This window comes from Rattus norvegicus, chromosome 4, assembly GCF_021556685.1.
Source record: "Rattus norvegicus strain SHRSP/BbbUtx chromosome 4, alternate assembly SHRSP_T2T, whole genome shotgun sequence".
Classification (NCBI taxonomy): Eukaryota; Metazoa; Chordata; class Mammalia; order Rodentia; family Muridae; genus Rattus; species Rattus norvegicus.
In genome coordinates, this window is record NC_141537.1 from 78,912,548 (window position 1) to 78,984,636 (window position 72,089).

Sequence of the window (72,089 nt, forward strand, 5' to 3'; positions counted from 1 at the left end):
TTGCTAGGCAAAGGTAAATATATTGAGTTGCAAATCCAGCTGGAATTTGATGATCATGCCTTGTCACTATGTCATTTAGCAGTTTTAAATGCTCGGGATAAGGTTGAAGAGTCAGAAAAAAGGTCTAACCCTTCAACTTCAATGCCATTTATTTGTATTTTTTGCTTTGTATTTTTCTCTTGGGAGAGACCAGAATTATACTAAAATTATACAAGACACAAAAGAAGCATTCACTGGGTTTTTTGCCAAGATTAACTTTATAAATAGAATAGTATCAGATTCAGAAGTCAGAAAAATACTGATTTGAATATTAGGCTTTTGAAAATACTAATTCAAAATCCAAAAGGGCAATTAGACTTTTAAAGGCAAGATCAGTATCAATAGAAGAAAGGATTAGAAATATGGCTGATAATGGACCTCACATTTATAATTCTAATCTGGTAAGAAAAGCAATTTCTAAAATTCTTAAGAAAACCAAAATGGCAGATGTTTTAATTGTAGCAAGCAAGGTTATTTGAAAAGGGATCGTAGGCAAGGTGTACCTAGAAACAATGTTTTTTCTAGAAATAATTCAAAAAAGAAGGCCTGAGTCTTCTGGAGTATTCATAAGGTGTGTCAAAGGCTGTCATTGGACTAATGAATACAGATCAGTAAGGGATAAGTGAGGTAACCCTTTGCCATTGGAAAATACCCTAAAGGGCCTCCTGCAGGCCTTCATATCAAATTTGATTCAGTCATTCCCTATCAGCATTGGAGGAACTCACCCACAGAGCAATTAAAAGATTTAATGCCTGTTGTTAGAAAGAACACTGCTCTGGGTATAACTGAGGCCAGACCAGCTTCAGTGGATAAAACATAACATTCAGAAGGGACCAGAAAACAAACATTTTTGCAACCTGCTCTAAATGATTAGAGACCAAAAGGAAAAAATACAAATAAATGGAGTCAAAGTTAAAGAGTTAGACACGGAAGCAGATATAACAATAACGTCACCAAAATCTTGGTGTGCAAATTGGCTTCTCGGGAGGTAAATATTCAGCTTCCAGGGACTGGAACTTTATCTCAGTTTAGACAAAGTGCAGGATAGGTCAAGTGTATAGAGCAGAAGGACAGATAGGAAAATTAAAGCTGTATACAGATAACATTGCCATGAATGTATGGGGATGTCCCTTGTTGCAAAAATGGAAAACACAGATTAACATTCCTCCAATCTCAGAAACAAACTATAAAGTGAAAAATGCTTCTGAGAAAAATATGAAAAGGTATTACCAAGAACAGTCAGACTGTCCAAGTTGTCCATCAGCAGCATGTGACAGGAGGAGGGGTTGGTCTTCCAAAGTGAGCAATCCCCCTACCTTTAAATTTAATTTACCAAAGGCACACTTGCCTTACTGGCATAAAATGAAAAATGAGTTTTCTTAAATCAACTGTCTTAATTCCATGTTAGAGTGTTAGACGGACATAGTTTGCAAGTGGCCCATGCCACCTTGGAATCAGCTTTTGAGTTTTAGTATTTTTGTTTAGTATTTTTAAAACAAGTGAGAGATTTGAAGTGTTTCAAGTAAATTCAACGGGTTACTACAGTTCAAACTTGTTTTCTAAATCTCTAGGAGTTAGAGAGATTTGGAGCTAAGATAAAATATTTGAGCAGGGAGGTGGTAGCTCATGCCTTTAATCCCAGCAGACAAGGGGATCCTAAAAGTTAGTTGGTTAAATTCTACAGTTACGTTGAACAAAGTGGTGGTGGTTCACACTTCTAATTAGAGCACTTGGAAGGCAGAGGCAAGCATATGTGAATTGTAATTATTTAAATGTAAAAGCCTCTTACAAAAGGTAGGCTGAAATTCAAAGTGAACGTCCCTTGTAACCTAAAAATAAATATTTAAGTCTTGAATTTTATATATATAATATATATGAAAAAAGGGGGAAATAGGTATATTTATCCAATAAGATATACTTAGTTTTCAAAAGAATTCTTAAAATTTCAGTTGAAAGATAATACTTTTTCTATTGTCAAAAACCTCTTTGCCCTAGGAAAAAGATAACATGCCAAAAAAGGGAACTCCCCAGAGTTGGAGATTTGTTTTTATCTTTCCAGGAGAATAAAAGCATCCAACTAAGGAATCCAGAGACCACCAGACAAACGAAATATTTGAAAGAAAAAGACAATCATCAAGACAAAACGTCTCAAGAGAAAGAGCAAATTGGCCAAGTGGTACCGCCCACCTCCCTCTTGTCCCTTTTGCCCTCTAAAGACATAAGTGGTAAATGTGGTCCCAATTCAATTCAAAACGAAAGCTGTCTTTGGGCTTGGAGCATAGCCCTCACCTTCTTGAAACTCATGTATGCTTGTTAAAGGAAAATCTAAAATCTCTATCTCCTATCAGCAGAGCCACCTGGTATGGGACGGAGGTTTGTGTCTGTGTGTCTTGGTGGGCATACTCAAGCACTCAGGGGATCACAGTGCATGCCATTGCCAGAGCTACCCAGCTGACTCAGCCTGGAAGCAGCGCTGGCACTGACCAAGTACTGGGAGCTTGGCATGCGTGGCAGAAGTCTAGAAACTGAAACAGCCTCTGGGGTCCTCCATAGTTTTTAAACAGTTCACTCAGAACAGTAGGGTACTGACATTGACACCCCCTCCCTCCTCTGGACTTCTTTCTAGGCTCTACACAGATTTCTTCCTGTTCCATGGGCTGTAGCTTCAGGAGTAGAAGGCTAGTTCCACAGTTATGACCCATGGGCCTACTCTTAAATGGGACTTGTGGGCACATCTGAGTAAGTCCCAAGTCAGAATCCCCTCAAATGGTTGGTACTCAACACTACTCTGCCCGTGTCTCCCTGATAGGGTTTGGTGGCATTATTTATAATAGGCTTCCTACACATAACCCGTTCTGACATGTTCTCAAAAAGGTCACACCTAGGAGCTCCATGGCCTTCTTGTTCAGTTGTAGACACCGTGATCACGTGGCATTTATACAAAGGTCATAACTACATCAGGAGCTGAATCTCTGGCCACAAGGCCTGCCTAACACTTCCTCCTGTTGTTTACAAGGGAACACATATTTGTGTGTGAAAAGTCTAGCCTCAGCTCCTACCTGATAGCTCCAAATCCCCACAAGGACAACTCCCACCACTTTATAAAGTTTCTTGGAGCCTAGGAGAGCTTTGCACCACATGCACCGATGTGATGTTCATGGAACTCATTCCTATTTCACTGCTGTACCCCCAGAAGACCTTTATGATCTGAGCAAAGGAAGACCATGAGATACAGAAGATGGTTCTTCAATATCTGGGGCTTTCTGTTCCCTTTTACGCAGGGGAATTGTCCTGCCTCAATGATGGGCATGCAGAAGGAGGCTGCTTTAGAAAATCTAATAAGTTCACCAATACCCTTGGCTGGTCATTGTTCTGGTATGCAAAGTTTACCCCCGACAGATCTCTCTTTAAACTGTGTGTGTGTGTGTGTGTGTGTGTGTGTGTGTGTGTGTGTGTGTGTGTGTGTGTGTGTGTGTGTTTAATCACTTCAGTGCTGGTTGATCAATGCAAGTCTGGTAACAGTAGAGTTTCCATCAGTAAGGGGGGGAGCAGGTCAGTATATTAGAGCACAGCTGCACCCCAATGCCAGGTAATGGAAAAACCGTATGAGTGGTGAGTCTGTACCACTGGAGGGAAACCCTGCAGGATATATTGAGTGGCAGAAAGTAACAGGCAGCCTGTGCTAACTTTGTGGAAGAATGGGAGGATACTAAAGTTCCCAGTTATAGAAATGAACACTGAAAGGTCTGAGGTGCTCTCAAACAGCTAGGACCGGGAAAACAACTGTTCTCCTTTTAGAAACACAGCCTTAACTCCAGGAATGGAGGTGGGACAAAGGCAGTCAGAAAAGTGTTTGTCACCAGGCATGAAGACCTGAGTTCACATCCCCAACATAGAAAATGGGACATCATGCAACACAACAGCAGCCCAGAATTAGAATTAAAGGACAAAGACAGGCAGATCCCTGACACCTGCTCAACATCTACGTCTTTCAGAATCCATGAATTCCAGGTTAACTGAGAGATCCTGCCTCAAAAACTACTGTGGGGTTGGGGATTTAGCTCAGTGGTAGAGCGCTTGCCTAGCAAGCTCAAGGCCCTGGGTTTGGTCCCCAGCTCCGAAAAAAAAAAAAAAACTACTGTGGGAAAAGACACAATGGCAACCTCTGTTCTCCAGACCATAGACACACAAGAACACATTCACACCACACACACACACACACACACACACACACACACAGCGAGAGAGAGAGAGAGAGAGAGAGAGAGAGAGAGAGAGAGAGAGAGAGAGAGAGAGAGAGGAAAAGAAAGACAGATGATGAAGATGAAGAAAACAGCCCAGAGCTAGGAACTTGCACAAGGTGTACGGAAATGTTCACAGAACCCTCTACAGACTAAAGGACATCACTGGAAGGACAGTGTGTGGCCTTTTAATGAAGTTAGGTCCAGGCCCAAGACTGAGAGTCCCTCTGTGGGCAAGGGTTCTAGGCAACTTTGACCAGAGGAACAGGATATGAAGTTAGTACATAGAGACAAGTGGGCAAGCTGGTCTTTAGGGAAGAATCCAATAGAAAATTCCACCCTGAGTTGTGTTTCCACACTTCTGAGTGGGATATGTGACATAAGGAAACACATTTCCAAACATAAATGTATTGACAATGCACAGGTTCTCTGCCCAGCTCCCCACCATGTCCCTGGGGGAGTGCCTAGGCTTCCCTTTGCTTAATTTCTATTCTACAATTGAATTTTAAAGCCAGGCATGGTGGCATACACCTTTAAACCCAGACCTCAGGAGGCAGAGGCAGGCAGATCTCTGAGTTTGAGGCCAGCCTGGTCTACAGAGCGAGTTCCAGGACAGCCCAAACTACACAGAGAAACCCTGTTTTGAAAAAAACAAACAAGAAAATTAAATTGAAATTCCTCCAAGTCCTCATCCCCATCAGAACTGCTGTTTGTACCTGGGACGCCTGTAACTGGCCCAGTACCAGAAGCTCCTGAGCCTCGCACTGTGCCTCTATCACCAGCATTCTCGGCAAAACATTTCTTTTTTTGTTATTGGATATTTTTACTTATATTTCAAAGGGGATACCCTTTCCCAGTTTCCCATCCATAAACCCCTTATCCCATCCCCTACCCCCTTCTTCTATGAGGGTGTTCCCCCATCCAAGCACCCACCCCTTCCCACCTCCTCACCCTGACGTTCCCCTGCATTGGAGGGGTCCAGACTTGGCAGGACCAAGGGCTTCCCCTTCCATTGGTATCCAACAAGGCCATTCTCTGTTACATATGCAACTGGAGCCATGGGTCAGTCCATGTATACTCTTTGGTTGGCGGTATAGTCCCTGGGAGCTCTGGTTGGCTGGTATTGTTGTTCTTATAGGGTTACAAGCCCCTTCAGCTCCTTCAGTCCTTTCTCTAATTCTCCAATGTGGACCGCATTCTCAGTTCAATGGTTGGCTGTGAGCATTCGCCTCTGCATTTGTCATGCTCTGGCAGAGCCTCTCAGGGGACAGCTATATCAGGTTCCTGTCAGCATGCACTCATGGCATCAGTAATATTGTCTGGGTTTGGTGGCTGTATGTATATGGGCTGGATCCCCAGGTGGGGCTGGCTCTGAATGGCCATTCCTTCAGTCTCTGCTCCAAACATTGTCTCCATATCTCCTCCTATGAATATTTTTGTTCCCCTTTCTAAGAAGGACTGAAGCATCCACACTTTGGTCTTCCTTCTTCTTGAGCTTCATGTAGTCCATGGATTATATCTTGGGTAATCTGAGCTTTTAGGCTAATATCCACTTCTCAGTGAGTGCATACCATGTATATTTTTCTGTGATTGGGTTACCTCACTCAGGATATTTTCTAGTTCCATCCATTTGCCTATGAATTTCATGAAGTCATTGTTTTTAATAGCTGAGTAGTACTCCATTGTGTAGATATACCACATTTTCTGTATCCATTCCTCTGTCGAAGGGCATCTGGGTTCTTTCCAGTTTCTGACTATTATAAATAAGGCTGCTATGAACGTAGTGGAGAATGTGTCCTTGTTAGATTTTGAAGTATCTTTTGGGTATATGCCCAGGAGTGGTATAGCTGGGTCCTCAGGTAGTAAAACATTTCTAATGGGGAGAATCTACGGCAATGAATTACCTATAATAAAAAGGACCTCTCAGAGTCCTTCCACTTCCTCATAGGCCATGAGTTAAGCCTTGACTTCATCAAGGCCTCGTGAGTAAAACTCCTGCTTGAGACCCAGAGCCTTGAGTGGAGAGCAAAGGTCAGATGGGGTCTTCTTACATCAGTGACAGGTGCAAGGCTTTGGGGAGGGATGTTCATCTGGGGCCCAGGATCACCCCAGTCAGGATCTGCAGAAGCAAAGCCTGATAACAGGAACAGCAACACACTCGTGTGCAAAGCCAGTGTGTCCCAGGAACTCTGTATACAGCAGGACCTTGTACCTCACTAGCAGGTACAAGAAAAGACAGGGCAAAAAGGCTTAGGTCTGTCAGTACCACAAGCAACCCTGCCTTTCTAGATGGTAGGAGGGGGCTTCATTTACAATTGTCAGTCATGAATTCCCACCTTGTGAGTGAGCCTTAGATACAACTAGATGGCTGCCCATCACCCCAATATAGGTGTCACTATGCACTATACTGGTTGCCTTTGCCAGACCATTCACTGTTCTCTTGTATGTTTTACAGCTGAGTAGGACCTATTGATTGTTTTTCTTCCTTGGAAGTCTGAATTGTCCTTGTGAAAGTATAAGACCCAGTCCTTAAGTAGGAGGCTTCCAGGTCAGATGCGGCTAAATTCCTTCAAGCCTTTTATCTGAAGGATGTAATGTCTCCAGCTATTGAGTCTTACTGTGCAGTTGTGAGACGCAATCAATGGCAAAGCCAATAGCCTATGCTCCTCTGGGAGTCTCATGGACTTCCCCCTGACCAACAACGCAAAGGGAAGTTTCCCATGCCTGGCCCTGGGCTTGCTGTTGGTCAACAGCTCATTGGGGGGATCAATATCATCTTGGGTGATGGAATTCCATTTAAGTGTGCCTGTGCCTGTTCCTGTGCCTGTGCCTGTGCCTGTGCCTGTGCCTGTGCCTGTGCCTGTGCCTGTGCCTGTGCCTGTGCCTGTGCCTGTGTCTGTGTGTGTCTGTGTCAGTGTCTCTGTGTGTGTCTGTATGTGTGTCTGTGTCAGTGTCTGTGTGTGTGTGTGTCTGTGTCTGTGTGTGTGTCTGTGTCTGTGTCTGTGTCTGTGTCTGTGTCTATGTCTGTGTCAGTGTCTGTGTTGGTGTATGTCTGGGTAGTGTAGTATTTTTACAGTAAGCTTATAAAATGTTTTCCTCATGGCTTTTTCATTATCTCTCCATTCCACAGACCTTACATTCTTGTATCATCCTCCCTTCCTGCACTTTAAACATTTAACCTAAATTTCAGCATGTGACCCTCTAAATGATCATCTGTTGAATCAGAAATGGAATTTTGCTATCACTACAGTCCTCTGGCCCACCAGAGCTCAGGCCATTTTTAGCCCTTGAGGAGCAGGTCTTGGGCTGCTGTGACTCACGCTGCACCCTGCTGAAGAATGTTCCTCAGTGCTTTAAGACCAAAAGGGAGAAACTGTGGGAGATACCTAGATAAGAATGTGTATAAAAGGTTTTCATACCCTGGAGTAATTAGGTGGATGCACACAGGAGCCGGGACAGCACTGTGAACTGTGAGTAAGAATCAGAGCCTCCAGCTCTGGCTTCAGTTGGGTAAGGGAGGAAGCACAGCTGGGGGAAAGACAGGGCTTAGAGACAAGGTGCTCAGGAGTGCTGTCTTGGAGAAATACCTAAGTTCTCTCCTCTCTTCTGCTGAGTTCCAGAGCCATGGGGTTGGCACAAAGGAGCTGGGCACTGGGCTGCACGGCCATCATGTCAGTTCTACAGATGACCATGGCAGGGAACCCCAACTGGATGCTGAACGGCAAGGCCCAGGTGTTGGCAGACCTGAGCGCCCAGGAGATCCAGGCCGTGCACAGCTTCCTGATGAGCAGGTCAGAGCTGGATCTGCAGCCATCAGACACACGGGCTTTAGACAAGAATTCTGTGCTCCTCATTGAGACACTACTGCCCAAGAAGAAGGATGTCCTAGAGTTTCTGAATAAAGAAACCAAAGCTCCTGTGCGGGAAGCCCGTGTCATCGTTTTCTTTAGTGCCCAGGAGCACCCTAATGTCACTGAGTTTGCTGTAGGGCCCCTGCCACAGCCCATCTACATGAGAGAACTTTCCCCTAGGCCTGCGAAACATCGATCCTGGGCATCCAGACCCATGTGCAAAGCAGAGCAAAGCCTTCTCTACCACAAAGTCAAGGAGGCCATCACACCCTTACGGGAGCTTTTCCTTCATACCACCGGCTTCTCATTGGAGGACTGCAATGGCCAGTGTCTGACCTTCACCCATGTGGCCCCCCACAGTGTGGAGTCCAGACATCGGGCCACCTGGTTTCTCTTGCAGCGCATAGTAAAAGAACACCTGCTGCAGCCCACAGGCCTGGAGATCCTTGTGGATCATGGGAGCACAGATGTCCGGGACTGGAGAGTAGTGCAGGTCTGGTATAATGGGAAGCAGTACAACAGCCCAGAGGAACTCGCTCAGAAATATGCAGACGGAGAAGTAGATACCATGGTCCTCAAGGACCTGCTGCCCAAGAACACAGAACTGCCACCAATCTTTAACAAGCCCGGTGGGAAATTCCCAACCCCCCTCAGAAAATCTGGCCCCCACGTGGAACAAGCCAATGGTTCCAGATACAGCCTAGAGGGTAACACTGTGATCTACAAAGACTGGAGTTTCTCCTTCCAGCTTCGACCCTCTTCTGGGCTGCACATATTGAATGTACACTTCAGGAATGAGTATATAGCCTATGAGATCAGTGTGCAGGATGCTGTGGCTGTGCATAGAGAAAAAACACCTGCAGGAGAACTGACCAAGACCATGGACCTAGGCTGGGGCCTGGGCAGTGTGACTCGTGAGTTAGCCCCTGGCATCAACTGTCCAGAGACAGCCACCTTCCTAGACGTCATCCACTACTATGACACTGATGGGCCTGTCCGTTATCCACGAGCCCTCTGCATCTTTGAGATACCCACAGGGATGCCTGTTAGGCCCACCTTTAACCATTTTGCAGGCAAAATCAACTTCTTTTCAGATGTAATGGGACACAAGCTGGTGCTACGGGCAACTTCAGCACTCTACAATTTTGACTACATCTGGGACTTCATCTTCTATTCTTCTGGCATGATCTCAGCCAAGGTGCATGCCACAGGTTACGTTCACACCACCATCTATACCCGTGAAGGACTGGGAGAAACTCACCTGCTGACTCACCAACTTGGCCACAGCCACACCCACCTTGTGCATTACCGTGTCGATCTGGATGTGGCAGGTAGGACTTAAAATCAGACCCTCTGTGTCACTTAGCTGCTTCCCACCATTAGCATTACCTCACCAAGAGAGGGCTGAGACTCCCTGATGTTAATCATAAGTATTCACTGAGTCTCCACCCCCAATCCCAAAGGAAACATTATGCATATCTGAGAAATAGTGGCTGTGAATGGTACCCTAGTGTTACACAGAATTTTAGGTGTGTATCTGCCTTGGGTCTAAATCCAATGGTTACAGAGGGAGAGGAGAAAGAAGTACAGTGGGAGGAGGGAAGAAATGCCACCGTCTAGCCCTTTCAGATCTGTCCATACTGGATATATAATGTCACCACAGAGTAGTATCCTGGCTCTGACATTTGACATCAAAGCCAATAACAGAGCAAGGCCAGCAGGATCAGATGGATATCTGCTGCCCACAAATCTGATTTGTTTTTATGGCTCAGAGTATATTGCTGCAGAAAGGTTCAGGCCTTCAACAACACAGGCATCATCTCTGGGGTTAAAACTACAGCAAGCAGGCTATACCACAGCTCTCTTGAAAAGAGCCTGGGTTACACTGAAACTACCGCAATTACCAGGACTGACCCATGAGCTGTCCTCTAGTTTCTGCGGTTTGGGATTCATTTAGTTCCCCAGCCCACATTGGTGGCTCATCTTCTGCCCCCAGCACTGCTTCTTGCTGGCCACTGGATGTGGCTATGGTCTGTGTTAGAGATCTAGGATGGAGGGAGAAAGCTTCCAATCTAAGCTTAATTCTGAACTTCCTTCTCCCCTCATGGTTTCAGGCATCAACAACAGCTTCCACACACTGCAAACCAGGCAGAAAAACACCACCAACTCCAGCAGCCCAAGACGCCTGGTACAGGACATAATGGAAAAGACACAGTATTCCCAGGAGCGTCAGGCCACCTTCTCCTTTGGACACACCCTGCCTTCATTCCTGCTCTTTAGCAGCCCCAAGAAGGACATCTGGGGATACCGGCGCAGCTACCGCTTAAAGATCTACTCCACATCTGAGCAGAGTCTGACCCCTGAAACCCAAGAGGACTTGGCTTTCAGCTGGGCCCGGTGAGGAGTGCAGGGAGTGTCAGGAGTCAGTGGGAGCTCCTCTCTGCCTGTGACTGTCTCTCTGTGATTCAATTCGTGAGGCTCTTAGTCCGTGTGTGCATCCTCATGCACGTGGGGAGGGAAGGGGTGTGCTCACAGGGCTCTTGGTCCTCAGATGCCTTTGAGCACTCTCGCAAAGTCCCAGGAGGTAACTGTTCATTGTGAGGAAACACCAACTTCCCCATCTGTGGCACTGAGGATGAGAGCCCTAGCTGGATCTCCAGGGCTCAGAACCACCTGGCTTGTTCTCAATCTGTAGGTATTCCCTGGCAGTGAGCAAATACTCGGATTCTGAACGGTACAGCACCAGCATCTACAACCAGAATCACCCCTGGGATCCCCCTGTGGTCTTTGAGGATTTCCTTCAGAACAATGAGAATATTGACGATCAGGTACTAGATTAGTCTCTCCCTTCCCTCCTCTGGTTTTATCACTACCCTTTCACTTGACCTGTCCCTGGTCCTAGGAGTGTGGCTTGCTGGTGGAGGGCAAGTTCAGAGGTCATGAAAGATGAGCCAACCTCCTTTCAACGGGGCTAGGACTCTCTGTGGAAAGTTTGTAGACATGTCTTAAAATGACCCAGACTTTCCAGGGTGTACAATCAGCACCTCCTGTCCACTAAAAACTTTGTCTCTCCCACAGGATTTGGTAGCCTGGGTGACAGTGGGCTTCTCTCATGGGCCCCACTCTGAAGCTGTTCCGTATATGGCCTCATCTAGGAACTTTGTAGGCTTTTTGCTCCTGCCTTTCAACTTCTTCTATATCACTGAAAAAAACCTAAGTACAAGTGCCGCAGACGTGGCAGACACTGGATTCCTGGAGGCAGGCTGTGCCTGATAACCCCTCTATTCAACTTCAGTGGGGCCTACAACCCTGTGTAAAGAGTCCAACCCCAGTTCCTGCTCAACACCCACAAGAACATTTAATAAACATTTAACATTCTTCCCTTCTCTGTTGCTTCTAGAACTGTGGAGGGTGTGGACCACATACTCAGATAAGTGGCCATGGCCTCCATATACAGTTATCTACTGTATGCCAAAAGGACCAGGGTAAAGATTTTCTTTGAGATGGATTTTTCAATATCTGAGTCTTTGCCATACCTCCTACAGCAACTTTATGGGAATTGTCACACCTCAATGCTTGGCATGCAGAAAAGGCTGTTGAGATTACCAACATCTCACCCTTTTGTTGTTTTAGCATCTGAGGTTTTCCCATAAAATTCTTTTATCAACAAATGACAAAACATATCTATGCGCTGATTCACAGTAGAGTCTTCAACAAGTAAAGTCTGGAGACAACAGACTCTGCACCTGTGGGGAAGAACAGTTGCTTGTTCAATCAACTAAGATAGAGCCTGCCCACCCACCCACCATGGTGCCACATAACAGGGACTGTAGGGAACCACCTACAGGATGACTGACAGCCATGTACCCTGTGCTAACTTTTGTGTATGAATAGGAGGAAGCTAAGAATCCTTTATAGGGGGCTGAAGAGATGACTCAGTGGTTAAGAGCACTGACTGCTCTTCCAAAGGCCCTGAGTTCAAATCCCAGAAACCACATGGTGGCTCACAACCATCTGTAATGAGATCTGATGCCCTCTTCAGGTGTGGATAAAGACACCTACAGTGTGCTTATATAAAAATAAATAAACCTTTAAAAAAAAGAATCCTTTATAGGAATTAAAGGTGGATGGTATATAGGTGTCTTCAAAAAGTAGAAGGAGACAAGGAAACAGTTTTCCTGAGTGCATCTATTGGGGACACAGCCGTTAACAACTCCAGATCTGGAGTTAGATTGATAGCTTAGTCCTTGCCATGCAGGCATGAGAAGCTGCAACCAGGTCTCCAACATCCTCATAAGACGGGGGAAGCACAGTGGCCCACATCTTTTTTCCCAGCAATGGAGACAGACAGATCCCTAGGGTTCCCTGACACCCACTCTAGTGGAATCAGTGAGCTCCAGGTTCACTGTCTCGAGAAACAAAGTGGAAAGAACAGACTTTGTTCACCAGGAAAGCATACCCAGAAGCACGGACACATGCACAAGCATATAGAGATACACAAAAGAGAGCAAGGAAGAAGGTGGGTGTGGTGGCACATGCCTTCCATTTCAGCAGAGAATTAAAGGTAGTGTGAGGCCAACCTGGTCTACACAGAAAATCCCAGGCCTCCAGTGCTGCACAGTGAAACCTTGTCTCAAACAGAGAGAGGGAGAGACAGAGGGGAGGAATCGGGGTGTAGGATGAAGATTTTTCCTGAGGTGGGGAAAGGGGGGCATTGTTTAGAGCAGCAAAGACATCGTTTGGAGCTTCCAGAAGAACTGAAGAGGCAGATATGAACTTTTCTAACCTGGATCTGTAGACAGAGGAAAACAAGGGCAAATAGAGAACCCCCAGCACTATGATATCAGTGCTTTGCAGAGACGTTAAGTCAGACAGGTCTCAGAGCCTACACAAAGATGGTCCCCCCTGTTGTGATTAACCAGGACCTCAACGCCACTGGGCCACTTGATCCTAGAGTCTAAAATTGAATGACTATACAAATTTCAAAATGCATCCCCCGACAGGTAATTTGTGTCATTAAAAGGTAGTTCTGTTTACAGTACAGCCTTCTATCCTATCAAGATAGAACCCTTTGTAGCCCTTGGGAATCAAGGATTGGTATCAAGCTGTGCCTCTGGCCAAAGTATGTTCCCTCACTAAGATAACACCAAACAAGGAGGAGAATGGGAGTTTACCTGCATGAGAGATACTCCGATGAAGGAGGAAATAGAAATGTACCCTAGTGCTTGGCCTTGGACAGGGCTGTGGACTGTGAGTGGAAAGCCAGAGACTCCAGCTCAAGGTGCAGCCAGCTTTAGGGGAAGAAGCTGAGATGTGGGAGAATGACTAGGCCTAGGACAAGGCTCTGAGTTACTGGTTTGGAGATGGAAATACCTTTGTCTCCTTTCCTGTATTCCAGAGCCACAGGGTTGACAGGAAGACCCTTGGCATTGGGCTACTTGAGTGCAGCCTTGGTACTACACGTGGCCATGACTGAGTGTCCTAGATGGAGCCTAAATGTCAAACCCCAGGTATCCTGAGACCTGAGCACTGACCAGCAGAGGTTGGGGCAAAGCTCCTTGTGAAACAGGAAGGAGTGGAGCTGCAGTCATCTGAGACAATAACTTCAGGCAAGAACTTCGTGTTCCTCATTAAGATGATAATGCCCAAGAAGCAAGATGAGCTGAAATTTCTCGATAAAAGAAAAACATCTCCTGGGGTGGCTATGTCATGGTCATCGATGCTCAGGAGTGGAGCATGTCATTGTCATCAAGTTTGCTCTGGAATCCTACTGCAGCCCATCTACATTAGAGCATGTTCCCCTGAGCCAGGGGGATAGCTGTGAGTGTTGAGTTGCAGGATCCATTTCCAAAGCAAAATATGACCTCTTCTACAAAACCTAAGAGGGCCAACAAGCCTGATATGTTTTCTTGGTACTGCCAGCTTCTTATTACAAGATGTAGCCAGTGCGTGACAGTCAGCAGTGTGGCCCTCCCATGGTGGGAGGTTCACAAGAGCCATAGCAGGTACATTACTATGTGGAGGGTGTCATTGTGCATCCAACAGGGTGAGAAATCCTAGTGGATCATGGAGCACAGCTGTCCAGAACTAAAGAGTGGAGCTCTCTGGTAAAAGCAGCAAGTTCTACAACAGCCCAGAAGAACTGGCTCAGAGAAACACAGATAGAGAAGTGGGCATGGTGGTCCTCAATGACCACTACCCAAGAACACAGCAGCCTCCAATCTCATTCTCCTAAAAACCTCGTGAGGACTTCATGATGCCCGAAGCATGGTTGATCCCCCAACACAGCACGGCCTTGCTTTTCCTACCACAGCCTAGAGGCCAGCAGTGTGCTCCACAGAGGTTGGAGCTTCTCCTTCCAGCTGAGGCTCTCTTCTGGGCTGCAGATTCTTGACGTGAGCTTTGCATTAATGTACCAGCTACAAGGTCAGTGTACAAGAGGCTGTGGGGGTCTTTATAGAAGACACACACGACTGTGTGCTTTCAGACCCAGTATGTGAACCTGGGTAGTTCACTGTGACTTGCTCCCTGGAACTGACTGAACCACAGCCACATTCCCAGACACTTTTCACTAGACACTGGATTTCTCCATCAGATGGGTTTTCCAATATCTGAGGTTTTCAGCTGTCTTGCGTGCAGGGGAATTGTCCCATCTCAATGATGGACATGCAGAAGGCGGCTGCACTAGAAAATCTAACAAAATCACCAATGCCTTTGGCTGGTCATTGTTCCGGCATGTAAAGTTTACCCTCCACAGATCTCTCTTTAAACATATTGTGTGTGTGTGTGTGTGTGTGTGTGTGTGTGTGCTGAATCACTGTGGTGCTGTCCGTAACAGTAGATTTCCCATCTGTAAGGGGGAGCAGGTCAGTACATTAGAGCACAACTGCACCCCAGTGCCAAGTAATGGAATAACTGTATGAGTGGTGAGTCTGTTCCCTGGAAGGAAACTCTGCAGGATCTCTGTGAGTTCGAGGCCAGGCTGGTCTGCAAAGTGAGTTCCAGGACAGTCAGGGATACACAGAGAAACCCTGCCTTGAAAACAACAAGCCAACAAACAAATGAAGCACAGCCTTCAAGAGCCCCTGGTTGGATATGAACAAAGGTTCAGTCACAGGCATGCGGTCCTGAGTTCAGACCCCCCCACCCAACACTGATAGAACTAGGCATAGTACAGTGTGGGTTGGTAGACAAACAGGCAGATCCACAGAGCTTTTTGACAAGCCAAGTTCAAAGAGTCACAGCTCCAGGTTTGGTGAGAAATCCCAACTCAATAAATACAATGAAGAGAGAATGAGATGGAAGAAAATGAGCAGTGGCTTTCACACAGGATAGCAACAGTCTCTCTCTCTCTCTCTCTCTCTCTCTCTCTCTCTCTCCCTCTCTCTCCCTCTCTCTCCCTCTCTCTCCCTCTCTCTCCCTCTCTCTCTCTTCCTCTCTCTCTTCCTCTTCCTCTTCCTCTCTCTCTTCCTCTCTCCCTCTCTCTCTTCCTCTCTCCCTCTCTCTCCCTCTCTTCCTCTCTCCCTCTCTCTCCCTCTCTCTCTCCCTCTCTCTCTCTCCCTCTCTCTCTCTTCCTCTTCCTCTCTCTCTCTTCCTCTCTCCCTCTCTCTCTCCCTCTCTCTCTCTTCCTCTCTCTCTTCCTCTTCCTCTTCCTCTCTCTCTTCCTCTCTCCCTCTCTCTCTTCCTCTCTCCCTCTCTCTCCCTCTCTTCCTCTCTCCCTCTCTCTCCCTCTCTCTCTCCCTCTCTCTCTCCCTCTCTCTCTCTTCCTCTTCCTCTCTCTCTCTTCCTCTCTCCCTCTCTCTCTTCCTCTTCCTCTCCCCACCTCTCTCTTCCTCTCTTCCTCTCTCTTTCCCTCTCTCCCTCTCTCTCTCTGTTCCTCTCTCTCTCTCTCTCTCTCTCTCTCTCTCACTGTGTCTCTGTGTCTGTCTGCCTGTCACACACACATGCGCTGTCTATGTATCTGTCTTTCTCATACACACAGACTTATACTGTGTCTATCTTCTGTCTCTCTCTCTCTCTCTCTCTCTCTCTCTCTCTCTCATACACACACAAACACAGCTGCACACATACAGCTTTCTTAGGCTCACTGAGGTGGGAAAATTCACCTATAGCCCTCATAAGAGGGACCTGAACACCTTTGACAGTGAAAAACTCATCTAACACAAAAACTCGATATCTCCTTTGACTCCCTTTGCCCTGGAGAGAGAGAGAGAGAGAGAGAGAGAGAGAGAGAGAGAGAGAGAGAGAGAGAGACAGAGACAGAGACAGAGAGAGAGAGAGAGAGAGAGAGAGACACAGAGACAGAGAGACAGAGAGACAGAAAGACAGAGAGAGACAGAGACAGAGAGAGAGACAGAGACAAAACAGACAGACAGACAGACAGGCAGGCAGGCAGGCAGGCAGGCAGGCTGTTGCTACCTGTCTTGGTTAGGTTTCTACAGCTGTTACAAAACCATGACCAAACCAACTTGGGAAGGAAAGGGATTATTTGGCTTAAGCTTCCATATCACAGTTCATCACTAAATGGAGTCAGGACAGGAACTCAAGCAGGGCAGGAACCTGAAGGCAGGAGCTGATACAGGCCATGAGGCAGTGCTCTGATTGGCTTGTTCATCGTGGCATGCTCAATCTACTTTCTTCTAGAACCCAGTATCACAAGCCCAGGGATGGCACTACTCACAGTAGGCTGTGCCCTCCTCCATCAATGACTAATTAAGAAAATGATGCCTTACAGCCCTGCCTACAGACTGATCTTGTGGAGACATTTTCTCAACTGGGTTCCCTCCTCTCAGATGACTCTGGCTTATGTCAAGTTGACATAAAACTAGCCAGCACACACCTCTGATAAGCTGACAGTAGCTTGAGGACTGAAAGCCACCACCTACTTCTCCATTTTTTCCTAGCTTTTGGATCATGTTGTCCATGCTTAGGGACTTGGTGGCACTTACAAGTGGGGATAGTGGCATGACACAGCAGAGCTCACAGATGCATCTAATGGGACACCAAAGAGCCTGGCAGGCAAGGGAGTCAACTCCAGGACACTCTGCAGGGATGGAGAAGGTTCCTCTTTGGGTGGGTTGCAAGGAGAGGACATGTTTCCTATCTGCAAAGGGAAGGTCATTTGCTACCAAGTTCTGCCTTGGATTCTATGTCTCTACTGTCATTTGTCCTTCAGCTACCTCCTCACAGCATCCTGCTGCTCCTAGTATGTCACAGTGTGTCCTGAGTCTCTCTCCTGAACCGCATTCTTTGATTTTAAAGTCACGAAGAACATGAGGCACAAGAAATACATATTGCCCACTGAAGGACTACTGGTGGGCCCCAGGGACAAAATATCAGTCAATGGCCTGGACTGCAGGGAGGGAGGAGCAGGAAGCGTTTGGAGGACTTGGAAACAGGTGGGAACACTCCCTGACACTGCAGTAGCAGGTGCCTGTCACACACACTTGTCATGATCTCCTGGATGGCAGGAGCCCTGGGCTCTGGGTGGTAATGCAGTAACTCTGGGACTCAGTCTTTGTGGCATATGGACTCGTAGACGGGTGCTGGTAGCTGGGGAGATGTAAATCCAGGAAAGGAACGGATACCCCTCAGAACCCATGTGGGAGAAGCCGGTGAGGTAGTACATACTTGTCATTCCAGAGCTAAGAGGCAGAGACAGGCTTATCTGTGGGGCATCCTGACAAGCCCACTGGCCTACTTATCTAGTTCTAAGCCAATAGGAAGACTCCATATTACTTCAAAAAAAAAAAGCTAAAATTCAGGTGTGGTGGTTCGCTCCTGTAATTCCATGACTGGGAGGGAGAGACGGGAAGATTAGAAGTTCAAGGCCATAATCAATCTGATTCCAGCCTGGGTTGAAATTAGAGTCGGTATCAAACAAAAGAAGAGGAGGAGGAAGAGGAATAGAAGGAGAACCAGAAGGGTAGATGGCCCCTGAAGAACGACACACTTAGTTTTCTTCTGAAATCCACACCCACGTGCATAGAAGCAAGGTGCCTTACCAAATACTAACACATGCACAGTGAAGTCCATTTTGCTTATTTAATGGAGGGTTGACTAGGATGTTAATAGCATTTGTTGCTCTTGCAGAGGACCCAGATTTGGTTTCCAGCACATAAACTGAGGCTTACAACTGTCTACAATTCCAGTTTCTGGGTATCAAATGTCCTCTTCAGATTTCCATAACAATCTTCATGCATGTGGTGTGCATACATAAACTCAGGCAGACAAGTGTACTGGTAAAATGATGATACTCTGCTACGCTTGTAGACAGGAGCCTGGCATAACTGTCCTCTGAGAGGCTCCACCCAGCCGCTGACTGAAACAGATGCATATACCCACAGTCAAATACTGGACTGAGCTCAGGGAGTCTTATGGAAGAGTTGGGGAAAGGATTGAGGGCCCCAGAAGAGATAGGATCTCCAAAGAAAGACCAACAGAGTCAACTAGCCTGGACCCTTGGGGGCTCTCAGAGTCAGAACTACCAGCCAAAGAGCATACATGGGCTGGACCTAAGCTCCCTGCACATATGTAGCAGATGTGCAGCTCGGCCTGCATGTGAGTCCCCAACAACTGGAGGGAGTTGTACCTGAAGCTATTGGTTGTCTGTGGATCCAGTTCCCCTAACTGGGCTGCCTTGTCTGGCCTCAGTGGGAAAGAATGTGCCTAGCTAGCCCTGCAGAGACTTGATGAGCCAAGGAGAGGGGATCCCCAGGGGGGCCTCCACCCTCTCAGAGGAAAAGGAGAGGAGAAAGGGGAAAGGATTGTGTGATGGGGACTGGGAGGGGGTAGCAATCAGGATGTGCAGTGAATAAATAAATTGATTAATTAATTAATGGAAAAGAGAAAATTTCAAAATTAAATACTAGGACCAGAGCCGAGCTCGTGTCCTTCTCAGTTTGTACTATATAAAAGGTCCTTGTCTCACCCACTTCTGTCAGACTGGACTTACACCATAATGATTGTGAGCGTCAGGCCTTGCCACCAACTCCAAAAGGCAAGAGTTGTCAACAGAGGGAAGTGTCCATGCTGGGACATTTCCTCAGTCACACAGGCATGAGACTCCATGGGCAGGAGTCCAGGACAGTGGAGAGGACCTTTCAGACCAGCATTGACAGTGATCACCAGGGCCAGCAGACATGGGACAGAAGAGCTGAGGCTCCCAGCAGCCCAGCAGCTCACAGGGGTGGGGCAGGTGCAGGACACATCTTTCACTGCCACAGTGAATCAGGAGATCTCGTCCTCGGCAGACTAAATGCCAATGTGCCGAGGGACAGTGGAAGGGACACGGACAGAGTCAGGTCCAGGACCAAGACAAGAAGTCCCTTGGAAGAGGAAGGTTCTAACAAACTTTGATCAGAGCAACAGGATATGAACTTTGTACAAAGGGCCAAGTGAGAAAAGTTCCTGTACAGCAGAAGCCAACAGAAAAATTCAACCTTTTCTGAGCACACAGTTGTGATTCCCACACTTGTGGGTGGGACATATGACACAAGAATGGGCATGCGAGGTCACATTTTCTCTGCATTTTGATCAGTTGTGGATTTCTGTAACAGTTACCATCTGTTTCAAAAAAAGAGAACTTCTTTGATGAGGGATAAAAGCTACACTTATCCATAGGTGTAAGGGCAAGTATTTAGAATATAGTTAGAAATTGCATGGATTTCAGAAAACGGCAGTAGTGAGTTATCCTCTAGAGTCTACAACCATCAAGCCATGGGGTATGCACCCAATGAATTTCTATTGAGGGGGAGTTAAGTCCAATGTGATACCTATTGGTTACCCTGAGATAAAAATGTCACTATGGCACCATCGAGGATGTCTTGCCAGGCTGGCCACTACTGTGACTCACAGGCTCTTCAACTGGGTAGGACATTAGATGATTCTTCTTCCCTAGCTGCTTGAATTACACCTTCTGACATGGGAGAGCTAGTCCTCAGGGGTGAGACTTCTAGGTCATTCCAGCTCAATTCTTCCAAGTCCTGTGTCCAACGAGTGTATTCATCAGTGGGTTCTCACCTTCATGCTGTAGATGACCACAGGAGAGTGGAAGTCACTACACTGTGCTGGGAGTCTCTTGAACCACCCTGACTAATAACTTGAAGGCTGGCCTCCCATGTTTCTTGGTTTGTTTTCTATCTCCATAACCAAAACAAACTTTGGGAGGTAATGATTTTTTTTCACCTTGCAACTTACAGTTTCTCATGAAGAAAAATCAGGCAGGAACCTGGAGGCAGAAACTGAAACAGAGGCCATGGAGCAATGCTACTTACTGGCTTATTCAGATTGCTTTCTTAGACAGCCAAAGGCCCCTGCCTACAGGCTACACCACCTGTTTGCTGAGCTCTCTGGCATCAACCCTTAATCACGAAAATGCTCCATAGATTTGCCTAGGCAACTTGATGGGAGCATTTTTCTCAATTGAGACTCTTCCTATTTTACTCAAGTTAGAGTTTGGGTCAAGTTGACAAAACAAAACAAAACAGCTACCACTCTGTGCCTGACACCAAAATTTTTGTTCATGACCTTTTAATGAAACAAAATTATCCTGTGTAGCATAGCCACACTTTATATGTATATACTATGTAATATATAGTAAAGAAAATGTAAGTTTTGGTAAGCATATAAAATAATATTTGTATTTTCAAACATACTTATGTCTTCTTCCTCCCTCTGTATCACTATCCCTTCATATATTTCAAACATCAACCTAAATTTCAACATGCATCCCCATACTAGGTAATTTGTTGCATGGGAAAGAGAATTTTGCTCTCACTAAAGCCCTCAACAGAAGCAGTACAAAAGCAGCTTGAAACCCTTGTTGGGCTAGCCTTGGCTATGACTTGTGGTGCCCCGAGCTCATGAATGTTTTGTGACAGTTGGAAAACCAAAAGAGAAAAAGATAATGGGGGTCTAGACAAGATGGAGTATAAGAGGTTTCCAGATGAGAGAGGAAATGGGTAGATGCACACAGGGGCCTGGACAGCACTGTGAACTGTGAGTAAGGATTAGAGCCTCCAGCTCTGGCTTCAGTTGGGTAAGGGAGGAAGCACAGCCAGGGGGAAAGACAGGGCTTACAGACAAGGTACTTGGAGACAGAGATACCTAGTTTCTCTCCTCTGCTCTACTAAGTTCCAGAGCCATGGGGTTGGCACAAAGGAGCTTGGCACTGGGCTGCATAGCCATCATGTCAGTTCTACAGATGACCATGGCAGGGAACCCCAACTGGATGTTGAACGGCAAGGCCCAGGTATTGGCAGACCTGAGCGCCCAGGAGATCCAGGCCGTGCACAGCTTCCTGATGAGCAGGACAGAGCTGGATCTGCAGCCATCAGACACACAGGTTTTAGACAAGATGGCTGGCAGTTCCCATTGGGTCAATGTTCAAGAAGCTATGGCTTTACATAGTGAAGACACACCTGCAGGATAGCTGTGATCCTCATTGAGACGCTGCTGCCCAAGAAGGATGTCCTAGAGTTTCTGGTTAAGGAACAAGATGTGCTGTGTAAGAAGCCCATGTTGTCAGATTCACTGTGCCCAGGTGCACCCTAATGTCATTGAGTTTGCTGGGTGGGAGTATGTATGGGGCTGGGGTGGTTACCAAATCCCATGTACATGAGAGAACTGTCCCCATGCCAGAGAAACAGCAATCCTGGTCAACCAGACCAATGATCAAAGCAGAGCAAAGCCTTCTCTACCACAGAATCAAAGCAGCAACCACACCCTTACAGGAGTTTTTCCTTGACACCACTGACTTCTCATTAGAGGACTGCAATGGCCAGTATCTGACCTTCACCCATACGGCCCCCATAGTCTAGACATCGGGCCACCTGGCTTCTCTTACACTGCATCGTAGAACACCTGCTGCAGCCCACAGGTCTGAAGAACCTTGTGGATCATGGGAGCACAGATGTCCGGGACTGGAGAGTGGAGTAGATCTGGAATAATGGCAAGCTCTAGAACACCCCCGAGGAACTGGCTCAGAAATATGCAAATGGAGAGTGAATATGGCAAACCCACTGTCAGACCCACTGTCCAGGAACGCAGAGAGGCCACGATTCTTTAACCAGCTTAGTGGAGATTGCCTAAGGCACCTTAGCAAGTCTGCCCTCACAGGGAACAAGCCAATGGTCCTTAACACAGTCTAGGAGACAACACTGAAATCCTACAGAGGCTGGCAGTTCCCATCCAGTCAGTGTTCAAGAGGCTATGGCTTTGCATAGTGAAGACACACCCACAGGATAGCTGACCAAGACCACAGACATGGAATGGGGCTTGAGCACTGTTACTCACTGTTACTCTACCATCAACTGTCCAAAGACAGCCTCCTTCCTAGAGTTCATCCACCACTACGACACTGATAAAGTGTTTGTCATCCACGGTCCCTCTTCATCTCTGAGAAGGTCAGAAGTATCTGTTAAGCCCATCCTTAACACCAGCTTTACAGGCAAATTCAACTCATGTAAGGGACTCAGTTGACACATGCTCATACTACTAACAACTTCAGCACTCTACAATTTTGTAGAGAGAATCTCTTATGAGCATCACCTGTCAGTAAAAGGCTTATGGCCAATGAGCTGAGTCAGGAAGTAGAAGGTGGGACATTGAGGGGACAGGGAGATTCTGGGAGAGAATCAAGCTCAGGAGGATTTGCCTAAGGAAGGGAGGCTCATGGGACCTGAGCAAAGACAACCAGCCGCGTGGCTTACATAGAATAGGATACATGGGTTATTGTGAGCCAGTCAGATAACACACAAAGCTTTGGACAAGACTTTTGTAAATCTATTTAAGTATCAGAGTCATTATTCCAGGAGCTTGGGGCCAGGAGGAAAAACATTCGCTTACAGAATTTTCACTGTGTCTGGGACTTTATTTTGTGCACTAGTGGCATGATCAAAACACACACCTCCAGCTAAGTTCACACCACTCCATACACGAGTATATACCACGAGAACCACCCCGGGGATCTCCCTGTGGTCTTCAAGCATTTCCTTCAGGACAATGAGAATATTGAAGATCAGGTACTAGACCAGCCCCTCCCTTCCCTCTTCTGGCCTGTCACTATCCTCTAACTTGACCTGTCCCAGATCCCAGGAGTATGGCTTGTGGGTGGAGGGGGAGTTCAGAGGTCATGAAAGATGAGCCAATCTCTTTTCAATGGGGTTGAGGGTGTCCAGAGAAATTTGTAGACACATATAACAATGTCCCACACATTAGTGTTCTCAGTAGGACCATAGTCAGCACTTCCTTGCCCACCAAAGCTTTTTCTTCCTCCCATGGGATTTGATGACCTAGATGACAGGCTTCTTGCACAAGCTTCCTTCTGAGGCTGTCCCCAACATGGCCTCAACCTAGAAACTCCATAAGCTCCTTGCTTCAGCCTTTCAACTTCTATATCACTCAAAAACACCCAGACGTATCAGGCATATCAGACCTCTCAGACACATAAACACCATAGACATCAGACACTGGATCCTTGAGCAAATGGTCGACCTCATGCCTCCTCCTTTCAACCTCAGTGGGACCTACAAACCTGGGTCCAGCCCCAACCCCATCTAACAGTCACAGAACCATGTTAGGATAGACAGAAAACCATTCAGTTTCCACCATGTGCTCTGCTTTTTAGCACTGTGGAAAGCATGGGCCGCATACTAGGATGAGTGGCTGTGGGGTGAATTCATGTTTTTCTAGTGAACCCTAAAAGATCTCCATGTCCAGGGCAAAGGAGCCAAATGAGGTACTGAATTTTTCACTGTCTGGAGTGCCTGAGTCTCTCTCATAGAGGCTGTGGGTGAATTTTCCCACCTCAGTAATGGTGTGCCTCAGGAACTGTAGTTGTACAACTGCTTGTGCATACGTGTGTGGGGTGTGTGTGTGTGTGTGTGTGTGTGTGTGTGTGTGTGTGTGTGCATGCTACCAGTCCAGCAACATAATGTATAGCTTGACTGAAAGCCACTGCTCTCTTTACCCTGACTTCCTAGCTGACCGATGGTGCTGTGTGAGGAATTTGGTGATTCTTGCTCAGTGGGAGCAAAGGCAGTTGGAGCACAGCTCAGAGGCCCATGAAATAAAACACTTGAGGAGGCTGCAAGAAATCTGGGAGAACAAAGGAACAAAAACGGTCACTCCGGGCCATTCTGATGGGACATAGGGCAGCATTGCCAGGAGTGGGTTGCAGGCAGTAGACATGTCTCTGATCTGCAGCAAGGAGGGTCACTGGTTGCTAAGTTCTCCCTTACCCTGTGACTCCCTTGCCATCGTAGCCCTCCTCCTGTTGCCAACTTACGTCAGAGAAGAGGGTTCTAAACACTCTTCCTCATCTTCTTCCTCCTGAGCAAAACAAAATGACATTTGGAGATAAGAGATTCTAGAGGGAGATCAGCTGTGAAGGACATGGAGACACAGGGAAACACAGTCCCTTCTGTAGGAGTTGTGCTGTCCAGGATGACTGCAACATATCAGTGGTTGGCATAGGTGTAACTGCAGGGAGGGGGAGCAGGGAGAGCTTAGATGATTTAAGGTCATTGGAACACTCCTCAGCACTGCGATGGCCTGGGCCTGTAATGAGGCATTTGTCAGGATTCGTTGGATAAGTGGCAAGATGAACCCTGGCATACATTATGAGTTTGGTGTGCCAATGGAGTGTCCCTATGGCTCAGCAGTTGTCATTCATGGACCACGCGGTTGGTTGCTGATAGTGGGGACACTCAGGGAAAGAGTCAAAGATATGGAGTAGCTCCCTATCCCTCCTCTTCAAACTGCTATGATGCTAAAACTCCAGTAAAAATGAAGTCTATGGACCCATCAACATCGATTACCCATGTCAGGCAAATAGCCATCAAATGTGCTTGTGCAAGCAACCTCATTAACTCAGTGAGCTACAAGAAAGGCATGAAAGGAAGGGAGGGATTGAGTGGAAAGAGAAAGCCATTTAGCTGGAGGTGGTGTCATAGGAGAGGACAATGAAAGGTTGGTGAAATTAGATGTTGTAGAGGTGTGACACTGTGAAAGACTAAACTAAAACAAAACAAGAAATCTGAGCTGGATGTGCTGGTACATGTTTTCAATCCCAACACTTATGCAGCAAAGGCAGACATATTTCTGTGAGTTCACAACTAGTTCAAATTCCAAATGAGGCAGGGCTATATAGTGAGCCTATCTCAGACCACAACACGAAATCTAGGGCTCCACAAGATTTACAGGGGCTCATGGGGACCCAACCTTCCTGAGGATAAGAAGAGGAGAAATTTTCTTCAGTAGTATATCTTCCATCAAGTTGCCCATAACCATACATACATACTCGCTCTTGTGCTTTTGAGAACAACTGCAATAAAACTCATTTGATCACCAAATTTATATACTTACAGACTCAAAAAGTATAAGAGTCTATCTAGAAAGTGGAAAAGGGGGGCTGGGGATTTAGCTCAGTGGTAGAGCGCTTGCCTAGGAAGCGCAAGGCCCTGGGTTCGGTCCCCAGCTCCAAAAAAAAGAACCAAAAAAAAAGAAAGTGGAAAAGGATGAGCAGGAGTTAGAGAGGGACAAAATTTAAGTGTCTTATTATTCATTAAATATTATATATTCATAACATATAATATATATTGACATGATATATTTACTCAAAATAAATATGTTTACGCAAAGATAATGTGTTTGAACCAAACCTATTCCCCATACCACTATTTTCCTTCTCCATGTTCTCCTCTCATAATACCCACCTAGACCACTTCCTTCCACTTGTATATTCAGGAGTGTGAGCGCTTCTACTGGAGCCTGGGTAGCTCTCAGAGGCCACACTCCTGAAGAAAACTGACTCTCCCCTATCAGCCATTGATTACCAATAGTTCCTCTGAAAGTGGTGGGATGTCATAAGCCCTCCATATCCATGCTAGGGTTTGGGCTGCCTTGATTTTGTGAGTCTTATCCATCAGTAACAGCCAGTGTGAGTTCATGTGTGCAATGGCCCCATCATATCCAGCAAATACTATGTCTCTGAAGATATCTACTCCCTTAACTCTTAAAAATCTTTCTGCTTCCTCTTCTAGAATGGTCCCAAGCTTTGTAGGGAAGATGTATAATATAGATGTCCCATGGTCTCGTAAGCTCTACATGTTGACCAGAGTGAGTCTGTATTAAACACCATCTACTGCTGGTATAAAAATACAAATTTAGGGAACTGTGTCTATTTCTGTCAACAGTAGTGCTAGATTTTTCCCTAGGGCTATGACCTACCCTGCCATGGGGATTTGACCCAGTTAACAATACCAGGCATGGGTTTCATTTTGAACAATATAAAAAACAGCCAAGGTTATGTGAGACAGTAGCTCGAGGGAGGGAGGGAGGGAGGGAGGGAGGGAGGGAGGGAGGGAGGGAGGGAGGGAGGGAGAAAGGTAGCATAAAGAGATGAAATGCAGTTTTAAATAAAAGAATCTTATCCAAAAATAGAGAGTAGAACCATAGTGAAGCTCCTGTCCTTCTCCCTGGCTCTGAGTTCATCCAGAAGCCTCTTGTCTCACCCACAAGGCATCATAGCAACAAAGGGAAGTCCTCACGATGGACCATTTCCATTAAATCAAACAAGCATGGTATTCCATAGGTAGGCTAGAAGAACGCAAAGGAAACCCCAGACCAGTCCTGACAGTGGTCACCAGGGCCAACAGGCATAAGGACATATGAGCTGGGGAGTGTGCATGTGTATGCATGTGCACAGGCACATGCACGTGCGCATACACACACACACACACACACACACACACACACACACACACACACACAGGGCTGGTTCATGCTTGGTGAGCCCCGCATCTCACAGGATGGGATAGGTATAGCACACATCCCTCACTGTCACAGTCAGAAGATCTTGTTCTCTGGAGACTAAATAACAACGTGCTGAGGGACAGTGAGTCGGGCATGGACAGAGTCAAGTCCAGGACCAAGACAGGAAGTCCCTTGGTGAGGCAATGTTTTAATCAACTTAGAAGAAAGAAATCAAGGGGAAATATTTCTCTGGACAGAAGAACTCCCAGGAAAACTGGCACTTTGTGAGCACACAGGCTTTTCCTGACACTTGTGAAACGTGCATACGACACAAGACATTTCCATACAGAAACCATGAAGCACCCATGATGCCAGGGCCTGTGATCTAGTTACTCCCTCATGTCCCTCATGAGCACCTATGCTTCCCTTTGCCTAATTCCTATCCTGCAAGCTGTTTGTAGGTGAAATTTGCCCTGATCCTTGGCCCTGTACCCTATTACTGGTGGAGAACACATAGCAATGTGGACCTCTGACCCCCTCCTATGCTTCCACAGAAGAGTTTTCTCCAGATTCCTGCCAATCAATGAAACTGAAGGCAGTTAACCTGTGACAACAAGGATCTCTCAGAATCCTTCCACCTACCTTGAGGACCAAGCCATAATTCAGGTCTTTGAACCTCACCAAACCTACAGGAAGGAGTACAGCTAGAGACCCAGAGGGAACATTGAGTGGGATTACAGTGTCAGGTCAATGACAGGTGTGAGGCCACTCCTGTGGAGGTGGATATACAGAAAAGAGCCTCTTGCTGGGACTCAGCATTGCCCAGATCAGGTTAGGATCTGGAAGAACCAGGGGTGGTAACAGTAACAACATGTACACAAGAGACAAAGGCTGTGTACACTCTGCACGTAGCATGACTGGCCAGCCCACTTCAACAGCAAGTACAAGAGACAATAGTATGACAGCCAGCATCCTTTACTGTTGTTTGGGGAGCCTTGTTGAATAATAAAACTTCTGACTATGCCTTCTCCACCAAAAGAGAGGACGATACATCCATGACTTGGTTCTCCCTGGCGTACTTCATGGGATAACCTTACAGGAGTCCATGCTCAAGTAGCCTTGACTACCCTGCTCAGAGAAAAGAGAAGGTTGAGCAAGGCAGGACTCTCCTGTTCAGCCACTCTGCAAGCCTCGGAACCTCCAGTGTGCTAGGGCCCACACTATCATCAGGGTTCACTTTAAAGAGAGTAGACAGCATGCTGTGTGTCCCAGAAGACCAGTGCTGCTCCACAAGTTTACACTTACTGTCAGCTTCTTTCTCTTGGAGCCTTAGGGATGTGCGTGCCGCTGCTGCTACCATTTCCCCTTCACAGGTTAAGACACTGAGTGCCCAGAGAATTTAACAATCTGGCCAAGCTCACACAGTAGTTCCTAGCCTTGTGACTACCCAGGACTTTATCCCAACCAGCTTGAGCCCGGAACCTGCCCTCTGAACATTCACACTAAATTTGTTGCCTTCGAAAGGGAATTTTGCTGTCAGCACAGCCCCCTGCCTTTCCAGAACAGAAGTGCTTTGTAGCCAGTGAGGACCAAGGCTCTGCTGCTGTGGCTCATGGTGTTCCTGGCTGATAAATGCTGTCCCGCAGAGATAACACTGAGAAAAAGAGAGATGCGGGCAATGTCTAGATAAGGGAGAGTATAAGAGAGTTGACAGTAGGAAAGGAAGCAGCTCAATGCACAGAGAGGCCTAGACACCACTGAGGACAGCTCTGGCTTCATCTGGATAAAGGAAGGAGTTCGCATAAGAACTAGAGGCTCGACGACAGAAATACCCGAGAGCTCTCCTCTCCTCTGCTGTGTTTCAGAGCCATGAGCCTGGTAGGAAGGATCTTGACTCTGGGCTGGATGACTGCCATCTTGGTGGTGCAGATATCTGTGGCAGAGCACTCCAGGTGGGCACTGAATACCAGGCCCCGGGTGTTGTGGGACTTGAGTGCTGAGGAGCTGGAGTGCGTGCACAACTTCCTGATGAGCAGGAAGGAGCTGGAACTGCAGCCATCCACGGTACTGACTTTGGCCAAGAACTCTGTGTTCCTCATTGAGATGCTGATGCCCAAGAAGTATGAGGTGCTGGATTTCCTAGATAAAGGAGCCATGCCTCCTTTACGGGAAGCCCGTGTCCTGATCTATTTTGGTGCCCAGGAGTACCCCAATGTCACCGAGTATGCTGTGGGGCCCGTTGATCAACCCATGTACATGCGAAAACTGAACCGCAAGGGTGGCCAGGAGCTGTCATGGGTATCTAGGCCCATGTCCAAAGTAGAGTCTGCCCTTCTCTTCCATACTCTGAAGACAGCCACCAAGCCCTTACAAGAGTTTTTCTTTGATACCACTGGCTTCACACTGCAGGACTGCAACGGCGGCTGCCTGACCTTTACCAATGTTGGACCTCGCGATATGACATTCAGAAACCGCCATAGCTGGTTTCTTTTGCAACGCTTTATGAATCGCCACTTCCTGCAGCCCACGGGGCTGGAGATCCTCGTGGATCATGGGAGCACAGATGTCCAGGACTGGAGAGTAGTGCAGATCTGGTATAACGGCAAGTTCTACAGCAGCCCTGAGGAACTGGCTCAGAAATATGCAGATGGAGAAGTGGACATAGTGGTCCTCGAGGACCCACTGCCCAAGACTTCAGAACAGTTTCCACAGTTCTCCACCTACAAGCCCCATGCTGAATTCCTCATGCCTATCAGCAAGGGTGGCCCTCGAGTGGTCCAGCCCTATTCTGAATTCTCTACACCCATCAGGAAGAGTGGCCCTCGAGTACCCCAGCCCTATTCTGAATTCCCTACACCCATCAGGAAGGGTGGTCCTCAAGTGGCCCAGCCCTATCCTGAATTCTCCATACCCATCAGCAAGGGTGGCCCTCGAGTACCCCAGCCCTATTCTGAATTCCCTACACCCATCAGGAAGGGTGGCCCTCGAGTACCCCAGCCCTATTCTGAATTCCCTACACCCATCAGGAAGGGTGGCCCTCGAGTACCCCAGCCCTATTCTGAATTCCCTACACCCATCAGGAAGGGTGGTCCTCAAGTGACCCATCCCTATTCTGAATTCCCCACTCCCATCAGCAAGGGTGGCCCTCAAGTGGCCCAGCCCTATCCTAAATTTCCCAGGCCCATCAGCAAGGGTGGCCCTCAAGTGGCCCAGCTCTATCCTAAATTCCCCACGCCCATCAGGAAGGGTGGGCCTCAAGTGGCCCAGTCCAGTGTTCCCCGCTACAGGCTAAAACATAACACTGTGCTCTACGGAGACTGGAGCTTCTTCTTCAAGCTGCAGTCTTCCTATGGGCTTCAGCTCTTTAATGTACACTTCAGAGGCGAACGTATCGCCTATGAGGTTGGTGTGCAAGAGGTTATGGCACTGTATAAAGGACACACAGCTGGAGGCAGGGAGACCAAGTACGTGGATGTGGGCTGGGGCCTAGGAGGTATCACTCACCAGCTAACTCCTGGCATTGATTGTCCCCACAAAGCCACCTTCCTGGATGCCATCCACTACTATGACAGCGACGGTCCTGTCCTCTCTCGGCAAGTCCTCTGTATCTTTGAAGTGCCCGTGGGGGTTCCCCTTAGGCACTACTTTAACTCCAACTTTAGAAGTAGCTTCAGTTCCTACGCCAGGCTGGGTGGACCCATGCTGGTTCTGAGGACAGCATCGACGATCCACAATCACGATTACATCTGGGACTTCATCTTCCACTCCAATGGCATAATGGAGGGCAAGATGTATGCTACCGGGTATGTTCATGCCACTTTCTACACCTCAGAAGGGATGCTCTACCACAGTCGCCTGCACACCCACCTACTCGGCAACGTCCACTCCCACCTCGCGCATTATCGCATTGACCTGGATGTGGCAGGTAGGTCTTGAGACCAGACCCTCCCAGGCACTAAACCATTTCCAATACATTCACAACAGCAAACAGGCTAAGACTCCCCAACATAAAATCAGCTGTGTCCATTCAGCCTTCTTACATACATGAAGAAACATCATGCACCCCTAAAAAATGGGGACAGCAAATGGTACTCTAGGGTTGCCCTAAATGTGGGGTATGTGTTCCCCTTGTTGAGCATGAGTGGAATGGTATACAAGGTTGGAGGGAAGAAGTGCCATGAAGGGTCAGAAATGCTATCTCCCCCCGCACATATGTTGTAGAGGTATATATTTTGATCTTTGTGTGGCTCCCAAACAATGGAGCAGGGGCTAAACCAAAAGCTGTTGCCTGTATGTGAGATATGTTCTTCTCATTGGGCTGCCTTGTCTGACCTCAGTGGGAAAGGTTGCACCTAGCCTCACAGAGACTTGATGTGTCAAGGTTGGGGGATACCCAAGGGTGCCCCACCACTCGGAGGAGAAGGGGAGGGGAAAGGATTGTGGGAGAGGATGAGAGGGAAGGGTCAGTGAGTGGGATGTAAAGTGAATAAGTAAAATAATAATGATAATAATAATAATAATAATAATAGTGATAATGATGACAAATAAATAAAAAGAAAGAAATGCTACCTCCCACCACTGAGGTGACCACAGTATCATCTGGGTGTCAGTGGTTTTTGGATAATGATGTCATCACAGACATAGCATGGCTGTGATGCTCAACATCAAATCCTATAACAGAACAATGCCCTCAATATGGTTTATCAGGACCAGATGGGTAGCTGCCACCCTCTCAGCCCCAATAGGGCCTCTATCCCAGAGTACCCCAATAGTACTCAGGCCTGAGAAATGTCCCGTGTCTCTAAGGTTAAAAGCCCAGGAAACCGACTGTGGGTATGGCCTAGCATGTAGATCATACCCAACAGGGAGGAAGTTTCTGTCCCAGCCCTTGACTCTTGCCCTCCTCTCCTCATGACACAGGTACAAAGAACAGCTTCCAGACCCTGAAGATGAGATTGGAAAACATCACCGACCCCTGGAGCCAGAGAAGCCAGCAGGTCAAGCCCATCTTCGACAAGACCCAGTACTCCCAGGAGCGCCAGGCTGCCTTCCACTTCAGGCAGACTCTGCCCAAGTACCTGCTTTTTAGCAACACTGGAAAAAGTGTGTTGGGTCGCAGCCACAGCTACCTCCTGCATGTCCCCTCCATGGCTGAGCAAATGCTGCCCCCGGGCTGGCAGAACTCACCAGCTTTCTTGTGGCCCAGGTGAAGACTCATGCAAAGTGTCGAGGAAGGCCGGGAGCTCCCTCAGTGACCGTGTATAATCATTCTGTCCAAGAGGCCATGATTTTGCTGTTCTCTGAGTTTGCCTCCTAATGCACTGAGGGAGGGAGTGGGGAGTTCATGGGAATCCTGGGTGACAGACAGACAGACAGACAGAGATGGGAGTCTTTCGGGTCCCTGAGAGACTGTCACTCATTCTGGAACAGCAGCAGTTTCCCCCTCTATGGAGGGGGATGGAGCAGAGGCAGTCCTCATTTCTGATGCTACTCATACGCTTCTGCCTGCAGGTACCAGCTGGCAGTGACTAAGTACCAGGAGTCTGAACGGTTCCACAGTAGCCTTTACAACCAGAACCATCACTGGGCTTACCCTATGGTCTTTGAGAACTTCATTCACAACAATGAAAACATCGAAGATGAGGTACAGATCCGGTCTCCTTTGCCCACCTCTGGTCCTGTCACTAGTCAACGACCAGACTTTGCTGGTCTCAGGATTGTGGCTGGCTGGGTAGGGCAAGTTCAGAGGTCAGGACAGATGGGTCCACCTCTTTTAAATGGGGTTGAGGATATCTTGGGATGTTTATAAACACATATTTAAAAGACACCCTAATCCCCAAGGTCCTCCAGTAGCCAGTATTCAGCACTGCCCTGCCCACTGAGTCTTGTATTTCTGCCATAGGACTTGGTGGCCTGGGTGACAGTCGGCCTCTCAAACAACCTCCATTCTGAGATTGCCCCCAGCACGGCTACGCTGGGGAACGCTGCAGGATTCTTGCTCCAGCCATTTGATTTGTACAACAACTTCCAGAGATATACAGGTAAAAAGCCACAACTATATCAGGCACCAGATCCTTGAAAAGATCTACTCGACGCCTGCTCAGTTCAGCTACATTAAGACATGCAATCTTGTGTGAAGCTCCTGCCTAAGAGCTCCAGGGTGTCCCACCAGCACCCCACAAAAGCAGACAGCAAGCCCTTCGATTTCTATCACCGAATGCTGCCTCTTAGAGCTGCAGGTGTGGGGAGGAGATGAGCCACCTGTTCAGATGGGTAGCCATGGGCTTCACTCACATTTCCCTACTGAACCCCAAAAGCATCCCTCGGGGAGGAGAAAGGAAGCACAGTGAGACACTGGAGTCCTCTGTCAGACGGGTTTTCAATGTCTGAGAGTTTCTGACCCCTCTCAGGAAAGCGTTAGGGGTGGGTACTGTCCCCCCTAAATGCTGGGTATGCAGAAGGAAGCTGCTGTGGGAAATCTAACAAGGTTACCAGCATCTCACCCTTTGGCTGCTCTTCTAGCCTCTCCGACTCGTGCCCAGTGTGTGTGCTGACTCGCTGTGTTGCCCTCTATAGCAACAGACGCCTGGAGACAACTGACTTTCCCTCTGTAGTGAAGAACGGCTCAATAAACCAGGGCACTGCAGCACCATGGTGCCTAATGCAGAAAGAAGTTCATGAGTCTTATATCTGTGTCTACAGAAGAGACCTACAGGACATTCCAAGTAGCAAAGGAAAATAGAAAAGGACTAATATGTATTGCATTCAGAGTGTGTGTGTGTGTGTGTGTGTGTGTGTGTGTGTGTGTGTGTGTGTGTTATAAGGATGGGAGGAATCAAGGGAAATATATGGGTGCCCTTGAAGAGCTAAAAGGGACAAGGAAACAGATTTTCCCCTCATGTGTCCATTAGGAACCCAGCCCTAGAGAATTGCAGAGCTAGAAGTGCCACCGAGGCTCAATCAGCAAAGTGTTTGCACTCAAGTATGGGACCCTGAGTCCAGACGCCCAGCACACACTCAGAGTCAGGTACCATGACCTTGTCTATAGCACTGGTTTCAGGAATGGTAAAGACAAGATGATCTCTGGAGCTTGCTGGCCAGCTGCTCCAGCAGAATTCGGTGAACTTGGGTGCATCGAGAAAACCTGCCTCAAAAAAAAAAAAAAGTGGGGAATAAGCAAGACATAATATTGACTTCCGCTTTCCACCCCATGCACATGCACTACAAACACACGGCCACACATACAAGATATATAAATGCAAATAGAGCACACACAAGCAAAAACGTAAGACGTGAGGGCTAACCCTCATGTTTATCTTGTCTTTCTCTTGCTGTCTGCTCATACTGTGTGTACAGTGGGGTTTAGTGGTGCCTGTTGAGGGGAGCAGAGGCAGGCAGACCAGAGCTCACAGGTACATCCAATAGGACACTAAGAAGTCTAGCAGGGAGGGAGGGGGAGGAAAAGGATCACGTATGGTGTAGGGGACAGGAGAAAGAGAGAAGGCACACGAAAGCAAGGGCCAGGCCACTCCAGGTAGAGGATGGCATCGCTGGTAAGTGTTTGGGGAGTAGGCTTGCCTCCTGTCTGTGGCCCCATTGCCACTGTGTTCCTCCCTGGGCTGCCCATGAGAGATTGTTCTTAGTCTCTTTCATACTTTTGTCCTTCTGGGCAAAAAAGAAAGACATTTGGGGACAAGCAATTGGAAACCAGGAGGCCAGCCATAAAGGAGGGCATGAAGTCATCAGGAATGCACGCTGCCTGAGGCAGGGTGCCAGCTCCCTTCAGGAAAGACAGTTGAGAGGAGAGGAAGGCAAAGGTTGAGCTGCAGGGAGGGAAGAATGAGGAGAGTTTCTGGACTAGGACTCTGTGAGAACTCTTTCTGACACTGCAATGGTTGGTGCCTGTCACACACACTAGTCAAGGTCCTCTGTGGGCCCAGCAGGCAGGAGCGCTGGGATGGCGGTAGACTCTGGGTAGTAGTGAATCCTCTCTGTGGCCCAGCATTTGGAGCACATGAACCATAGGGTGGAGCCCATGAACCATAAGGTGGATGTTTAGAGTGGGAGAAACATAAGAAGTAGGGAGATGTGCGGCAGTGGTCTACACCTCTTCCTCAGTGTGGACACAAATCTAAAACACCCTGAGAACAGCCACAAATACAAAATTAGGCCCAACAACACCTTATCATGGATGGGAGGGTCCCTGTGGCCCACTTCTCCCTGAAGATGAATACAGAGTTAATGCTTGACTGGGAGAGAGCAGTTGCTTCCTTCAGTGGTGTAGCCTCTGGCAAGTCACCCGTGTTCATGTACACAAAGCTCACCCATTATCAAGTAAGCCACACTAACAAAACTATTGGGTTAACAGAAGGGAGAAGGGAAGGAAGGAAGGAAGGAAGGCATAGAAGGAGGGAGGAAGGAAGGGAGGAAGGAAGGAAGGAAGGAAGGAAGGGAGGGAGGGAGGGAGGGAGGGAGGAGGGAAGGCATAGAAGGAGGGAGGAAAGGAGGGAGGGAGGGAGAAGGAAAAGGGCATATAGGTAGAAGGTGCTGAGCTTGGAGGAGGAGGGAGATTTGAGACATTTGAAAGAATAAAAGCAAGAGTTAAATGGGAGGGGGCACTGTACATGTATATAGATATCACTTCAAATTATGTATAATTAATGTTTTCTCATAAAAACATTCCAGATGAAGTCTACAAATTAGACAGCTGAATGAAGTGACAGTCTTGCAACATAAGGGCATTGCCTTGATATCCAGAACCCAGAGGACACCAGAGGGTATGGTGGTTCATACTTGTAATCCCAGACCTGTAAAGCAGAAGGCACACAGATACCTAGAGCACCCTGGCCACCCCACTCCACCCCCTAGTGGAGCTGCCAAGCTCTGGGCTAATAAGACGCCCTGTTCCAAAGTGGAAAGGAAAACAAAGTGCAGTGTGATGGTTCTCACCCTCAATCCCTGCTCTGGGGAAGAGGAGGAAGAGGGTAGAAGCACAAAGCCTGGGCCATTTATTGTAAAAAAAAAATAATAGTAAGAAAAGGAACAAAAGTAAGGGGGAAAGGGGTGGAAGGTGCCTGGAAATCCTTTGTCTCCTGACCCATGCACTTACATGTATAAAAGTGACTGTGTGCAAGTGTACACACACTAACACACATAGTACACATATACTCATGCACCAGCACACACCTACAGAGATGGAGAGAGAGAGAAACGAAATCCAGTTTATAATATTTTTTAAATAGCAGCATGACCAAGTTTAACTAGAATTCCTGCTCTTCCTGCCGGCCTCCTGGCTTTCGGTTTATTGAGATCTTCTATCTCATCCACTCTTGCCAAGATGGACCCTGAAAGCCTGGAGCCCTGCGATTCCCCTGATCAATTACAGGGGCAAAGCAAGGCCAGTAGAGGAGCAAGACAGGGGAGAGAGATGTTCCCAGAGAACATGATGTCCATGGAGCCAAACGGCCATGGTGATCCACGGGTCGGAGACTTGGAGAATCCTAAGGGATTCTCAGAGCACCCTCGACAGTGGTCGCCAGGGCAAGCAGACACAGGATAGAAGACCTGAGGCTCCCAGCAGCCCAGCAGCTCACAGGGGATGGGGCAGGTGCAGGACACATCTTTCACTGCCACAGTCAGACTTCATTTTCTGCAAACTAAGTACCAACATGCTGAGGGGCAGGCAGTGGGATGTGAACAGAGCCAGGCTTAGGACCAGGACAGGACACCCCTTGGTAGGGCAGGATTTTAGCTAACTTTGAAAGGGGTCAGAGTATAAACTTGATATAGAGCTAAGTGAGGAAGCTTCTCTGGAAGAAAATCTTCCAGAAAGTTTTGCACTCTTGTGTTCACATAACATGTGTTTCCAACCCTTGGGAAAGGCACACACCTGACAAGGAAACACATTTTCAAATAGAAAACATGGAGCATCCATGCTCAGGGTCTGTGGCTCAGTTTCTCCCTGGTATGCCTGATGAGTACGCATAACCTCCCTTGCCTATGTCTTACCCTGCAACTCATTTTAGGGGAGATCCACCCAGATGCCAGCCCCGATCCCTGAGAGTGGAGGACACCCAACAGTTTAGACATCTGAGTCTCTCTCTGCGCCTCTATCTCAACAGGAGAGTTTTCTCTGCATTTCTCCCAGTTGATTCTGATCAGGACAAACCAAAGGGAATCAATTACCTGAAACAGCAACGTGCTCTCAGAGTCCTTCCACTCACTCCCAGGCCCAAACTGTAAGCCAGGATTCTGTGTCAACCCTACCTACTGGAGTGAGGAGTGCAGCTGAAGACCCAGAGAGACCCTTGAGTAGGACTCTACTGTCACAAAAAGGCTTCCAGCTAGAGATAGGCACAAGGCAGCTTCTGTGTTGGAAATGCCACAGCTGGGCTCTTCCAGTGAGACGCAGCTAGACAAAGGCTGGGCTAAGATCTACAGAACACAGAACTAGTGAGTGTGCCTGTGTCTCCACGTAAGGAAGAGCCAACATCTCCCCCAGGAACTGTGGGCACAGCAGGACTTAGTGGGCTTCCCACACCGGGCACAAGGGAAGACAGCCACCGCATACTGGCAGTATCATAAGCAACCTTCCCTGGTATGTGCTTAGCATTTTATGAGTGTATTGAAGATAGGGAGAGATGACGGAATCCCTGACCAGGCCTTCCCTCAAAAGAAAAAGAGAGTGGGAAGTCCCACACCCGCGGATCCCGGCCCGCAGCAGCTCTCTGCTCCCAGACCCGGTGAGAGAGAGACCCAACCGCCTGGTCAGGTGGGCACTCCTGAGGCTGCAGAGCGGAAGAGACCACCAACTCTGCTCACCCCTGCCCACATCCCTGGCCCAAGAGGAAACTGTATAAGGCCTCTGGGCTCCCGTGGGGGAGGGCCCAGGAGCGGCAGGACCCCTGTCCCTGAGACACCGCCGGAACCTGAAAGAAACAGACCGGATAAACAGTTCTCTGCACCCAAATCCCGTGGGAGGGAGAGCTAAACCTTCAGAGAGGCAGACAAGCCTGGGAAACCAGAAGTGACTGCTCCCTGCACACACATCTCGGACGCCAGAGGAAAAAGCCAAAGACCATCTGGAACCCTGGTGCACTGAAGCTCCCGGAAGGGGCGGCACAGGTCTTCCTGGTTGCTGCCGCTGCAGAGAGCCCGTGGGGAGCACCCCACGAGCGAACCTGAGCCTCGGGACCACAGGTAAGACCAAATTTTCTGCTGCAAGAAAGCTGCCTGGTGAGCTTGGGACACAGGAAAGCAGAATTTCTCTAGGACCGGGCACGTTCTGTGTTTACCGGAAGTCCCACACCCGCGGATCCCGGCCCGCAGCAGCTCTCTGCTCCCAGACCCGGTGAGAGAGAGACCCAACCGCCTGGTCAGGTGGGCACTCCTGAGGCTGCAGAGCAGAAGAGACCACCAACTCTGCTCACCCCTGCCCACATCCCTGGCCCAAGAGGAAACTGTATAAGGCCTCTGGGCTCCCGTGGGGAAGGGCCCAGGAGCGGCAGGACCCCTGTGCCTGAGACACCGCCGGAACCTGAAAGAAACAGACCGGATAAACAGTTCTCTGCACCCAAATCCCGTGGGAGGGGGAGCTAAACCTTCAGAGAGGCAGACAAGCCTGGGAAACCAGAAGTGACTGCTCCCTGCACACACATCTCGGACGCCAGAGGAAAAAGCCAAAGACCATCTGGAACCCTGGTGCACTGAAGTTCCCGGAAGGGGCGGCACAGGTCTTCCTGGTTGCTGCCGCTGCAGAGAGCCCGTGGGCAGCACCCCACGAGCGAACCTGAGCCTCGGGACCACAGGTAAGACCAAATTTTCTGCTGCAAGAAAGCTGCCTGGTGAACTCAAGACACAGGCCCACAGGAACAGCTGAAGACCTGTAGAGAGGAAAAACTACACGCCAGAAAGCAGAACACTCTGTCCCCATAACTGACTGAAAGAGAGGAAAACAGGTCTACAGCACTCCTGTCACACAGGCTTATAGGACAGTCTAGCCACTGTCAGAAATAGCAGAACAAAGTAACACTAGAGATAATCTGATGGCGAGAGGCAAGCGCAGGAACCCAAGCAACAGAAACCAAGACTACATGCCATCATTGGAGCCCAATTCTCCCACCAAAACAAACATGGAATATCCAAACACACCAGAAAAGCAAGATCTAGTTACAAAATCATATTTGATCATGATGCTGGAGGACTTCAAGAAAGACATGAACACACTTAGGGAAGCACAGGAAAACATTAATAAACAAGTAAAAGCCTACAGAGAGGAATCGCAAAAATCCCTGAAAGAATTCCAGGAAAACACAATCAAACAGTTGAAGGAATTAAAAATGGAAATAGAAGCAATCAAGAAAGAACACATGGAAACAACCCTGGATATAGAAAACCAAAAGAAGAGACAAGGAGCTGTAGATACAAGCCTCACCAACAGAATTCAAGAGATGGAAGAGAGAATCTCAGGAGCAGAAGATTCCATAGAAATCATTGACTCAACTCTCAAAGATAATGTAAAGCGGAAAAAGCTACTGGTCCAAAACATACAGGAAATCCAGGACTCAATGAGAAGATCAAACCTAAGGATAATAGGTATAGAAGAGAGTGAAGACTCCCAGCTCAAAGGACCAGTAAATATCTTCAACAAAATCATAGAAGAAAACTTCCCTAACCTAAAAAAAGAGATACCCATAGACATACAAGAAGCCTACAGAACTCCAAATAGATTGGACCAGAAAAGAAACACCTCCCGTCACATAATTGTCAAAACACCAAACGCACAAAATAAAGAAAGAATATTAAAAGCAGTAAGGGGAAAAGGTCAAGTAACATATAAAGGGAGACCTATCAGAATCACACCAGACTTCTCGCCAGAAACTATGAAGGCCAGAAGATCCTGGACTGATGTCATACAGACCCTAAGAGAACACAAATGCCAGCCCAGGTTACTGTATCCAGCAAAACTCTCAATTAACATTGATGGAGAAACCAAGATATTCCATGACAAAACCAAATTTACACAATATCTTTCTACAAATCCAGCACTACAAAGGATAATAAATGGTAAAGCCCAACATAAGGAGGCAAGCTATACCCTAGAAGAAGCAAGAAACTAATCGTCTTGGCAACAAAACAAAGAGAATGAAAGCACACAAACATAACCTCACATCCAAATATGAATATAAAGGGAAACAATAATCACTATTCCTTAATATCTCTCAATATCAATGGCCTCAACTCCCCAATAAAAAGACATAGATTAACAAACTGGATACGCAATGAGGACCCTGCATTCTGCTGCCTACAGGAAACACACCTCAGAGACAAAGACAGACACTACCTCAGAGTGAAAGGCTGGAAAACAACTTTCCAAGCAAATGGTCAGAAGAAGCAAGCTGGAGTAGCCATTCTAATATCAAATAAAATCAATTTCCAACTAAAAGTCATCAAAAAAGATAAGGAAGGACACTTCATATTCATCAAAGGAAAAATCCACCAAGATGAACTCTCAATCCTAAATATCTATGCCCCAAATACAAGGGCACCTACATACGTAAAAGAAACCTTACTAAAGCTCAAAACACACATTGCACCTCACACAATAATAGTGGGAGACTTCAACACCCCACTCTCATCAATGGACAGATCATGGAAACAGAAATTAAACAGTGATGTCGACAGACTAAGAGAAGTCATGAGCCAAATGGACTTAACGGATATTTATAGAACATTCTATCCTAAAGCAAAAGGATATACCTTCTTCTCAGCTCCTCATGGTACTTTCTCCAAAATTGACCATATAATTGGTCAAAAAACAGGCCTCAACAGGTACAGAAAGATAAAGATAATCCCATGCATGCTATCGGACCACCACGGCCTAAAACTGGTCTTCAATAACAATAAGGGAAGAATGCCCACATATACGTGGAAATTGAACAATGCTCTACTCAATGATAACCTGGTCAAGGAAGAAATAAAGAAAGAAATTAAAAACTTTTTAGAATTTAATGAAAATGAAGATACAACATACCCAAACTTATGGGACACAATGAAAGCTGTGCTAAGAGGAAAACTCATAGCGCTGAGTGCCTGCAGAAAGAAACAGGAAAGAGCATATGTCAGCAGCTTGACAGCACACCTAAAAGCTCTAGAACAAAAAGAAGCAAATACACCCAGGAGGAGTAGAAGGCAGGAAATAATCAAACTCAGAGCTGAAATCAACCAAGTAGAAACAAAAAGGACCATAGAAAGAATCAACAGAACCAAAAGTTGGTTCTTTGAGAAAATCAACAAGATAGATAAACCCTTAGCCAGACTAACGAGAGGACACAGAGAGTGCGTCCAAATTAACAAAATTAGAAATGAAAAGGGAGACATAACTACAGATTCAGAGGAAATTCAAAAAATCATCAGATCTTACTATAAAAACCTATATTCAACAAAATTTGAAAATCTTCAGGAAATGGACAATTTCCTAGACAGATACCAGGTATCGAAGTTAAATCAGGAACAGATAAACCAGTTAAACAACCCCATAACTCCTAAGGAAATAGAAGCAGTCATTAAAGGTCTTCCAACCAAAAAGAGCCCAGGTCCAGACGGGTTTAGTGCAGAATTCTATCAAACCTTCATAGAAGACCTCATACCAATATTATCCAAACTATTCCACAAAATTGAAACAGATGGAGCACTACCGAATTCCTTCTACGAAGCCACAATTACTCTTATACCTAAACCACACAAAGACACAACAAAGAAAGAGAACTTCAGACCAATTTCCCTTATGAATATCGACGCAAAAATACTCAATAAAATTCTGGCAAACCGAATTCAAGAGCACATCAAAACAATCATCCACCATGATCAAGTAGGCTTCATCCCAGGCATGCAGGGATGGTTTAATATACGGAAAACCATCAACGTGATCCATCATATAAACAAACTGAAAGAACAAAACCACATGATCATTTCATTAGATTCTGAGAAAGCATTTGACAAAATTCAACACCCCTTCATGATAAAAGTCCTGGAAAGAATAGGAATTCAAGGCCCATACCTAAACATAGTAAAAGCCATATACAGCAAACCAGTTGCTAACATTAAACTAAATGGAGAGAAACTTGAAGCAATCCCACTAAAATCAGGGACTAGACAAGGCTGCCCACTCTCTCCCTACTTATTCAATATAGTTCTTGAATTTCTAGCCAGAGCAATCAGACAACAAAAGGAGATCAAGGGGATACAGATCGGAAAAGAAGAAGTCAAAATATCACTATTTGCAGATGACATGATAGTATATTTAAGTGATCCCAAAAGTTCCACCAGAGAACTACTAAAGCTGATAAACAACTTCAGCAAAGTGGCTGGGTATAAAATTAACTCAAATAAATCAGTTGCCTTCCTCTATACAAAAGAGAAACAAGCCGAGAAAGAAATTAGGGAAACGACACCCTTCATAATAGACCCAAATAATATAAAGTACCTCGGTGTGACTTTAACCAAGCAAGTAAAAGATCTGTACAATAAGAACTTCAAGACACTGAGGAAAGAAATTGAAGAAGACCTCAGAAGATGGAAAGATCTCCCATGCTCATGGATTGGCAGGATTAATATAGTAAAAATGGCCATTTTACCAAAAGCAATCTACAGATTCAATGCAATCCCCATCAAAATACCAATCCAATTCTTCAAAGAGTTAGACAGAACAATTTGCAAATTCATCTGGAATAACAAAAAACCCAGGATAGCTAAAGCTATCCTCAACAATAAAAGGACTTCAGGGGGAATCACTATCCCTGAACTCAAGCAGTATTACAGAGCAATAGTGATAAAAACTGCATGGTATTGGTACAGAGACAGACAGATAGACCAATGGAATAGAATTGAAGACCCAGAAATGAACCCACACACCTATGGTCACTTGATTTTTGACAAAGGAGCCAAAACCATCCAATGGAAAAAAGATAGCATTTTCAGCAAATGGTGCTGGTTCAACTGGAGGGCAACATGTAGAAGAATGCAGATCGATCCATGCTTATCACCCTGTACAAAGCTTAAGTCCAAGTGGATCAAGGACCTCCACATCAAACCAGACACACTCAAACTAATAGAAGAAAAACTAGGGAAGCATCTGGAACACATGGGCACTGGAAAAAATTTCCTGAACAAAACACCAATGGCTTATGCTCTAAGATCAAGAATCGACAAATGGGATCTCATAAAACTGCAAAGCTTCTGTAAGGCAAAGGACACGGTGGTTAGGACAAAACGGCAACCAACAGATTGGGAAAAGATCTTTACCAATCCTACAACAGATAGAGGCCTTATATCCAAAATATACAAAGAACTCAAGAAGTTAGACCGCAGGGAGACAAATAACCCTATTAAAAATGGGGTTCAGAGCTAAACAAAGAATTCACAGCTGAGGAATGCCGAATGGCTGAGAAACACCTAAAGAAATGTTCAACATCTTTAGTCATAAGGGAAATGCAAATCAAAACAACCCTGAGATTTCACCTCACACCAGTGAGAATGGCTAAGATCAAAAACTCAGGTGACAGCAGATGCTGGCGAGGATGTGGAGAAAGAGGAACACTCCTCCATTGTTGGTGGGATTGCAGACTGGTAAAACCATTCTGGAAATCAGTCTGGAGGTTCCTCAGAAAATTGGACATTGAACTGCCTGAGGATCCAGCTATACCTCTCTTGGGCATATACCCAAAAGATGCCTCAACATATAAAAGAGACACGTGCTCCACTATGTTCATCGCAGCCTTATTTATAATAGCCAGAAAATGGAAAGAACCCAGATGCCCTTCAACAGAGGAATGGATACAGAAAATGTGGTACATCTACACAATGGAATATTACTCAGCTATCAAAAACAACGAGTCTATGAAATTCGTAGGCAAATGGTTGGAACTGGAAAATATCATCCTGAGTGAGCTAACCCAATCACAGAAAGACATACATGGTATGCACTCATTGATAAGTGGCTATTAGCCCAAATGCTTGAATTACCCTAGATCCCTAGAACAAACGAAACTCAAGACAGATGATCAAAATGTGAATGCTTCACTCCTTCTTTAAATGAGGAAAAAGAATACCCTTGGCTGGGAAGGGAGAGGCAAAGATTAAAACAGAGACTGAAGGAACACCCATTCAGAGCCTGCCCCACAGGTGGCCCATACATATACAGCCACCCAATTGGACAAGATGGATGAAGCAAAGAAGTGCAGACCGACAGGAGCCGGATGTAGATCGCTCCTGAGAGACACAGCCAGAATACAGCAAATACAGAGGCGAATGCCAGCAGCAAACCACTGAACTGAGAATAGGTCCCCCGTTGAAGGAATCAGAGAAAGAACTGGAAGAGCTTGAAGGGGCTCGAGACCCCAAAAGTACAACAATGTCAAGCAACCAGAGCTTCCAGGGACTAAGCCACTACCTAAAGACTATATATGGACTGACCCTGGACTCTGACCCCATAGGTAGCAATGAATATCCTAGTAAGAGCACCAGTGGAAGGGGAAGCCCTGGGTCCTGCTAAGACTGAACCCCCAGTGAACTATACTATGGGGGGAGGGCGGCAATGGGGGGAGGGTTGGGAGGGGAACACCCATAAGGAAGGGGAGGGGGGAGGGGGATTTTGCCCGGAAACCGGGAAAGGGAATAACACTTGAAATGTATATAAGAAATACTCAAGTTAATAAAAAAAAAAAAAAAAAAAAAAAGAGAGTGTCCCTCTGGCTCATATAGTATGATATGACAGAGACTCTCTTCCTTAATGGTCAAGTGACCCCAGCTTGAGTCCCCACTGGGAAGGCAGAAGACACTGGGAAAGGCAGGAATTTCCCCATTCTTGACTCAGCCTTAGAACTCCAATGTTCTGGGGCCCAGACTGTATCATCAACGTTCACTTTAAACAGAAGCGGAGCCAATGTGCTGTGAGTCTCAGAAGGCCGCCGTTGCTCCTGTGTGACAGCAAATACATCACTGTCAGCTTTTTTCTTTCCACAGCCTTAGGGATGTGCATACAGCTGTTGTTTCCATTTCACAGCTGAAGGCAGTGGGAGTTCAGAGAGTTTAAACACACGGCCAGAGTCATACAGGTGGCCCTTGGCTCTGTGATTTCCCAGGACTTGATCCCAGGTGACTTGAGCCCAGAGGCTGGACTTTGAACACTCACACTGAATTGCAAAATGAGTGCTGTATGGGTTGGGAATTTAGCTCAGTGGTAGAGCGCTTGCCTAGCAAGCGCAAGGCCCTAGGTTCGGTCCCCAGCTCCAAAAAAAAAAAAAAAAAAAAAAAAAAAATGAGTGCTGTAGGACGAGAAATTGTGTCAGGAAGCTTGGTAATGAAGAGCAGGTCTGAGTCCCCGGAAACTCAGGGCACACACGTGAGATGGTAGGCAGCTCCCTGCTCCCTGCCAGATTCCTGTCCTGGAACACACGCCACACTTCCTACATAAGGAAGAATGACCTGTGGTTGTGTAGGCCCAAAACAGAGTTCTCCGTGCTAATGAGGTAGCAGTGGCTTCTCACTACAGGAATCTAATGGCTGCTGCCTGACCTTGACTTTTGCCACTGCCCGTGCAGAGGAGTCTCGCAGGCACCTTACATCGTTTATCTTGCAACACTTTGTGAAAGGACACTTCCTGTGCTCCAGTGAGACTGGAGGTCCTAGTGGATGATGGCAGCACAGATGTCCAGAACCAAAGAGCGGAGCAGCTCTGGCCTAACGGCAAGTTCTACAGCAGCCCAGAGGAACTGGCTCAGAAATATGCAAATGGAGAAGTAGACACGGTGGCCTCAAGGACCCACGGCCCAAGAGCACAGAGCAGTCACTACACTTCACTGCCCACACCCCATGCTGAATTCCTCATGTCCATCAGAAGGCTGGCCCTCAAGTAGTCCAGCCCCTCTCCACTTAAAACATGATGCTGTGTGCAACAGACACTGGAGCTTCTCCTTCCTTGCCTGCAGAGGCCAGAGCTCCTCCTTCCAGCCATAGCCCTCTGCTGAGCTGCAGATCTCTAATGTGCTCTGTGGAGGTGACCGTATCATCTTGCAAACAGCTGGGGCACTGAACGGAAGACATACTGCAGGCACGCAGACCAAGTACATGGATGTGAGCTGAGGTCCACACAGTATGACTTGCCAGTTAGCCCCTGGCATCAACGACCAGTCACAGCCACTTTTCAGGATGTTGTCTATGTCTATGACATTGACTGTCCTGTCCACTCTCGATGTGCCCTCTGTGTCTTTGAGATGCCCATGGAGTGCCCCTTAGGCAGAATTTGAAGTCCAGCCTATGCCAGGGTTGAGGGGACTCACCGTGGTGCTGGGGAAAACCAGAGTCTATAATTCCAGTTATATCTGGGAATAGACATATTCTACCCTAATAGAGTGGCGGAGGCCTAGATGCACACCACAAGCTACATACACACCTCCTCCTCCTCCCATCCTGAGGCTGGGGAGCTATGCAAGCACCCACTTGCATACTCGCTTACTTAGAAATGTCTACTCCCACCTGGAGCATTAACAAGTTGACCTGGATGTCACAGGTAGGACTTGAGATCAGGCCCTCCCAATCACTCAGCCTCTTCCTACCAATAATGTCACCCACTGGGGACAAGACTAAGACTCGCTGACATAAAATCTGAAGCATTTATTTAGACTTCTTTCTTGTGAAACAAAACACTGCATACATCTGGAAAAATGGGGGGCAGAGAATGGTGCCCTAGCGTACCCTGAATGTGAGGCGTGGGTCTGCTCTGTTGGGGATAAGTGGAGTAGGAGAACGAAAATGCCTTGGAGGTGAGAAATACTCACATCCTAACACTGTGAAATGGCTCATAGCATCATCTGTGGGCGCTCCATGTGTTTCTTGGTTTAAAAAGGTGATACCATTGAGAATGCCGGGGCTGTCAGCTTGACATCAATCTCAGCAGAACAAAACCACTGGGACCCGATGAGCAGTTTCCTTAGTATCCACCCATTTGGTTCCTTGGATACTGGTGGTTGTCAGGCCTTCAGAAACTCAAGCTGCCTCTGTTCCATGGTTAAAACCCAGCAGACCGATTACAGAATGGCTCCCCAGAAAACCAGCTACTGTCACATCGAAACTGTGGCAGTGGCCATAATTTACTCGTAAACTTTCCCCACACTCTGGTGGGATTTGTTTGTTTGACTCCCCTGTGCACATTTCTAACCCAGCTCCTGTCCCCAGCTCTGCTTCCTACTGGCAGCTGGCCCTGGATGTGTTGGAGGTCCCTGGGTAAGGAAGGAGACTTCTATTCCAATTCTTGCTCCCCACCGCCATGCCTCCAAGCACCAAGAACAGCTTCTAGACCCTGAAACTTGAGGATATCACTAAACTGTGGTGCTTGAGGCACCACCTGGTCCCATCCACATGGCGCTCTCTGATCTGCTTCAAAAGGAAATGGTCCCAGTTTCTGCTTTTTAGCAACCCCCAAAGGACATCTGGGGTCACAGGCGTAACTATTCACTGTAGATCTGCTTCATAGCTAAGCAGTGAGTGAGTGCATGCGTGCACGCATGTGCATATGTGTGCATCTACGTGCACTCAGGTTTGGATGGAACTAGAGGCACTCCAATAGGACTCCTGGCCCTGGCATAGCAACAGGGAGTCCTACAGACACCTGGAAGACAAAAGCTCCTTGTGGGGGCACAGCACTTCTTGACCCTGGGCCTTGAGTCCCCTGGAAGGGGCTCAGAGGGAACTCCAGTTTCCAGAGTCACCTGAGTCACTCTGACTACATATACCCCTGGCAAACATCCAAGTTTGGGGTATCTGACCACTCCAGAAGCGACCTCTACAGCCAGAACAAGCCCTTGGGTCCCACCATGGTCTTTAGGGACCTCATCCAGGATAATGACAGCATTAATGACAAGGCAGCACCTCTGCCTACATCTGTCTTCCTCGCTAGCACATACCTGGACAAGCCCCACGATTGAGACTGACTGAGTGAAAGCCACGTTCAACAGTCATGACACATGGGCCCACCTCTTTTAAATGGCTGAGGGAGTGTATAGGCACATCTAAAAATGTCCCAGGCAGAGTGTCCTCAGGTAGCTGGGACTCAGCACGCCCTTGCCCAGTGTGTCTCTTCCATGAGATTCTAAGGGATTCTCCAACATGGCTACACTTGGGAATTCCACGGGCTTCCTGATCCTGCCATTTGACATTTTCCATGGCATCAAGAGACATCCAGACACAGTGGCTACAACTACATCAGGAGACAGATCCCTAAAGACAGAGCCCACCCGATTCCTCCTCCTTTCGCCTCCAGGGAGACTCACAGTTCTGTGGAGAATTTGGCCCCAGATCCTGTCTAGTAACCTCTGGCCCCACAGAGGCAGACAGTTAACCCTTCGCTTCCACTGTGCTGCTGCTTAGAGCCAGAGAAGCTGTGAACTACACACTCCTCTGGGTGGCCATGGGTCCCGTTCATTGTTTCCCAGTATACCTCAAAAATATCTCCCTGACCAGGGCAAAGGAAACCCACTGTGTTTTCTGCTTGATGGGTTTTTCATTATCTGGAATTTCCAGCTTCCTTGGGGGAATCTCTCACCTTAGTGATGGCCATGGAAAAGGAAGGCACTGTGAGAAATACAACAAAATCAACTACGCTTTCATCGTGCAGCTGTTGCGCTATTATTTCGGGTTTGCCTGCAAGAACTTTCTACAAACATGAACGTACATGTGCATGAGTTTCTGTTCTACTGTCTGTGACAACGGAAGTCTGGAGACAGACAGCTTTCCCTCTGTAGAGAACATTCCGATACGTCAGGACACAGCTACGCAGCGGTGCTGAGCGATGGAATCTGTGTGGGTGAGTGAGCCTCTGGACTGAAGGGAAACCCTGGGGAGCCCATTAAAGAGAGGAAAATGTCAGATAATAATGTGAATAGTGTTCCAGCTTTTGTGTAAGAATAAGAGTGGAAGCTGGGGCGATGGCTCGGATATTAAGAGCACTGGCTGCTCTAGCAGAGGACCTGAGTTCAGATCCCAGCACCTACAGTGGGCAGCTCACAACCGCCGGTAATTCCAGCTCCAAGGAACCAGCGCCTCTTGTGGACTCTGTGGGCATTGCACTCATGTCCATGCAAACACATGCAAGCACACACACATGAACATGCGCACACACGCATGCACACACATACACACACACACATATGTATATGCTCACGCACATGTTCATTTGCACCAAAGAAGAAAGAAGATGGCATGGAAGCGGAAAGCGGGATAGCTGGGAAAAGAAAACGCATTAGGAGAAGTGGAAATGCAGTCAGAGAATCCATGGGTGACTATCATCAAATATGTGAAACCCATCACTACACATGATGAGAATGGGATAACATAAAAACACTGTTAAATAAACTCTAGAGACTGGAGAAAGTTCAGCTGTGTAAGTGCCAGTCTTGGAAACATGAGGACATCAACGTGGTCCACTGAACTCATGGGAAAAGCTTATCCTGGTCACCTCAGAGCTGGGTGGTACAAGCAGGGAACCTAGCTTGCTGGTCAAGTTCTAGGCCAGTATTAGACCCTGTGTCAAAATGGAAAGAAGAAGCAGTCATGTGTGGCAGCACAGATGTGTGTGTGGTAATTCAGCACCACAGAGTTAGAGGCAGGAGAATCAGTCATTGACTGACACAGAAAGTAAGACCCTGATTCAAAGCAAAGCTGTAATGGGGAGTTAGATGTCCCCAGAGGAAAGATACCCTGGGTTGTCCTCTGATGTCCACACATACATTTGAATTTATACCAGCCCACACACTAACACAAAAATACATACATACATATATACATAATATATACATACACATAATATATACAGATATAATACATACATACATACATACATACATACATACATACATACATACATACATTCATACATGAAAAATATAGTTTACAAAAAAAGAGGACTAGTCAAAATTCAATGGTAGGCCAGTGCTCACCTCGTGTCTCCTGCTGGCCCTAGATCACCCAGAGCCCCTTGTCTCACCCATTCGTGTCAGGCTGGACAGTGAAGGCACAAGATTATGTGAGATTGCTCCCCAACATTTGAGAGGCAAGACAGGGTCAACTCGAGAGCCCATGTGGGAGGTTGGAACAGTGGAGATGACGTCTCAGCCCAGTCTTCTCCCAAATGATTCTGATCAGGGAAGGGCAAGTAATTGCCTATGATAGACAGCGAAGTCCTCACGCTCCCTCACAGTCCAAGTCATAGGTCAAGTCGTCTTGATTATGTCGAGGGCCATGTAGAAAACAGAAGAGCCTCATTCAAAAGCCAAGAGACACTGCCAAAAAGACTAACAGTGAAAAGCATTCACTGAAAACACACACGACACTGTAAAATGCAAATTAAAACCATAACAAGATTCCAAAGCACGTCAGTTAGAAAGGCTACCTTAAAATTGTAATTGTGCACTAAGAAAATGGCTCAGGGGGTAAGAGTGCTTGGTGTATGAGCATGGGGCCTGAGTTCAAATCCCCGGTGCCCACATAGAAAGCAGGGAATGGCCACAGGAATGTCTGAGGTCCCAGCACTGGAGAGGACAGAGGTAGGAGGATTTCTGGGGTTCACTGGCTCTCAGGAAGAGACCCCATCTCAAAGGAATAAGGCAGAGAGTGACAGAGCAGGACACATGATGTCCTTTCTGGGCTCTCCGTAGGAACACACACACACTCAAACACATGCAGACACCAAACACATACATCACACACAGACAACACATATCCCACACACATGAAACAATACTGATGACATGAGCTGAGGACGGGGATTCTGAGACATGGGGCCTGTTGTATCTTGCTAACACAAACAGGAAGAACGTGAAAATTTCTTATAGACTAAATGTTTGCTTCCCATGTGACCCTACAGCCACATTTTGGCCATTTATCCCAGAGAAATAAAACTTGGGATTATACAAAAAGCCTTCTGACTAGAGTTCTTCTCAGCTGACGTCTGAAGTCTATACTAATGTCCGTCTTCTGGGTTTGACATTGAACCCCAGCTAAATCCCACACCCATGAAATTAAGCTTATTGTCACCTTGTCAGAATCTGGACTCAACTATGAGACAGACCTGGGTGGGTCTAAGGGGACATTTGCAGAAAGGACTAGCTAAGGAGAGAAGAACTTCATTCATCATGGGTGCTGTATTCCACACGAAGAGACCCAAGGAAAAGCTAGGGTTTCTCCACTTTACCCACACAAACTCCAGCTTATTCAACCTTCCAACACAGCCTGAAGACTCCAACACTCCAGCCATCTTCCAGACCTTCAGTCCCGGATTGGGACAACCAAAGCCTCCCCCTTTACCACTGAGCTGGCTTTGGGTTTTCTATGGCTCCACTCTATAACAGCTGTTGTCAGCTGCTGCAGAGGTTTAAATGAGAAATGCCCCAGAGTCTCAGGCATTTGAGCGTTTCGTTCCGGTTGTCCACACTGTTTGAGAGATTTGGGAGGTGTGGCCTTGCTGGAGGAAATACATCATCACTGGGGGCTTTGAGAGCACAACTTCTCTGCTTTGGGTTTGTGGTTCAAACCACGAACTGAAGCAGGCCTCAGCTTCCTGCTCCTGCTACCTGTTGCCATTATAGATCTAACCCTCTGGCCCTTAACCCCAACTAAACTCTTCCTTCCGTAAACTGTGTCTTCAGTTATGGTATTTTATCATAACACTTGAAAAGTAACTAACACAGCTATCCAGCTCCCAAAGTGTAAGACAATGCAAGGAACCCTCTTTTCTAACATTTGTGCAGGCTATCAGCTCTGCTCCTACAGAGATCCCTCCCTAACACTCTGAGTGACTCGTGAACAACAAGAAGAATATATTTATTCCTTATGGTTCTGGAAGTCAAGTTCAAAGTACCAGTGGATTCCCGGTCTGGGCACAGCCTGTGTGCTAGTTCAACACTGTCTTCCTTCTGATAGCGTGCCCGGTGTCCTCGTGGGGCAGAAACAAGAAAGTGCCCCAGGGTCTGCTTTATAAGAATACCAGTCCCATTTGTGAAGACTCCTTGTGACCTACTGACACCAAGGACCCCATCCCATTGCCACCACTGTAGTGGTAAGGGTCTCAGGATATGAGTTTTAGAGAAATAGAAACTTCTCCTTCATTGCAAATGTCACTGTTATGGAGATAAAGTGGAGGGCACAAGAATTGGGGGAGTACTGTCCCAAGAATTTGGGGTCTTTGTTTGTTTGTTGGCTGGTTTGTTTTTGTAACCCTGTGAGTTGATTATTTCAAAGCTAAAGATTCTTTTTAGTGCATACACAATTTCAAAGCAAAGAACAGTGAAGCCAGTCACCTTGTCATCTGTGTGGTGTCTTTTTCTGTGATCTGTTTGAACGTGACACTGTCTGAAGGATGATCACTGTAGCTGCCTGGCTGCACCAACTCCTCACTTCCTTCATTTGAGAGCTGGACACTGCCAAGACAGCACACAGCCCAACAGGTCAGAAGATGCCTGGAATTCCCGCACCGGAGAGGTTGAAGCAGGAGGATTGCAGCAAGTTCGAGGTCAGCCTAACTTATATAGTTAACAAGTTCCCAACAAGCAGGGATATATGGCCAGACCCCATCTCTACAAAAGAAAAATCCACACAGCCCAGAAATTTCTACTTTATTAAAAATAGCAAGGACCATGTAGCTAGAAAGAGATAGATGAAGTAGTATTTTAAATACAAAGATTTATATTCGCCTATAAATATTACATATAAGACATGGTTTATATACTTTATTAATATGTGTGTGTGCATTTCTTGTGTGTTAGTGCATAAGCAGAGGTCAGAGGACAGCCTCGGGTGTCTGTCCTTACCTTCTGTCCTGTGCCTCTGTGCACACCAGGCTAGCTGAGCTTCCAGGTACTGTGTGTGTGTGTGTGTGTGTGTGTGTGTGTGTGTGTGTGTGTGTGTGTGTGTGTGTGTGTGTTCTGGAGATCCAAACTCACATCTTCACAGTTGTGTGCAAGCATTTTTTCCCACTAGACCACCTTCCCAGCTCCAGACAGTTTTTAAATCCAAAACTCACATTAACATACAAATAGATACCAGATAAGGGTGAGCTATGTATCCAGATGCTATTTATACATAAATATAGGGTTTGCATCATTTTGTAAGTGAGCTCAGACTGTTCCATTCCTTCCTGTTGCCCCATCCTGACCCTGAGCCTGACTGCTTGGCTGTAGCATGCCTTCCCTGCACCAACGCTAACTGGACAGTAGATGGAGCCCGTGCGCCCAACTTCTGCAGCTCCTACCAGAAGCAAAAGCCTCAAAACCGCTGAAAGTCCCAAGGGGACGTGTCTCACTTTGTCCCGGAATCCCTTCTCTTGCCCCTTTGCCAGCAGTCCCCGGGTCGCACAGAACCGACCCGCCTCACACTGTACATTCGTTGTTTCTCGGCTTTATGTCTTCAGTGTAACGCTGACTCGTTCTTGCTGTTATATACAGCAGCAGCCTTCGGTTTTGTTGCAGAGTAGAACATTCTTCCCACTTTTTGGAGTGTGTGAGGGAAAGTGCATGTTCATGTGTGTTCAATTGCACATATGTGCATGGGTGTGTGGGTGGAGACCAGAGGACACCCTCAGGTGCTGTTCTCAGTAATCCTGTCTACCTCCCTTAAGATAAGGTGTTGTACAGGACTATCCTCAAGGCCAACTATCTTCAGAAGTCTATCGGAGCACGTTCTCCAAAGATCACCTCAACTGGGCTTGTTGACCCTGAAAGGAGTGGGTATGGAGGGTCTCGGGACCCTCAACCTGAGAGTCTAACCACTCCCCCCAACTAGTTGGATGCAAATCATCACTAAAATCATCACCAGGGTTCTCTGGGAGCAGGGATAGATAATAGAGGTGGGGAAGGAGAAGGGATGGGCTTCCATGTATGCAGCTGAGGAGTCATCATCCCTCCTGGTGGAGACCTCCCGGGTGACGTCACCTATTCTCCTTCCTAACCCCTCTCCCACGAACTTTGGTGCCGGAACCTGTGGAGGAGAGGTAAGCATTGTTTAAGAGTTTCCCCGAGGAGGGGCTGGGGATTTAGCTCAGTGGTAGAGCGCTTACCTACGAAGCGCAACGCCCTGGGTTCGGTCCCCAGCTCAGCTCCGGTCCCCAGCTCAGCTCCGGTCCCCAGCTCAGCTCCGAAAAAAAGAACCAAAAAAAAAAAAAAAAAGAGTTTCCCCGACGGAAGGAATTTGGGCAACACTTTAGATAAGACAGCCTAGAGGGCCTCAGAGACTGTGGCTGTCTCAGGAGCACTGAGGTTACGACAGAACTGGCATTTTTACGTGGGTTATGGAGATTAAATTTAAAAGTCTTTGTGCTTACAAGGAGAACACTTTTACTCACTAAGCTATCTCCCCAGCCCTCTGGACTTCTTAAAATTTTTATTACTAACGCTGCCATGAATGTCCGTGTGTAGGTCTACTGTGAATGTTTCCTCTTCTCTCCAGGAAACCCTTAGAAGTGGGATGCCTGTGGCCAGTCCATGATCGCCATGGCTGTTATGAGAAGCTTTTCAATTAACACCACTAACTGTACAAAGTAATTGGGGTTTGTTGTGATGTCTCTATACAATAGGTGCTCTGTCAAATTCAACCACTCTCCCACCTCACCCTCGGGCTTAATTTACAGCACTGAGCAAAAACAAATCCAAGACACAGTTCAATGTGCACCTCAGATAATAATGGGTAGTCTTTAGTTTAACTTCAATGTACTACTCAGGGCATTTTTACCCTATAAAAGTATTTGTCTTTTATCTGAAATTCATATTTAACTGTCCATCCTGCATTTTTTCCTCTAGCAATTATATTTTATTGCTCCAACAAAATGAAGTTTGATTGGACCTAGATCTGCATGTTTATTTAATTATGTAGGTCTGTATCAATAATTGTATTTTTATTTTTATTTATGTGTTTATGTCTGTGCTTGTTTGTATGTGCACCATGTGTATACAGTGCCTGAGGAGGCCAGAAGAGGAAGACAGATTCCCCTATAAGTACAGGAGGTTCTGAGCCACCTAAGGTGGCCACTGGGAACTGAACCCAGGTCCTCTGCAAGAGCATACATGCTTTTAACGTATCTCTCAGCCCATGCAATAATAATTTTAAACAATACAGACAAATACGGGAATGTTCTTGAACTAGTAGTAGTTCACCAACTTTATGAACATATGAGACAGCACACTGGACACTGTCCAGAGAAACCCAAGAAACTCTTTCTCCTGGTGACCTTCAGGAGAAAAAAAACACAGAGACCAAAAGCACACACCTACTTTCAAAGAACATGCTTTCCCAGTGAGAATCCAGAAGGATATCACAGGCACATTACCAAAGATCAAAGGCTATGGCAATAATCTCTTGAATGCTTTGAAACTGACAGGTTAGTCAGCGCCCAGCGAGCATAGGACTCCCCTGGGGGAGTATAAGCTTTGAATCAAGCATTGAGCAAGAAGCAGTTCACCAAGAGAAACCAGAGGGGTGGTAAGGGCCAAGCTGGAAGACAGAAGAGCAAAGGACATATTTGAATCAGATAGGAGGCAGCCTGCCCACACAGCCAGCAGCCCAGTGAGCTGCTGTGGCTCATGAGCATCCCCCAACACGAGATGTGGGGTCCCATTGTAGAGGCAGGTAAAGAAGAGCCATGATAAGGTCCTGGGTGTGGACAGCTTCTCGGTTTGGGTATGTTGCAGTGGAGAGCCACGACAATAGACACATAGAGTAGGGTGGGGTTGTTGGCATAAGGACCTCACCTCCTGGCCAGATACAGGCATAAGCAGGCACTGTCTGAGTGGAAGTGCCCTACATTGCCCTGACCGTGACTTGCACTCTTACTCTGCAAAGGACTGGTCTCAGCTGGGAGCACTACCAACCTCTCTTGGCTGGCACCCTATCCACACAGAGTCTGAGTCCTTACTGTCCTGTTTAGATGGTTTTTCCCATGACAAGAAAGGTATCCCCCAACCTGGTTTCCTCTTACTGACTTCCCACTTCATTCTTGGGGCAAGGGCAGACAAGAGCCTGGTCAAACATAGGAGATGGTTCAGTAGAAGTCGGGAGATTCAAAGGGAGGCCCACTACAACCTTATAGGAAGCACTCTGGTTCTCGCAGTGAGTGGCATCTGTGGTAGCTTTTCTCACTGTTTCCCCACCTGGACCTCACACACTTGGAGCAGGCTGGCTGGTGCCTTTCTGCTGGCCCAAGTAATCCAATATAATCATCTGCCTCTGTCTTTTTAATGCTGCATGATGCAGCGTCCCACTGTGGTTTTTTTTTTGGGGGGGGGGGAAGACAGGATGGTTTTCGTAGCAATGTAGAACAGACTCTCAGGCGCACTTTGTGGAGCACACACTCAGATGCATGCCGCTCTTTCTTCACGGTCATGACTGTCTCGTTGGAGGGTTTGCGGTTTTAAGGAACTCTGTTATGTCACCATCCTGTCACAAGGTTGGGTTCTTGCAGCCACCGTGGAGAAGGGGAGATGACAGCAGCAGCTGGACTTCCTTTCACTGTCTTCCACTCAGCAGGTGGAGCCTCGCCGTTGACACAAGGCTGCTTGCTGTGTCCTCCAAGTAAAACACAAACCCGCACATTTCACAGAAAGCACCGTCGCTGTGCAATTCATCTTGCTCCCCTGAGGTAAGGTTTGCCCTTGTCCTAGTTAACTCTGCCTCAGCCTCAGTTCCACTGTCACAGTCCACGGAGTTTTGTCATTGGTGCTGGTGACGGGTTTTTGGTTTGGTTTGGTTTTTGGGTTATAGGACAAGGCTTCCTCGTGTACCCCAGGCTAATCTGGGATTTGGTGTTCTCCTGCCTCAGCTTCTGAAACACTGAAACTCCTTGCTTAGGCTACCTCACTCAATCCTTCACAATATTGGGGCAAAAAGAAGTAAAGAAAGAAGGGGGGGTGGGGATTTAGCTCAGTGGTAGAGCTCTTGCCTAGCAAGCGCAAGGCCCTGGGTTCCGTCCCCAGCTCCGAAAAAAAAAAAAAAAGAAAGAAAGAAAGAATAGGGGGAGAGAGAGAAAGAGAGAGAGAGAGAGAGAGAGAGAGAGAAGACAAGACTTGAAATTTCTGATTTTCTTTCTTCTTTTGCTGTTGCCTCAGGGATTCCTGTGACCCAAGCTAGAGTAGCCTCCCCCTGAGTCTCACCATTTCCCCCACCCTGAGCCTTGCAAGAATCCCCTTCAGGGAAATCCTCACACTTGATGCAGGCTGGTGCCTTTCTGGCAATCAGACTAAATCCAATCTGGTCTACCTCAATCTTCTAATAACTACATAGTGTCCCATCCCACTGTGTGACCCTGTCATAATACAGCCTCTCCTTTTTGGATGGGCAGCCTTCCAACTTCTCTCTCCAAAGAGCCAAGATCTAGCCCCAAGTCTAGGGCCTGGCTACACAGGATTGTTCTATGCCTTGCCTTTATGATGAATGGTCCTGCCTGACCCATAGTGCCCTGCTCCTGCATTATGGTCTCTAGCCACCACTGAAGCCATGACTTCCTACTTAACTGAATTACTGGAGTATGTTTTAGACATGTGCCATGTGTTCTTTCTGTTTCAGATACTTGATCATTATTTTCTCCTCCTCCTCTACCATCATCATCATCATCATCATCATCATCATCATCATCATCATCATCATCATCACAATCATCATCTTACACTCTAGGCCAGCCCATTTCTGACTTTTAACACCATCCATGGAGTTAAAGCTTGGCTGTACTTCATATCTCTGCTTAGTTGCTGCTAAAAGGCTTGTTTTGTTCTGGGAATGGGGTGGGAATGTACGAGCTGTTTCTAATTTGTCTTTCTCTTTTGCCTTCATATTCCCAGGTGTGCCCTGCTAAAAGTCACCAAGTCTATTTCCTAACTCCACTTCCTACAACAGAAGTTTCCCTCGGTCTTTTCCCCATGAAGCTCCCACTCGCATCCCTACCCTGCCACACTCGCCCACTGCACATTTAACTCCTTGGTTCTAAGGAACCATCCAGGCTGGTGTGGAAAGCAGTTCCCCTGGACCCACATTTGCTGGGGTTTGTTTTGAATTCTTTTTTCTTTTCCTGTCACAGGGCAAACTGACTGAACAAGTGCTGTTCATTAACAGGGAGCAAGTTTAACGAGCAGCTTTGTTTCTAATGGGTTTTGCAAGTGCTACACTGCTGACATTCCCAGACATATTTGTTTTAAGGCTCTGTTTCATCCGAAGAGATGCACCATGGGAAATGGGAATGGTGTCAAAGTTGCACGTTTGTGATTAGTGTTTATTTGTTTTAGCTCTGCACACATGTGTTATATCCTGAGGCTAGAGCTTTATCCCAGCAAAGATAGCTGATTCCCATTTTCTAATGAGACTTGGAGGAGAGGAACCCCAAAGGGAAAACTCCAACTTAAAAACAAACCACTGAGACTAGAGAAATGACTGAGCAATTAGGAGCTCACACTCCAGCAGAGAACACAGCATCAGGTGGCTCACGACCGCCTGTGATGCTAACTCCAGTCCAATGCCTCTGGCCTCTGAGGGTTCCAGCACTCATGTGCACATAAGTATGCATATGCATGCACACGCATGTACACACACAAGCACACCCACACACCTTACAATAAGTCTTTTTTAAGAATCTTCAGTACAAAATGTCCAAGTAAATTACTGACGTTTGAAGCTAAAAAAAAAAGCCAGCTGGCCTTCTGTCAATGCTTAATCAAGAAGAGGAAATCAACATAAATATGTTTTCTATATACATTTGTATGTATGATTGTGTATGTATGTGTGCATGTGTATATGTATTTATGTGTATGTATGTATGTTTATGAACCAAATGCTAACTTGATTTATATTTTTTGTCACTTAACATTCGTGTTACGCGACATTCAATTATGTCTTGCTTTATAACAGACTCTGTGTAGACTTTTCAAAGGGACAGTTTCTTCAATTCTCTGAATCCTACTCTAGTGAACTGCTCTCTGGGAAGTGCTATGAGACCCAGGACCAAGCATTTTCCCAGTGATCTGGAGTGAGTACATCTACAAGGCGATTCGGGAGATGCCCTTAGAAGACATGTGGACCCATTTTTATACTAGTAGAAAATATACTTTATGATTGTTTAGAAAGCTCATAGGGAATACATTCATTCCTGACTGCACGGATGTTGTTGCTTAGGAAACAATTAAAGTATAGCTAACGGGGGCTGGAGAGACCGCTCATCAGTCAAAGGCACTGGCTGCTCTCCCAGAGGCCCTGGGTTTAATTCTCAGCACCCACATGGCCACTCACAGCCATCTGTAAGTTCAGTTCTCAGGCATCTGAATCACTTTTCTGGCTTCCACAGGCACTGGGCACACACACGTTGTACACAAACATATATGCAGACAAAACATCCATGACATAAAATAATAGTAAGAACATAAATGTGTGTGTGTGTGTGTGTGTGTGTGTGTGTGTGTGTGTGTGTGTGTGTGTGCAGTGGGTTTGGGGAGCTGGTTTAATGGATAAAGACACTTGGTGCCAAGCCCTACAATCTGAGCTTGATCTTCAAGACCTAAGTGGTGGAATGACTGAACTGACTTTCGAAAGCTGTCCTCTGACCTCCAAATTCTTGTAGCATGGGCACATGTGCAAGCTCTTAAATGAATAAATGAATGTTTTTTAAGTATGGCTAGCAGGTACAAAGATAAATATTGAGTAAAAAAATATAATAAATGGTACAGGTGTGAGGAAACTACATGGTGGTTTAAATAGCCGAACTTGAAATGATCTCCCTCCCCATCTCTCCCTCCTCCTCTCTCCTTCCCTCCCTCCTCTCTCTCATGCTGCCTCAAACACTACGTGCTTCATCCTCTCAAAAAGCCATGATACGCTGTTCTGCATCCATCGTTCCTTCCTCTCTGCATTCAAGCATTAACCATGACACAGCAAGGCATCTTAGTGGGTGGCTTCTGGGCTCTCCTGTTTCTTCCTGAGCTGAGCCTGAGCAGGACATCGCAGGGGAGCTTGCCTGAGAGGCTCACTGTGCCACTTCTGGGCATCAGAAATGGTTATTGGGAATCCATTGGCCCTGTGTCCAGTGAATTGATTTGCATTTGAGAGGTTTCTGAGGAGGAAGAGCACAGCAGTGGTGTTGTGCAAAGCCCTGGCATGCTGACTTGGTGTCACGGGGCCAGCTGGCCTGGAGGCATTGCAACACCAGGCTCATGCACAGGCAGAGCAAGTCCCATGACTGCATACAGCTTCCCTGTCACTCGTGTGTCAGCAATACTAAGTAAGAGAGTAGATTTTAAACCATCTTCCTCTTTTATTGGAAGAGCATGCTTAAACTTGCAGGGCTGGATTTCATTCGTCATTACATTTATTAACATAATTATCTTCTAGAAAGGGTATTAAATGACTTACAAAAATGCACCATGGCCTGGTGGCACAGCACACACCTTTAATCTCAGCCCTTTCGAGGCAGAGGCAGGAGGATCTGTGAGTTCAAGGCCAGCCTGATCTACATAGTAAGTTCCGGGACAGCCAGGGTTACATAGTGAGACCCTGCTTCAAACTGCATCACAGTGAGATACAGATCTAGTCCAGTGGGTGGGAAGATGGGGAACAGGAGAAGGAAGACAGGAAGACAGGAAGCATGACAGGAAGCTGAAACTGAAGATTATACCTCAAAATGTGGTCTGTGTGGACTTTCTGTTTGTGACTGGTGGTCGCAGAATTAGTCCCAGGCTTCTGTTTCTTTTCATTTTATTTATGTGTACAAGTTTCAGGAGGTATGCGAGCATCTGACTACAGATAAGTTCATGAAGCTGTAACAAGGTCATTGTTGAGCTGCACAACATGAATGCTGGACATGGATCCTCTGGAAAAAAGAAGTTTGTGTTCTTAACCACAAATCTTTTTCACCAAGCCCCTTGTCTGTTCTATTTTATTTCACACACAGTCTTGAGACACAGTATAACCCAGGATGACCTCAGACACTCCATCCCCCAGACTCCTGAGTGCTGTGCTCACAGACGTGTGCCCTCATGTCAGGCTGATTGCCCCGGGGTGAGCAGCAGTGGCTTCCCCGGCCTCTGTCACACGAAATCCTCTAACACAGGCAGAGACTTCAGACCACAGCGCCCATCAGCAGCCCTTTCTGTAGGAAAGTAAGATTCTGCATCAGGGCACGTCTTAGTGTTCTGTGTAATTCCAGGTGGGTTCTGGTGGCCTCCACTGCTGTCCACACTGCCATGGATGTCCACACGGCCATAGCTGTCCACACGGCCATGGATGTAACCAGTAAGCAGCTCTTCTGTTCCACACTCCAGGGGTTGGGAAGATGCCCTCCTGCCCTCCCTCCTTTGCTGTAAGGTGCTGAGCTACCATCGTGAACAGGACCGACTGCCTTGCTTGTCAAGTTCGATGTAAAATGAAAATCCCTTGTTCAGAATCTAAGGACTCTGAGATGGGTACATTCTAAGATGACTCTGAGATCCGCACATCCAAATATTAAACCAACCAGCCATCCTTTGTGAGAGAGGGACCCTACCAGTCACTCATTCTAAAGGATGCTCTTACCCTTGTTAGAATAGATACTGCTATGAAAACAAAACAAAACAAACAAAAACAACAAATACAAAACTAAACCAAGAGCTCGTTAAGACACAGGCTGAAAAAGCCACCTCTCCCTGCCCATACTGACCCCTCAGTTGGGAAGAGAGAGTGTCCACGCTCTATAGAGGATGTGACATAAAGATGCCACCTTGTTTTTAGAGATTCCTTCTTTATTCCAGTCCTCACTTATTAGGACAACGGGTAATTAAGGGACAAAGAAACCAGATCTCTGAAATGAAAAAAAAAAAAAAAGTGTGCTCCCTCCTGAGGACTGGGGATAGACAGTTTCATCAGGAATTCTCTGAGGAAAAGGGACGCGTGTCCCAACAACCTCACAGAGTGTGTTCATGAAAGTGGGAGGAGGGCGCTGCCTCTGATTGACAGGTGAGTGTGGTGCTGAGAACTGGACGGCTTCTGATGGGTTTTCTGATAGCTTTATCAGAATAGAACTGATACAAAGTACAATCGCTGAAGTACAATATTGGATTCATGGGCAACCACCGCCACGATAAACCTTAGAATGCAAGTTGTTAACCTCAAGAAATCCTACTCCCATTAGCAGTTCCCACAAGCCATGAGCCTACTTTTGCCTGTGTGGCTCTGTGTGTTCCAGACATTTCATGTGCACTGAATCACGGAATGTGTGACACGGTAGTTTCAAAGTCCATCCATACTGTGGCACTCACTCTTCAGGATGTAACGGCAAATGGGATAGGACTCGACGAGGGATTATGAGACTTATTAAAGTCGAGGGAGAATTGGAATGGCAGTGCCAGTTTGTGTTTGAGATGATTCTTATACATCTAGTGGGGGTCACTCATCCATATGTAAAAAAGCAGCCATTAGTCATTTCCTTATACCTCATGTACAGGTTGCCTCTAAATGAACCATAGACCTGCACAGACCCACATACAAAGTTAAAATTCCTAGAAAATATTTGAGAGATAAAAAAAAACAAAAAGTCAAATCAGAAAGTGAAAGAAAATAGTCACAACACATAAAATACCTTTGCAAGTCAGTAATAAGCCAAAATTTTAAAAGATTAAATTTAAGTGTGTGTGTGTGTGCATTGTGTGTGGGTATACACATGTGTGTTTATATGCACATGTGTTTGTGCTCATGTTTGTGTGCATGTGTGTGGGTATACACATGTGTGTTTGTGTGTGCATGTATGTGCATGTGTGTATGCTCTAGCATTTGCATGTGTTACACCGCACATGTGCAGGTTGGAGACAGCTTTGCAGAGTTGGCTCCTTCCTTCCACCTTGACATGGGTGCCAAGATCAAATTCAGGTCTCAGGCTTTTGAGACAAACACCTTCACCTCCTGAGCCATCTCAGGAGCCCCAACTAACCCAGTTTTTAAAACAGGCCAAGGTTGGGGTTACAACTCTGTTTTGGACAGCCTGCTCAGCATACACAAAGTTCTGAGTCGGAACTCCTCAGCACCAAATAAAAGTAAGAGTTGTACTATAGAACTGTGACCCCTACACTCAAGACAGGAAAGTCAGACGTTCAAGGTCATCTGTAGGGGGTGGTTCTGATGCTTTGATCAGGAATCTGCATGTAAAAGCCAAAGGCCCTGTTCCCCAATTGATTATCTGGGGTGGGGGGGGAAGCAGTGTGTGAATAAAGATTCTATTGGTGCCCTCAACACAGAAGAACAAACACACAACAAGAAGGATGGATGTCAAGTCATCCTACTGAATGAAAGAAACTAGACACAAATGCATTCACGTAGTAGGAGTTCATTGCCCAGATGTAACTGAGTTCTTGTACAGTGAGATCATTTGTACAAACGTAAACTGACATAAAGACACAAAAAGATCAGTGGTCCTGGGGTTCAGTGTCAGGGAAGGAGACCCTGCCAAGGGACATAGGAATTTTTCAGAGAATGCAAATATTCTTTGTTGTTATTGTGGTTTGGTGAGTATATACAATTATCAGGATGTGTCCACTTGGGTTGTAATATAAATTATAAATATAATATAATATACAAATGTAGTATAAATTATATTGGCAGTTGTCGTATTCCTTTTGTGCTTTTTCAGAATGGATTCTGGGATCAAGGATCTTGTTGGTTTGCCCTGCGTGCAGTTGGTTGTTCTTGTCTCAGACTATAGGAAATTTATTTCAAATGTTCCCCCAGACACCTTGTCCTGCGGTAGGCTGGCCCCCGTCTATAAAAGAGAAGGAAAAATAGTATCAAAACCAGTGCACCCTGAGAACAGCTAGAAGGCAAACCGCTTTCAACAGAGGTCACTGTTTTTATCCCAGACTGCAAAAGCCTGTGGTGGGAATGAGAAGGCAGAAGCTCTTCGTAGAGTATGGTCTGCCAGGGGTTCTTTTGATCCAGAACTCCAGTGGGAGTTTTGGCAGGACCTCCCTGGTCCTTTCTGCCAGAAATGTAAACCCACGACCTGCTGCTTGCTACTCGTTCTTTTGCTCTTTGTGGGTCTCTCAACCAGACTACACCAGTCATTCCTACTGGCTGTGATAAGTGATCTTATCTCTCTGCTGCTTGCTATTTCTCCTTCTACTTTTGCTTACACTAAATTCATATTGACTCACCCATTCGAAACCAAAAGGACAGCAGTCACAGATCATTCTCAGCACAGAACAGGGGTCATTCATCAGAAGAATATAGAAATGTGGTGTCCAAAGGTCAGAAACCCCAAGACAAAGGCAGAGATTAGAGCCTCCAAGTCAGGAACACTGAAGGTTGCCACTGGGAGCTGGAAGAGAGAACGAACAGTTATCCCGTGACCCTTGGGAGCATGGCTGTGCCAGAGCTGTGACCTCAGGCTTCTGGCCTCCAGGACTGAGATAGGGTCAGAGGTTACATCTTCTATTGTTTAACCTGTAGGGTGAGATAAGGGAAAAGCTGAGAATGGTCTGTGGGGTTCAAAACCATGGAGGTCACAGTGGCCTTGACCAGAGCTATCAAACAGAATGGTGAGACAGACACCATCACTAAAATTCTTTCCTAGGCAAATAGAGAAGAGGATACAGAGGCAGCCAGCATACTCTGTGCCTGGGGTTGCAGAACAACAGACTACTGTCTGATTAAAAGTGGAAAGCAAAAAAAATAAAACAGAGGTTTATTCACTGTGACCACGTTGGGAAGAAAGACAAAGAGAACCAGTAAGCACTCAAGTCTATCTCTGGTCCTGAAGGGAAATCAAAATTTCAATAGAGAGGCCAGGATTTCCACAGCTAAACTTAGTCCTGGTGCAGTCACACCCACCATTATCTGTGTTGCAGTCTCATCCTGAAAGGTGACAAGTCGTTAGGACTGTGGGAAATCTCTTTCTGGGAGGCAAATTAGTGCACAGACACACACACACACACACACACACACACACACACACACACACACACGAATGCATGCATACACCCACTGGCTGTTACAGTTTTCTTCTTCCAGCTGAGATTGCTGGAAAAGCTCCCCCTGTCTTTAGAGGTTCATTGTTTCGATAGTCTGATAGATGGAGAGATGCAAAGGTCTCTCTAGAATATCCCCATTGAAATGTAACGATTCAAGTGGTCATTGATGACAACAATGTCTACTTTGTCAGAATTGTGAGTAGCCTGGGTGACAAATGATCCAATACGCTCACACCTGCTCACTCTGACCTTCACAATCAAGGCTCAAAGGCTAATCTGGCACTCCATGAGAATGTGCAGTGTCCTTAGAAGGAGAAGAAGCCGAGAGATGTTAGTAATTATTAAAGTATGTGTGTGTGTGTGTATGTGTCTGTGTAAATGTGTGTCTGTGTGCATGTGGTGACTCTGTGTGTCTGTGTTATGTGTGTGTGTCTGTGTATCTGTATGTGTCTGTGTGTGTGTATCTGTGTGTGTGTGTCTCTGTGTCTGTGTCTGTGTAAATGTGTGTGTGTCTGTGTATCTGTGTGTGTGTCTGTCTGTGTGTGTGTGTCTGTGTCTGTGTAAATGTGTGTGTGTCTGTGTATCTGTGTGTGTGTATCTGTGTGTGTGTGTATCTGTGTGTGTGTATCTGTGTGTGTGTGTCTGTGTGTGTGTATGTCTGTGTGTGTGTCTGTGTGTGTGTGTGTATCTGTGTGTGTGTGTGTCTGTGTATCTGTGTGTGTGTGTATCTGTGTGTGTGTGTGTGTCTGTGTATCTGTGTGTGTCTGTCTGTGTGTGTGTGTCTGTGTCTGTGTAAATGTGTGTGTGTGTCTGTGTGTGTGTGTGTGTCTGTGTGTGTGTGTGTGTGTGTGTCTCCTTTCCTTCGCATCCTCTATGCTGCTTTCTGGTTGTCACTTCATCTTATCTACAAGGTCTCTTCCGACTGTCATCTTTTTGGAGGACATGCCTGCTAAAGCATTTTTATAATCTCTTAAGAGTTTGAGTAAGCCTTTGAATGGCAGGTCTGCATGTCAATAATGGGTGTGAGCTGGCAGAACAGCAGCGTCCCTCTCAGGAGGTCCAGCTGAGCCCCCAGGGTGAGGGGGCGATGGGCACAATGGCCCTCATTCGAGCAGGAATGCCTTTCAGGTGCCTGCTGCACCGTCCTGGTGCCAGGCCCAGCTGGCTCTCAACCATTCCAGCCCTCCTTCACCACATCGGTCCACCCCAATTCCTTCTCGGAAACTCTGCTTCTTTGCTGCACACCACGTGCTCGGCTAGGCCCCATCTGACAGCTGGGGCCCCTGGCCCAACCCCACAGACACCCAGTGTTCCTTTCACAGGCTCCGGTGAGCCAAGTCTACTTCCTTTACAACCCTTTTGCAGGCCCTCCCTTTCCCTCGTGTGCCATGCCAATGGCTTACAGGCTCCATGAAAGGACTCAGGGGCCGAGAACTTGGATCAATGGGGTCTTTATTTTTGAACATCAGTAAACAGCACAAATCAGTTGAATGGGTGCTGCCCTGTTCGTGATTCCAATGCTTGCTGTGGTTTCCAGCCAGCATTAGATGCCCTGAGAATGTGCTTGTTACTGCTGACTAATGAAGAGTGTGGCTCCTTTTTCTTAACTTGAACACACTCCAAAACACTGGCCCGAAAGATCAGTGTGACACTGGAGAGGGTGAATGGGGAAATCTTTAACCTTCCTTTTGAAACAGTCCATTGGTGTTGTTCTAACCATTTTCTTTCCTCTTCCTTTTGGTCTGCCCTCTGGCATCGCTGGATCAGCTTGATGCAGAATACAATCTTTTTTAAGACTCAGAAAATGGTGCCAGGATTGTTTCCGCTAACTGAGCTACAAATCGTGTAATTAGAGATGAAAAGTCCCAAGAACCTTTAACTTGTGCCTGTGGCTTTGTCGAAATGGACCCTGTCACTGTGTTTTGGGGGTTGTTCTTGTCACTCTGGCTATTTGTTTGTGGAACCACTCACAGCTCATTCAATGCCACCAGCAAGGGACATGGCCTACTTGTTTCGACTAAAAATAGTCACTGGTGTGGTTAAAACCACAGGGAAAGTAATCCTTCAAAAGATTTAAGATTCTGGAGTTGTAGCTAGCCTTGCCTAATATGCTTGAGGCCATGCTGGAATAAAAGAATTTAAGACCAAAAAAACCTACATATTTTCCCCAGTAGAATTGAACACTTAACAACAAAGATTGAACTTTTGTTCTTATTTGAATACAAAAGGCATAAAGTAAAGGAGGTAGCAGAGCTTCCCCGGGCACTAACACCTCCACATGCCCTCTGTGTGGTAGGACAGACAAAGAGCAAATTCTGGAGGCAGAAGGCAGGGGTTCGAATCCCTGTCCCAGCACTGAGTGTGGTACTGGGCAAATTACTCTCTATGACCCAGTCTCCCCTTCTATAAGATCAGTTAATGTCACCCCACCCTGATCCCAGGTGAACAACTCATTTTTCTATCTAGCTCAGGAAAAGCAGCCCCTCATGGTGGGTGTCACTCTTGTCCTTCTGGGTGAACAATGGTTAGCCTCTGTCCAGTCCTCACAGCCTGCCAGGATGACCCCACACATACTACTCTAGCCCCTCCTCACGCTGCTGTCCACTTCTGCAGTATCTGAGGAAGCTCTAGCTTGACCAAGTGGTCAAGAAATCTGTTACTCCCCAAATCAAGCTGCCACCACTATAGTGTGACATTCGAAGCCACCAGGAAGGCAGCAAGGAGCAGAGAACTCCAGGCCACCATGTGAACAGTGTAACTTTAATTTTTTTTCAAATCCTATTTTTAATGATGGTTCTTAAACACCTTAACCCTGTAGCCCACCACGCACCAGAGATAGTGGAAAAGAAAGGAGCAGGGGGCTGGGGGTGTAGAGTAAACCTGTTTAGAAAGGTCCTTTAGAGCAACTCCGGTCTGTGTTGTCTGGAAATCAAGTCAGCAGGTCAGTTCACAGGTCAGCAGCAGCAGCTCAGTCCGCACGCAGACACTTTACAGACAGAGCAGCAGTCCAGGTTAGTGGAGTTGGGCTCCTAGCAGAGACAGCCAGGCCTCAGCCTCTGCACAAGTCAGCAGCAGGGAGCAGGGCCAACAGGAGCACCAGGAGAAGTTCTCAGCTGTGCCTCTCTCAACAAAGTGAAGACTTGAGACCAACAAGCAAGTGCTGCACAGCCGGCTCTAGAACTAACCCAAGCTCAGCCCCCGTCACTGTCCATCGAATCCTATTTATATCTTTTGAGTGTCCTCTATGCGTCTGCCCGCAGCATGTGCCTTACCTCAGCTGACATCGCTCTGCCAGTCAACCCGAGTCCAAGGAAGCAGCAGAAAGCTGCAGCACGCCACCAGAAGTTTTTTGGTGCATTTCTCTCTTATGTAGTCCCAACCAATAAAGCTTAACTACACCATGTAAGGCGGACCAATATAGGCAAGGCGCTAGCAAAGACTCCTCCGTCACGTGTCCTTTCACATGCTTGCTTTAGCAGAACATCCTCTGTCCTGTGTCTGCTTCAGCGAAACATTCCTTCACGAGTCTGCCTTAGCCTTTCACCTGTGTCCACCTCAGGAAAACACTCCTTGACGTGTTTGCCCAGGAAAACACCATCCAACACAATCGACTTTCCAAAGAACCCTTAAGTTTCCACTTCAGAATGGAGCTGCTTTCCCGGTGATCTTTTCCTTTTCTCGCCCACATGTTACTTTTATCGGATTTCTCAATGTTAGGTGCGCATTCCCCCTTCCCCACGAGTCCTCTTCCTTGCACCATGTTCTTCTCACTCTTTCATTCTCTTGCCTGTCTTCTGCATCCTTCCACCCCACCATTCTGGTTCCGAGTGTCTGTGCGAAAGAGCTGCTGTTGAATGTAGTGCCCTTAAGTTATATACGGGATGTGGGGAACAGTCTTGGGCTCTATTCATGCTGCTGCAGGAGCATCCATCTTTTTTAATTGTTCATTTTCAATACTTCAATATGTGTTCAGACTGTGTTGTGATCGCATTCACCATGGCCCTCTCCTACCTCTCTCCCACTCTTAGGTTCCCTTCTTCCCAACTCTCCCCACTCCTGCCCCTGCTCCTGCCTCCACTCCTGCCCCTCCTACCTGGCCCCATACCCCCATGGTCTTTGTTGGTATTGTTCAGGTAGCCACAGCTGCTGTGAGCCCGTTTTTGTGATGGTCGTGCCAGGGTACCACAGCACCCTGTCCACCTCTGGCTCTTAGAATCGTCCCACTCTTTTCTGTAATGTTCGAGGGGCGTGGTCACAGGAGGGGCTGTCCTGCTTAGAGCTAAGGCCTGAGCTTATTCTCAGCACTTGACACTTATGAGAGTCTACATTAACTGTTGCCCTCTGCACAAAGCGTCTCTGACCCATGCTGACAATACACTAGTCTATAGATAGGTAGGTAGGTAGATAGATAGATAGATAGATAGATAGATAGATAGATGATAGATAGATAGATGATAGATAGAAAGATAGATAGATAGATGATAGATAGAAAGATAGATAGATAGATAGATAGATAGATAGATGATAGATAGATAGATAGATAGATAATAGATAGATAGATGATAGATAGATAGATAGATAGATAGATGATAGATAGATAGATAGATAGATAGATAGATAGATAGATAGATGATAGATAGATAGATGATAGATAGAAAGATAGATAGATAATAGATAGATAGATGATAGATAGATAGATAGATGATAGATAGATAGATGATAGATAGAAAGATAGATAGATAATAGATAGATAGATGATAGATAGATAGATAGATAGATAGATAGATGATAGATAGATAGATAGATAGATAGATAGATAGATGATAGATAGATAGATGATAGATAGATAGATAGATGATAGATAGATAGATAGATAGATAGATAGATAGATAGATAGAGAGATAGATAGATAGATGATAGATAGATAGATAGATAGATAGATGATAGATAGATAAATAGATAGATAGATAGATGATAGATAGATAGATAGATAGATAGATACAGAAATACTGAGAATACACTAGTCTATAGAAAGATAGATAGATAGATAGATAGATAGATAGATAGATAGAATGAAAGAAAGAAAGAAAGAAAGAAAGAAAGAAAGAAAGAAAGAGAAATGCTGAGAATACACTAATCTACAGATAGGTAGGTAGGTAGGTAGATAGATAGATAGATAGATAGATAGATAGATAGATAGATGATAGATAGATAGATGATAGATAGATAGATAGATAATAGATAGATAGATAGATAGATAGATAGATGATAGATAGATAGATAGATAGATAGATGATAGATAGATAGATAGATAGATGATAGATAGATAGATAGATAGATAGATAGATGATAGATAGATAGATAGATAGATAGATAGATAGATAGATAGATAGAGAAATGCTGAGAATACACTAGTCTATAGAAAGATAGATAGATAGATAGATAGATAGATACAGAAATACTGAGAATACACTAGTCTATAGATAGATAGATGATAGATAGATAGATAGATAGATAGATAGATAGATAGATAGATAGATAGATAGATAGATAGAAAGAGAAATGCTGAGAATACACTAGTCTACAGATAGAAACAGAGATGTTTGGGAGTGGTTTGCCCACATGTTCATCTAGCAAAACATCAGTAGTACCTTCTCCCTTGGGTCCTCTGACCTCCCTAGTCACAGGCTTTTTAGCCAGGTTGACAGCATCAGGATATAGCCCACTAAATTCAATTGGGATGCAATTGTTAACCCACAAACATTCTAGTCGCCATTGCTCCAGTGGGTCCATCTTACCTGGTTTTCTCAGTTAGGAAATCATTGATGATTTTTCCCCCTCCAGGAACCTGCATAGCACCTTCTGGCTAGCCAATATGGAAGACACTTCCAGATCAGCTTCAGCCTGGTTTTTCCGCCAGGAGCCCTGTGATGTGCAGTCTGGGGTTTCATTACCCTTTTATCACTGTGATGGACGCACCCTCACATAAAACAGAATGCCCAACTAATGCTACCTACCAAGTGAAGTCTAGGTCAGTTAAAGGCCACGCTGAGAGCATGCTTATACTGCCTTCCTATCACCTCGCACTTGGGAAGTGGAAGCAGGAGGTCAGGGGTTCAAGGCTAGACTCAGCTACTGAGTGACCTGGGAGAGAAGTTCTTAAGCAAGACTTGAAAGGCATGAAATTTCCACCAGTCCCATTTCTTCCATTTGAATTGGTTCCCAGGCCTCTCTCCTCTCTTGCTCAGCCCACAAGCTTACCCACCAAAATGGCACACAGGAAAGACAAGACTTTCAAACCTTTTTCTCTACTTCCTTTCCCCTTCCTGTATGTGCAAGAGGCAGTTTGGTTTAGTTTTGTTTTGTTTTCTAGGATCTCTGGCCCAGAACAAATCAGCAGCTATGGCCATGAGCCCGATCCAGACAGCTGTCAAGTTAGCTCAGCCTGCAAAGAAAGCCTTTCACTTAATTAACTGGTTGAGAAAGACCCAGACCATTAAAAACTCCTGTGTGACACAGGGACATTGTATAGAGCACAACTCCAGTGTCCGCACACGCAGTGTCGTCACTGGACCCAGGCATGCTCACTCATTTCTGTGCCGTGCTGCCTGTCCATAGCAGTCGAGTGTCGAGCAGTGGAGTAATTATGATGGACACCACACTGGCCACAAGGCCAGCATATCCACTATCTGACTTATACAGAAAAAAATCTCCACAATCCCCAGGCTAATTTGCATGCCCCTCGATATCCAGTCTATTTTAATGTGTCTGTGTGGCACAGTTACCTATGCTGTACATAATCAGTGCTGTTCATATTGCTCATGCCTACGTGGGTCTCAAGAACTAGAACAACCAGCAGAGAATTTTTTTTCTTTTTTTCTTTTTTTTATTAACTTGAGTATTTCTTATATACATTTCTAGTGATATTCCCTTTCCCGGTTTCCGGGCAAACATCCCCCTCTCTCCTCCCCTTCCTTATGGGTGTTCTCCTCCCCATCCTCCCCCCATTGCCGCCCTCCCCCCAACAGTCTAGTTCACTGGGGGTTCAGTCTTAGCAGGACCCAGGGCTTCCCCTTCCACTGGTGCTCTTACTAGGATATTCATTGCTACCTATGAGGTCAGAGTCCAGGGTCAGTCCATGTATAGTCTTTAGGTAGTGGCTTAGTCCCTGGAAGCTCTGGTTGCTTGGCATTGTT

The 72,089-nt window shown here is 46.5% G+C and overlaps 2 protein-coding genes, 1 long non-coding RNA gene and 1 pseudogene across 3 annotated transcripts; 3 read left to right on the top strand and 1 right to left on the bottom strand.

The window, feature by feature from the left end:
• The first annotated feature begins 7,904 nt into the window (after positions 1–7,904).
• On the top strand, positions 7,905–11,511 carry Doxl2 (diamine oxidase-like protein 2). Its single transcript, NM_199291.1, is given in 4 exon segments — positions 7,905–9,462; positions 10,246–10,528; positions 10,827–10,959; positions 11,210–11,511. Coding segments are annotated over 4 exon segments (2,169 nt in total). The 3' UTR covers positions 11,405–11,511.
• Positions 11,512–21,275: 9,764 nt separating this feature from the next.
• Positions 21,276–22,138, top strand: Aoc1-ps1 (amine oxidase, copper containing 1; annotated as a pseudogene).
• Positions 22,139–28,756: 6,618 nt separating this feature from the next.
• Svs1 (seminal vesicle secretory protein 1) lies at positions 28,757–33,554 on the top strand. The gene is given in 5 exon segments (NM_199095.1): positions 28,757–30,812; positions 31,808–32,093; positions 32,399–32,531; positions 32,790–32,928; positions 33,410–33,554. Coding segments are annotated over 5 exon segments (2,646 nt in total). The 3' UTR covers positions 33,442–33,554.
• Positions 33,555–63,243: 29,689 nt separating this feature from the next.
• LOC102546557 (uncharacterized) lies at positions 63,244–68,027 on the bottom strand. The gene is made up of 3 exons (XR_015685985.1): positions 67,774–68,027; positions 64,078–64,241; positions 63,244–63,686 (listed from the first exon to the last, which is right to left on the bottom strand). It is a non-coding gene; the product is annotated as an uncharacterized LOC102546557 (long non-coding RNA).
• Positions 68,028–72,089: the final 4,062 nt, after the last annotated feature.